Source organism: Argopecten irradians, chromosome 1 (genome assembly GCF_041381155.1).
Source record: "Argopecten irradians isolate NY chromosome 1, Ai_NY, whole genome shotgun sequence".
Classification (NCBI taxonomy): Eukaryota; Metazoa; Mollusca; class Bivalvia; order Pectinida; family Pectinidae; genus Argopecten; species Argopecten irradians.
The window spans coordinates 56,684,725-56,756,813 of NC_091134.1; the positions used below are offsets into that span (position 1 = coordinate 56,684,725).

At 36.7% G+C, this 72,089-nt stretch overlaps 5 protein-coding genes across 8 annotated transcripts in view; 1 reads left to right on the forward strand and 4 right to left on the reverse strand.

Moving 5' to 3' along the window:
- Positions 1 to 8,847: 8,847 nt before the first annotated feature.
- On the reverse strand, positions 8,848 to 12,266 carry LOC138334830 (mediator of DNA damage checkpoint protein 1-like). The gene is made up of 4 exons (XM_069283637.1): positions 12,258 to 12,266; positions 11,372 to 11,983; positions 9,742 to 11,287; positions 8,848 to 9,596 (listed from the first exon to the last, which is right to left on the reverse strand). The coding sequence occupies exons 1-4, from the start codon at positions 12,264 to 12,266 to the stop codon at positions 8,848 to 8,850; spliced, it is 2,916 nt and encodes a 971-aa protein (XP_069139738.1).
- Positions 12,267 to 24,186: 11,920 nt separating this feature from the next.
- Positions 24,187 to 28,269, reverse strand: LOC138334681 (uncharacterized). The gene has a single exon (XM_069283345.1). The coding sequence runs from the start codon at positions 27,450 to 27,452 to the stop codon at positions 26,487 to 26,489; it is 966 nt and encodes a 321-aa protein (XP_069139446.1). The 5' UTR covers positions 27,453 to 28,269; the 3' UTR covers positions 24,187 to 26,486.
- Positions 28,270 to 34,099: 5,830 nt separating this feature from the next.
- Positions 34,100 to 40,534, reverse strand: LOC138334688 (uncharacterized). The gene is made up of 3 exons (XM_069283357.1): positions 40,416 to 40,534; positions 36,693 to 37,015; positions 34,100 to 36,577 (listed from the first exon to the last, which is right to left on the reverse strand). The coding sequence occupies exons 2-3, from the start codon at positions 37,009 to 37,011 to the stop codon at positions 34,722 to 34,724; spliced, it is 2,175 nt and encodes a 724-aa protein (XP_069139458.1). The 5' UTR covers positions 37,012 to 37,015; positions 40,416 to 40,534; the 3' UTR covers positions 34,100 to 34,721.
- A 2,622-nt stretch (positions 40,535 to 43,156) lies between these two features.
- LOC138334694 (myophilin-like) lies at positions 43,157 to 55,384 on the reverse strand. 3 transcript variants are annotated; one of them, XM_069283385.1, is made up of 4 exons: positions 55,231 to 55,384; positions 45,343 to 45,458; positions 44,641 to 44,845; positions 43,157 to 44,164 (listed from the first exon to the last, which is right to left on the reverse strand). In XM_069283385.1, exons 1-4 carry the CDS (start codon positions 55,240 to 55,242, stop codon positions 43,979 to 43,981), a joined length of 519 nt encoding a protein of 172 aa, XP_069139486.1. In that variant the 5' UTR covers positions 55,243 to 55,384; the 3' UTR covers positions 43,157 to 43,978. The 3 variants fall into 3 exon arrangements, with proteins under 3 accessions (XP_069139486.1, XP_069139471.1, XP_069139477.1); XM_069283370.1 differs by lacking the exon at positions 55,231 to 55,384 and adding an exon at positions 49,687 to 49,770; XM_069283376.1 differs by lacking the exon at positions 55,231 to 55,384 and adding an exon at positions 47,720 to 47,758.
- A 6,318-nt stretch (positions 55,385 to 61,702) lies between these two features.
- LOC138334708 (myophilin-like) overlaps positions 61,703 to 72,089 on the forward strand; it is a 16,336-nt gene continuing 5,949 nt past the window's right edge. The window contains exon 1 of one of the 2 annotated variants that reach the window (XM_069283398.1): positions 61,703 to 61,937. In XM_069283398.1, coding sequence (XP_069139499.1) covers positions 61,833 to 61,937 — 105 coding nt within the window. In that variant the 5' untranslated portion in view covers positions 61,703 to 61,832. Of the gene's footprint in view, positions 61,938 to 66,472; positions 66,641 to 72,089 lie in introns of those variants that run through there. The other variant, XM_069283404.1, reaches the window with a different exon arrangement.

Here is a 72,089-nt window from a genome sequence, read left to right on the forward strand (position 1 = left end):
TTTCATCTTGCGTGAGTTTTTAAGTCAAAAATTATTTTCTACATCATTTGTGCTAATGGTTCTTTGCAAGGATTCAGTTTTGTCCTAAACCATGCAGTTCACAATTGATTCTTCATAATTTTTGAGGAACGAGAAAAATACTACATTCTCTGTCATACCTACGGGTGTAATACTGGCTGGTCTAGCGCAATACACTCATGCCGCCTTAGGCTGTATTGCATGCATGGCTACCCATGCAATAAAGCCTCGTGACGTCACGGCATCAACAAAATTTCTATTTCCTCGGTAAAAAATTAACATTTTTTTCACAAACTTAACTGGTTTTACAATAAAAGATGCAAACAACGATTTTTTTTGTTGAAAATATCACGTAAATTTTCATGTATGAAAAATTGAATTTCAGCCGTGGATTTCTTCGAGTTTATTTCAAAATGGCGGGATATTATAGTTGTAAAATTGCAATTAAACGTCGAGGTATGAAAGAAAAATACTCTTTCATAAGTGGATAAGAAGGATAGGGATATTCTACCCTCGGGATCACAAAATTTTGCAAAACCCTCGGCAAACCTCGGATTTTACTACATTTTGTGACCCTCGGGTAGAATATCCCTATCCTTCATATCCACATATGAAAGAGTCTTATATTATATTATTGACCTTACAACTGATGGAGTGTGGACTTCATTTATTATACTACATGTAAAATGATATGTAGGGATGTCCGCGGTCCATATATCGGTGAAACTTGATTAAGTACGTGGAGGTGACGTAGATGATACGATCCTAGTATCCATTATTTACAGAGAGTAATTACAAATATCTATAAGGTCATGTTTGTACACACAGGAAAGACCAGGAAGCACGCAATCGCACATCCTTCTATCGAACCAAATTGACCAATAAATGTTGTCTCGATGTAAGCTAAAGTGAGAGCAGTCATTCGTCGAGAAGGTCCATTTTCTAAAGCATTAACAGACTAAGGTTTGTGACGAACCATAACTTAAGATCAAATTAATAGAACAATCATATTCCCTTCCCTTGTAATTAGTTTATATTGATGTGAAAATCAGAATAAATGTTTTGTCTAGACAAGTATACCAGCTGAATGACAATGCTTACGTGGTCGTATAAAAATCGGTTAATGTAGTTAGGTAATACAGCATTAAAGCAAATTTCTTTCCAAAGCCAGCGTAACAAAATGGAAATCAGAGACTTTGTCTGAAAGGTTTCAGCTGGAAACTCGTCATGGTGGAATAAAGGAGAGCCATCTGTTTCAGTCTCCAACCATTATATAACATTGCTCTGGGAATATTATACACTACACTCTTTACGAAAAAAGGACTTTGTCAAATCGTCATGCGTTTTATGTTATAGTCTATATCAGTCGGCAGTGATAGTGTTCCCCGGGGATATCAGTTTGGAGACTGTTATAGATGTGTCTGCATCTCTCTATAGGTCATTCGAAAACTGCAGACAAAACACAGTGTAACATTTAAAACACAGTAGAAAGAGCCACAATGTGCTACTTTATTTACAAATGAAAGGAAAACTTAGAGAGGAGGAGGATCTGATACAGTGTACAAGGTTCTACGTCTGTTTGGGGATAATTATACATTTTTGGGAACGCTTAAGTTGTTAGTGAATTAAAATGTTCTTGTTTAAAAAAATATCTATACCTACAATGGAATACTACTCATGTGTGGATATGTGCAGGTATGTCGAGATATCCAGGTTTCAATAAAACTATTAACATCGTGATTTTACTATGAGCTAACTACGGAACCCCTGAAATTTTACAATGAGCTTTTCCCTTCTTAAATTAGAAGAATCCAAGTTTATTTTCAGGGTTGAATGAGTTAAGTTTGGTGTATCCAATGTCTGCGACTCCGTCGTCACAAAACACGTCTCTCTTAACATGTGGCCATCTTCCGAGACACTTGGTCCTGATTTTATATCTTCTAAGCTTCTGTGTAAATGATGGCATCCGGAGGTTCTCTAGAATGAACTCCAACACCAGCACTGTGTTTATATACAACAGTTTCTTTACACTATTTGTTCCAGTTGACTCGTCCTTTAACGGGACATAAAGGATAGTGTAAGAAATGTCGTCTGTAAGCTTACACCGAAATATCAGCTCCCCAACAACCCAAAACGAGTGAGGCAAAGTCTTGACTGTTAGTTATTGTTCATGCAATTGCATGCAGTAGCACAGTGCGTGTATACAATCATTGTTTCAGACGTTTTAGGGAGCTATGGCGACATCGTCTGGCGTTTAAAAACCAGAACTAATATTAGCTGTGGTAAGTTTTTCCTCATTGTTTCGCTTTTAAGCGACTGCTAGTACAGAGGGGGAATTATCTTTTACGCTCCTGTTGAAACATAGCAATATTGACTTTACTTTCGATAACATCTGTTATGAAATCATGGACAATATTGATTTTTTTTAATTTACTGCGTTTAAACAACAACTGCATGCTTTATCACTCCCAGTCCATACAAACAATCAAATTTATATTCCCACAGCTGACACAAGGATTTATCGCTTGATTTTACCACAATGTTTTAGAGTTTTATAATCTAATGTGCAATCATTATTTTTCCCTGTAAAATACATGTTAGTAACAAGTGCTAATTGTAATAGGAGGGCCATTACAGAAGTTTCCCGAATGTCCCGAGGTTATACCTTTACATTCTGGCATCCCTCAAAACCCAACATACTTTCTTTTTTGGCTGAAATCAGACATTATCTAAAGCCTTTATTTCGTTATCATGGTAAGAGATTTCGGAAAGAGCATCAGTGTGCTCGACATCCCTATGTACAGGTACGACAATTTTTGATGAAATCAGACAATATCTAAATTTTGACCAAATAGAAACAACGGATAAGAAAATATGAGTCGTGCATACACGTCCCTTCACAATGCCGAAGATTTGTGTAAAGTTTGATTATATTCTGTGCAATATTCTGATAGAAATGTGTAACACAAATTGTAGGGAAAGAAGAAGCGTTTTAAAGCCAATACTACTTAATGAGATAAATACTGTTGTGCATGCACACTGGTTAGTGATTGACGACGAGCCTTGTTGGTGAGAGCACAATGAAGGAACCTGAGCCAGTTACATTCATTAACTTTAAGGAATTGCTAAAACTTCAGCGTTACAATGCTCCTTTTTAATTAAAGATTCATAATATAATGATTTTCTAAGGAGATTTTAAAGTTAAGAATTCCCTTACATTTAAGGACTGTTGAGGAAACAGGGCCCTGACCCGCATTTCACTTTACACTCAGAGTACATAGCAGTTTCTCCGGACCTTTGATATACACAACAATTTACATCAATATTTGATGCCACGGTTCCGTATTCAGTGATGGCTGCTAACTAATAAAACAGGATGTGTGTAGACGGTGGCCACAAATGGTACTAATGGTAAAATAGCTGAACACCCTCCCCCATCGCTCTTCTCCGAAAAATAGCCCCAATCAATTGACAATGTTATCATACAAAACATGAATAAGATTTAATAGGCAAAATTTTATAAAGGAGACGATTATTTCAATCAAGTAATAAAGAAACTACTCAATCATGAACTATTTAAAGATTCTCTTATCCTTGCGATTCCGCCTTGAAAACATTCAATATTTATAAAGTAATGTTATAACTGTTAACCTATTGTTTTCGCGCGCGATTTTATTCCGTCGCACATTTCGCGCCGACAAAAGATCGCGAAAAGAGTTTTCAAATACAAATAAAAAAGAAATCGCCATCAAATCGTTGGATATAAACACGCGAAATGAAGTAGCGAAATGAATTGGTTTTCAGTAAGTATAATCCCAAAAGAAATTGCTTGCTTTATGATCAATAAATACTAAGTAACCAGGCCAGGAAGCCATGAGATAGTTACCGTCGTTATAGATCTCCTTCACCCCTGTTAAATATCTATTGACACTGATAATTGAACAAACCCATGTTTTTAGATAATGTGGTCCCTTGTGTCGGCAGACATAAACTGGTTCGACAGGTTGTGTCACCAGACTGATTGACAGAATACAGTAACATAAAGGTAAACATGTCGACGGGGTGTTCATGGTCAAGTCACTGAAAGACTAAATGTGATGTGTTGTACAAAATCGACGTTTAATGTTCTTTTTATATTGTTGAGTGAATGGACCGACCTCCCAGGTTATCTAGTGTATGTTGTGGTTGGTGATTGGCCATGGTAGCGAGTACGTGTCGTTCGTAATGATGAGAAAATCTGATGAAAGTTTAGTTCGAGAATATGTAATTAAGGTGTATACTTTCCATTGGTTGTTCTATTTTCACACAAGTTGCATCACCATTATCCAATCTGATAAAATATTCTATTTTTTCTGATAAGTTTACATTATAGCAATAAGCAGGTACAAACAAATCAGGATGTCTGTTTGAAGTCAATCCCAACTGTACACACTTTGATGGATGATAGAGGATATAATAAAAACAAGTAGAAATATTACAAATCGATAGCGACCTTTGAGGATGTATATTTCTCTCATAGCACGCTATGCTTTATGACACCTCGGGTGGAATATCCCTATTCTCAATGTATACATATGAAATATTATATTATATATGTAGTTTCACGACTTTCAAATGCTACGGTATTCTGGCCATACAATGAAAATTTTACCGAATTTTGTTATTCGTTAGTATTTTTAACATCCTTAGTATTTTTAAAAATATTTTTGCAATTTAAAACATAGCGTTGAACAATTATAATCATTTTCTCTTTGGAAGTGTTTTTATTTGTTTTGTTTTGTTGTGTTTTGTTTTTCAAAAGCCACATAATACAATGTTTATCATTGTGACTCATATATTTTTTAAAGTTTGAAAGTTATGAGCAATCGTTGAGGAGACGTTACATGAACTAAGGTACGCGTGAGTCAAAGTTGCATGAGGAGGGATTTCACTTTTATACCCTATAATGCCTACTTTACACGCAAGCGAGATCTATTTCATATATCGCACCATTGAACTGCTTCAAGCGTAACGTATACGTAGAGTATCGTAGTGGGAGCGGAATTACAAGTCTAATTTTAATTAGATTGGTATGAAGCGAGAGAGTGTAAAACGGAATGTAAGAAGAGGCAAAATTACAGAGTTAGAGGACGAGGACGAAGATTTGAATATGAAGTTTACATGTACATCGTCAAATACAAATTGATTTCAGATTCATTGCCTGAATCCTAGCCGACAGCCGTCTTAGGACCAGTAGTACACTGTAGGATGCGTGTTACTGAGGTTGTATAGTTGTAGTTGTGGCGATGTATCTGGTTGTACACATCAGCTCATTAGTGATGATAAGCTCTACAGACGATGTCCCTTAGGACAAACTACACACTAGGCTGAGTTAAATATATGTCACACAGATAATCTATCCTTAGATATATAAACCATGCTGACTTCTATCTACATAAAAAAGGTCTGAACCTGGCCTCCTGTGACAGTTTATACAAGGCTTAACAATCACGAATTTGACATCATGACATGTTATTTGTTAGGTGAAAATTTTGTAAAGGCGCCGATATGGCGATCCAATGTACCGTTATATAAGGCAAATATGACAGATAACACTTAAAGAGATATTTTTGCAATCTATCTGGATTTTCTTTACTTCGAAAAACAATTTCATGTGATGAATTAACTACTGTTATATTTCATCAGTTAAGATGAGAAAAAATAAAGAAATTAATATGTGAAAAAACAAGGAAAACCCATATTCAAAATTGTTGGGTTTATTAGTTTCAACATCCTATTAACAGCCAGGGTCATATACTGACGTGCCAGGTTTGTTGGTGGAGGAAAACGGTAGTACCCGTAGAAAAACCACCGATCAGCGGTCAGTACCTGGCAACTGCTCCAGGTGGGAATACTTTGAAGTGTGTTCTTTGACTGAGAAAAACTACGGTCGTTAACAGACGAAAGCGCTTGCCTTCAACGATTTTGACAACTGGTTAGCCCATTGGCATTAAGATATTGGTCTCAGTGTATCCCAATATGAATGTCTTTAGTATTGTCCTTAAGTGATGTACAATTAAAAGCAAACAAAACCTTATATTATAACGAGACACAATACAAATATACACCGCGTCGATAATTAAGCACCACCTTATTTTTCATGTGTAGGTAAAACTAAGAGTTGAAAGAAACAAAAACGACATGGTTTTCGTGAAATTTGTCTTTTAATATGAATCAATAGATATATAATACTTTTAATTTCATTAAATTTAATTAGCATAATGTTAATTTAGCATATTCTTTCGGTATTAGAAAAAAGTGCGACAGAACTGCAAAAAACGAGAACTGGAAAAGTATTGTCGCCACACGCAAACAGGAAGTTCTATACATCCAAAAGTGTGTCAGAAATGTTAAATGACATCATTAGTTTATGTCCATCCAGTGTCCTTTAATATCTGGTGTATCCACCGTTCACGTTCAGCGTTTCCGCGACACGTCTTCTCATGCTGTGTATCAGGCGTCGTATGCGGATCATCGGGATTCTTCGCCACTTCCTCGTGCAGTGCTGCCGCTAATTCTTGGAGTGTTTGTACTGGGGGATCCCTAGCCTTAACTTGACGCCCCAACTAATCCCATAAATGCTCTATAGGGTTAAGATCGGGGCTCTTCGCGGGCCATGGAAGAGTGGCAATGGCGTTGTTGTTCAGGAAGTCGATGACAGCGCGTGCGCGATGCGGCCTCGCGTTGTCGTCAATGAATATAGGGCGAGTTGCTAGTGCATGATTATCGAAATGAGGCACTACGGCGCCATTGAGGACGACATTTTGGTATTGCTGGCCATTTAATGTCCCTTGCACAGTGATGAGGTCCATCTTACAATCGTACGACACGCAACCCCATATCATTACAGAGCCACCACCGAAGACAACAGTCGGTTGGATGTTTCCTTGAAGATAAGCAGTCAGGCGCTCACGCCACACACGCGCGCGCGACCGTCCGTTACGTGTAACATGAACCGACTTTCGTCCGACCAATGCACCCGGCGCCAAGTTCGTAAATTCCAATTTTGTCGAGTGAAACACCAATCTCGTCTTGCTCGCATGTGCTGTCGAGATAACAAGGGTCTTTTAATCGGGCGGTACGCACGGATGCCACGCTCATGAAGTCTCCTACGCACTGTGCTAAGCGACACCCTGTATCGTAGTCCCCATTGGCGACGGAGAATTCCACTATGGGAGTGCGGATTTCGACGGGCATGAAAAACCAGGGCCCTATCGTCCCTTGCAGTTGTTTTCCTGGGACGTCCAGATCGCGGTCTGTCATTGGTGTCGCCTGTTTGGCGAAATTTCGCTACCAGACGGATCACAACAGAATGAGAAACATTCATTGCCACGCCAATCGCCCTAGATGACATTCCTGCAGTTTTCATACCGATAATCTGCCATCTTTCCGCTTCCGTAAGCCTACGTCTTGCCATGCTTATGACAAAAGTTCGAAACACGACACTAGTATCATGTAAAATGGCTTTCCGTGTCCGGCTATACCTTAGAGTCAAACACGACTTTCGTGAATGTGACCCCACCTGTATTTGACACACGCGCACGGTGTCGCTCACGCGTAGACAGAAACAAAAGTGCACTGGGTACACTCACAAATCATACACCAACCAGGTAAACCTTCATACGATGGCCTTTAAGCGAAGTGGATAAAATATAGCAAATTTAATTTACTGGTGCTTAACTTTCGACGCTGTGTATATATGCAAATTGCTGAAATCATACGCTAACTCATGAAAAAAAGTATATAATCATAGTTGTTCATATCGCAGGAAAAAAATAAAACTAAACAAACCTGTTCTGACACGAGCAGGATGAAATACATGCTATATCAAATATCAATGGTCCTGTTTATGTAATAAAATGATGTATGCATAAACTGATGCATATAAAAAGAAAATCCTAATTTAAGTATAAATTTAATAGAAAGATTGTGATGCCTGTCGCATGCTCATTTTGTTGATAATATCTTCAAGTAGCATCCATTTTCTGCATGGTCGCCTATTTAACTTTTAAATATTCAGATGTTTAAGGTCTCGGACTAAAACTAAACATAATGCATAGAGTTAAATGTGTTCACTACATTCCTAAGGGCAAAGAAAATCCTGTTCAGACAAAAAAGAAACTCGTTCAATGCATGTTTTCCCGTTCTGCATAATTTACTTATCTAACTTGTATCTCTCGCACATACATGGCAGGTAAGTCTGAAATGTCAAACCACTTGTTTACCTGTCAACCGGCACGTAGATACAGGTAAGTGTGTATTAGATTAGATATGTAAGCTAGTAAACGATACTGACACTGTATAATATTAAATGGTATCACATATGCAATGAGTATTATCATTAGACATAGTAGGATTAAGAAGGGAAAAAAAGATTAATAAGAAGAAATAAGAATATAGTTAAGTGAGTTATTCGCTTGGAAGAAGAAGCGAGCGTTTTGGGTTTTTTTATAACTAATTCAAAGATATCCACTGTAGTAACGACTGTGAAAATTACATAATATCTAAAGGGTTTTTTTCCACAGTATCGTGATCCTGGCATCGTCTTCCTGTTGAATCTAAATAGGTAAGACACAGATAAATTATTATAAAATGCAAATCAGTAAAGTTCATGAAAAATATTATTGTTTGTGAACTTAAAAAAAATTGGAAACTAGGCCATATCATAACTTTCGCGGCATCAATCCGGAGTTTGTCAATGTAGAAAAGGTCAACTCTTTACCACTCTTTACCACATCAAAAGATTCATACTTACAGTGCATGTAACAGGATAAGAAGATCAAAGTCTTATCATCTGTTTTCTTCCTTTATTGACATAGTTTTAATTTGTTGGTTAGGCCCTGTGTGGAAGGTTCTTCGTTCGGCCCTGTGTGGAAGGTTCTTCGTTCGGCCCTGTGTGGAAGGTTCTTCGTTCGGCCCTGTGTGGAAGGTTCTTCGTTCGGCCTGCGTGGAAGGTTCTTCGTTCGGCCCTGTGGTGGAAGGTTCTTCGTTCGGCCCTGTTGGAGGTTTCGTCGGCCCTGTGTGGAAGGTTCTTCGTTCGGCCCTGTGTGGAAGGTTCTTCGTCGTTCGGCCCTGTGTGGAAGGTTCTTCGTTCGGCCCTGTGTGGAAGGTTTTCGTTCCTGGCCCTGTGTGGAAGGTTCTTCGTTCGGCCCTGGTGGAAGGTTCTTCGTTCGCCCGTGGAGTTTTCGTTCGGCCGTTGGCCGTGTGGAAGGTTCTTCGTTCGGCCCTGTGTGGAAGGTTCTTCGTTCGGCCCTGTGTGGAAGGTTCTTCGTTCGGCCCTGTGTGGAAGGTTCTTCGTTCGGCCCTGTGTGGAAGGTTCTTCGTTCGGCCCTGTGTGGAAGGTTCTTCGTTCGGCCCTGTGTGGAAGGTTCTTCGTTCGGCCCGTGTGTGGAAGGTTCTTCGTTCGGCCCTGTGTGGAAGGTTCTTCGTTCGGCCCTGTGTGGAAGGTTCTTCGTTCGGCCCTGTGTGGAAGGTTCTTCGTTCGGCCCTGTGTGGAAGGTTCTTCGTTCGGCCCTGTGTGGAAGGTTCTTCGTTAGGCCCTGTGTGTGGAAGGTTCTTCGTTAGGCCCTGTGTGGAAGTTTCTTCGTTAGGCCCTGTGTGGAAGTTTCTTCGTTAGGCCCTGTGTGGAAGTTTCTTCGTTAGGCCCTGTGTGGTCGGCCCTGTGTGGAAGGTTCTTCGTTAGGCCCTGTGTGGAAGGTTCTTCGTTCGGCCCTGTGTGGAAGGTTCTTCGTTCGGCCCTGTGTGGAAGGTTCTTCGTTCGGCCCTGTGTGGAAGGTTCTTCGTTCGGCCCTGTGTGGAAGGTTCTTCGTTCGGCCCTGTGTGGAAGGTTCTTCGTTCGGCCCTGTGTGGAAGGTTCTTCGTTAGGCCCTGTGTGGAAGGTTCTTCGTTCGGCCCTGTGTGGAAGGTTCTTCGTTAGGCCCTGTGTGGAAGGTTCTTCGTTCGGCCCTGTGTGGAAGGTTCTTCGTTCGGCCCTGTGTGGAAGGTTCTTCGTTAGGCCCTGTGTGGAAGGTTCTTCGTTGGCCTTGTGGAAGGTTCTTGTTCGGCCCTGTGTGGAAGGTTCTTCGTTGGCCCTGTGTGGAAGGTTCTTCGTTCGGCCCTGTGTGGAAGTTCTTCGTTCGGCCCTGTGTGGAAGGTTCTTCGTTCGGCCCTGTGTGGAAGGTTCTTCGTTCGGCCGGTGTGTGGAAGGTTCTTCGTTCGGCCCTGTGTGTGGAAGGTTCTTCGTTCGGCCCTGTGTGGAAGGTTCTTCGTTGGCCCTGTGGGAAGGTTCTTCGTTCGGCCCTGTGTGGAAGGTTCTTCGTTCGGCCCTGTGTGGAAGGTTCTTCGTTCGGCCCTGTGTGGAAGGTTCTTCGTTCGGCCCTGTGTGGAAGGTTCTTCGTTCGGCCCTGTGTGGAAGGTTCTTCGTTCGGCCCTGTGTGGAAGGTTCTTCGTTAGGCCCTGTGTGGAAGGTTTCTTCGTTAGGCCCTGTGTGGAAGGTTCTTCGTTGGCCCTGTGTGGAAGGTTCTTCGTTGGCCCGTTCGGCCCTGTGTGGAAGGTTCTTCGTTCGGCCCTGTGTGGAAGGTTCTTCGTTCGGCCCTGTGTGGAAGGTTCTTCGTTGGCCCTGTGTGGAAGGTTCTTCGTTGGCCCTGTGTGGAAGGTTCTTCGTGCCCTGTGTGGAAGTTTCGTTGCCTGTGGAAGTTCTTCGTTGGCCCTGTGTGTGGAAGGTTCTTCGTTCGGCCCTGTGTGGAAGGTTCTTCGTTCGGCCCTGTGTGGAAGGTTCTTCGTTCGGCCCTGTGTGTGCGTGGAAGGTTCTTCGTTCGGCCCTGTGTGTGGAAGGTTCTTCGTTCGGCCCTGTGTGGAAGGTTCTTCGGTTCGGCCCTGTGTGGAAGGTTCTTCGTCGGCCCTGTGTGGAAGGTTCTTCGTTGGCCGAGGTTCCTGGCCTGTGTGGAAGGTTCTTCGTTCGGCCTGTGTGAAGTTCTGTGCCTTTTGCCTGTGTGGAAGGTTCTTCGTTAGGCCCTGTGTGGTGGAAGGTTCTTCGTTCGGCCCTGTGTGGAAGGTTCTTCGTTCGGCCCTGTGTGGAAGTTCTTCGGCGGCCTGTGTGTGGAAGGTTCTTCGTTAGGCCCTGTGTGGAAGGTTCTTCGTTCGGCCCTGTGTGGAAGGTTCTTCGTTCGGCCCTGTGTGGAAGGTTCTTCGTTCGGCCCTGTGTGGAAGGTTCTTCGTTCGGCCCTGTGTGTGGAAGGTTCTTCGTTCGGCCCTGTGTGGAAGGTTCTTCGTTCGGCCCTGTGTGGAAGGTTCTTCGTTAGGCCCTGTGTGTGGAAGGTTCTTCGGTCGGCCCTGCGTGGAAGGTTCTTCGTTCGGCCCTGTGTGTGGAAGGTTCTTCGTTCGGCCCTGTGTGGAAGGTTCTTCGTTCGGCCCTGTGTGTGGAAGGTTCTTCGTTCGGCCCTGTGTGGAAGGTTCTTCGTTCGGCCCTGTGTGGAAGTTTCTTCGTTCGGCCCTGTGTGGAAGGTTCTTCGTTCGGCCCTGTGTGTGGAAGGTTCTTCGTTCGGCCCTGGTGGAAGTTCTTCGTTCGGCCCTTGGTGGAAGGTTCTTCGTTCGGCCCTGTGAAGTTCGTCGGCCCTGTGGAAGGTTCTTCGTTCGGGCCCTGTGTGGAAGGTTCTTCGTTCGGCCCTGTGTGGAAGGTTCTTCGTTCGGCCCTGCGTGGAAGGTTCTTCGTTCGGCCCTGTGTGTGGAAGGTTCTTCGTTCGGCCCTGTGTGGAAGGTTCTTCGTTCGGCCCTGTGTGGAAGGTTCTTCGTTCGGCCCTGTGTGGAAGGTTCTTCGTTCGGCCCTGTGTGGAAGGTTCTTCGTTAGGCCCTGTGTGGAAGGTTCTTCGTTCGGCTCTGTGTGGAAGTTTCTTCGTTCTGCCCACTTGCCAGGACACACACTAATATATGTTAGTGATAAATGTTCCTGCTACGGGAAATGAGAAGATTATTGGGTAGTTATAATATGATATTACTGTTCGTGTAATGTTTGGAAGTATGTTTCAGTGAGGATGCGTTATAAAGTACACAGAAACCCCGATCCGTTATAACACAACGCATCAAAACGTAGTTATGACCAATGCTTATAAAAGAGATATCATGAGCAAATGATATCTCTTTGATAACTGAATTGTTGCCCCAGCTGGCCACACAACTAAGGCACAAAATATTGATGGAAATTGAAAGTATTCAAAATGTATTACCGAATCCATGTTGGGAAGTTACTCTTACTCACGACATATATGTTCAAATTCCATTATCCAGTAATTAATTGCCTGCAGTGTTTAACTGAAGATGCTGGCGTTACCATGGTATTATGTCTGCCTTCCTTCACGCTTTAAAACGAACATTGTGTACAACAACGTGTACTTTATAAATACATTTTATCCAGATAGTATATATAGTATCGGTTGATTGCAGTTCATAACCTTTTAAATGACGAAAACAGATTCTGAAGTACTGATTTTATTGTGTATTTTTTATTCAAGTGGGTGTATTTTAAAATGGTTTATGTATATTAAGAAATAACAACGTCCCACCTGGGCCATCAGCACATTTTGTGGGGCATGATAGTGTGATTGTCATGACGACACAGATCGATCTTAAAAGGGCGTCACGGAATGTTTAAAACTAGGCTTATACTTATTTCTCCCACACGAAACGTTAGGAAGACATTGATAGGGGAGATCAATGACCATCCAATAACGTTTGCAAGGTTAAAACGTATCGGTGACGCATTCTGTAAATACAACCTCCATAAATAAATAAATAAATATAGTATGTAACGGAGTTTAGACATTTGGAAGTGCATTGGGTACTTCTGAAGAAATGTGAAACAAACATAAAAGACAAAGGTACACACTAACGTACATTTGTATATACGAAATGATGATTTTTTTCATTTCGTAAGCAGGAATCGATTGAGAAATACAGTTTGTATATCTACACAAGAAATAATTATTGCAACTTTATTTCAACAACTATAGTAATTAAAAGGCAATCTTCTCAATATATGACATGTTTGTATTGAAATATAGTAGCAAGTTCATGGTACTTGATTTCACCTGATCCCCTCACATTACACTAAATGAAGAAAGTCCTCTTAATACACAGGTGATTAAGAAATGAGAATTTAATAAGATTGATACAAAATCAATTACGTATTGTATTAGATTTAAGTCAACAAACGCATAAAATTGTTATTAGGATTAAACTCATGTCGTATTAAAATTCATCGGTGTAATCTTACAGACTTTCTAACCTACTTAATAAAATAATATGCCGTCATCGATATAATTTATAGCATTTGTATTATGAATTACATGCTTACTATGTTTAGAAATCGTGCACATATAAATCCCCACCCTAGTAAACCTTATTCCGTTGTACAGGTACATATTAGGTGTAAGTATACTACCAAAAACACATTCACGTTTCTGATAAAAGCCTGGCGTGGGCTGGGGGCGTTAGCCTTTAAATCCTACTCAAAGTGCGCACATTCTTTGGTCGACCACTTTAAGTTTATATCAAAAAAAACTTTAACACCTACTCAACATGAAAGAGGGATATCCCAGGAACTTAAAATGCTACTTGCTGGCTTATTTGTAAGTGTATATAAGTGAAGACAAAAGTTTAAGATGATACACATAATGTATTTAACTTGTGAAATGTGACTACCAATAAATAAAGACAGAAAATAAATACAAAATGTGAAGGCAATTGATTTTTTTTATTACGAAAAAGTGTTTGTATGCATATATATTCTAAATTCATATCGATATATTCATCGTAAATAAAGCGTAGGTGTATGCCTTTACACCATAGCATGTGATGCGATGTGATCATATCTCCATGTATATGAAACATCTTCTGCAATTGAATAAAGATATTAAGGTTTTTTTTAAAGCAACAGTGACTTGCAAAGCAATTTGATATCCGGCTTATAATTACATCTCAGCTACAGTTTAGGTTTCAGACAATGTAGTCTGTAGTCGAATATGACCTCGTCTAACCTATTGATTTCTTATTTATGTGATGAGAGGAAATGTTATCTACTTGCCTTATAATAAACATATGAATGGAAGAAAGCAACAACATTTTAATGATGTAGTTGCAAACAGTCGTGTTCTTATTCATAATCATTATGTACATATTTTTATCATAAATTGACTTCAATATTTCTGACGACATTCAATTTTTACGGCATATTGTTGTAAGTTATATACATATTTTATACAATATTTAATGCTCATCACGGAAGCAGTAAATGTACGGTAATTTCATTCTCTAATGTGTGTGTTATGCTGCGTTAAATATGTTAACAACACATATTACATCCTGCATGTCTACAAGGCTGTTTACAACAGTCTAGCATTACATGTGTCTGAAATACCAAGTTATAAAAAATGCATGATGCAACTTCAGTTTGAAAAAGAGTGGATGTCAAGCACAGCTTGTAGGGTATCACAGACTGTCCCTGATGTCTGATTTGTGGATGATTTGTCGCATATTCATTACTTTCTCTGCACTTCAATACCTATGAGTACATTACGGGTTTTGTGATAGAGTAGGATTTGCTAGGCTATGGAAAGACGTTGGCAATACTCTATTTGCATCTGTGATTAAGTAAATTTTTAACATGCAAATTGACCAGGTGTCTGTTGGTTACTGGCTGGACATTGTCCGGACAATTGGCGAGAGCACTCTTTAAGAGCTTTGTCAGCTTATTGGCATATAGACAAGTGCCGTAAGTTCGATATACCCCATTTATATGTATATGTCCAGGCCGTCGAAAGTCGTCTGCTTAAGTGGTATAGCTTGTTATGGTTGTAAATTATATGCAAATTTATAAAAACTTTTTGACATAGATATCATACTCAGGAAAACATTAATTTTCTTTGAGAAGTAGATACAGTGTACAGTTTAATACAGTATTTCTACCACACAAAAATTGGAAAAAAATGTGTTAGGACAACAAGTATAAAGACATAAAGCGAATGTATGATAAACTCTGGTGGCCATGCAATGGAAGATGAACTCATGAACTTGTTTGTCCTGACGCGTATGATATGTCCCTTTGGATCCAGTAAGGTGTAGAATCCCTGTGATATCTACAGCCCGACCAATTTACCGTATACACTGACGCTGCTCTAAACTGTTTGCGTGGGATACTGCCAAACATATATTGATTATGTATCGCTATGATAAAGAACGTTTCGCATTCACCGGTAGAATGCTACATCAAATTAGTCTCTCCCATGCAATGTGCTTGACACCAGTCTTTGATAAACGCTATCTATATAGGACAAGTCAATAGCTATATAGCACTGTAAATAAATTGCGTTAGTCAGCACTGAGATAAATTACTCGTTATAAGTATAATTTTTAGGTATGATATCTTTTTATAAATGCATTTCATTGTTACTTCAGTTTGTACCTGTACTAATGGTGTAGTCACTATTGCTGTTGCTGCTGCTGCTGGTAGTGATGTTGCTGTCGCTGTTGTTTGCTGTTGCTGGTATTGTTATTACTAATAATACTGTCTTTTTGTTATTGTTGTTATTATGTTTTAATGCTGCTAGTTGGTCTGTTTCGTTGTAGTTTATCTCGCCGTAGTTGCTTGGTTTTTGCTATATTTTCTTGTTGATACTTGATCAGTTATTGATTATTACTTGAAATTATTTATGAATAAAGTAAATATGATTATACCCTTCCAAATACTAGTCCTCAAGGGGAAGAATATATATATATACATTTCAAACTGTATAAATGTCTCATTCACAACTGGCCTCTTGGCCATCTTCAGGTACAAAGAAACACAAGAAATTTGTGAAAGAAACATTAATGCTGTTTGAAGTTCATAATAATACGATTTTTTCAATTAATATTAAAATATGACACAAAATGACATACATTGTATTTGTTTTATACAAAGGATTCAGTCAATATTTGACCTATATGATATATTCGCCTCTGGCATCTCCTAAGTAGTGTTAATCATTGTGGAAACACGAAGTGTTGGTCACCTCTGCTGTCTTTAATTTGATGGATATCGGGTTAATCTATTTTTGGTTTGATATCACAGTTCGATCATCAACCTATTTCTTGTTGAATCTCTGACTGACGTCGTAATTCATTATCAATAAGCCATATTTGATTCATCAAATTTCGTTTCTCGCGAGGAAAAAGTTGATAATAAATAATTTGGATGTGGTCTGCGATTAAAACTTTGTAACATTGCAGGTTTCTGATCTGTGTTGGACGGCAGACATGTTGATCATCTGGCAGATAGACACCGAGGATTATCTTACACATCGTGTAGTGCGAGAGATTAAATAAGTATTGTAACTCTCTCAGTGTCCCAGACGTCCTCGTGATCAGGTCTCAACATCAGACTTTAGAGTTCTAAGCGATATATTCCTGGTGACATATCGTGCGTTCCATTTGCGGATTCGTACCAGTTGTATTAAATTGATACGGCACCGCCTAATGGAACGCTTTTGGATTTTTCCATGATAGCGGCACCCATATGAAAGATACGCATCGGATATAAAAGTCAATCATTTTTTATATTATGGATGTTCACCTCTGAGAAGTCAAAAAATTTTTGTATTAAACTTTTTTTCTCATGTAGATATTTGGAAATAGGAATTCATACCATAAAATAAAATTGAAGAAAAAAATATGTCCGTATGCTCGTTTTTGAGCTACTGTCACTCAAAGATACCTAGTTGACAAAATATTGGATTTTATGGGATTTTTGCCGTTTTGACCATATATACAAGATATTAAAGCCATAATTTCCTAACGAGATGTTTGATATGTATGGATGTTTGTAGAATTTATTTTGCTGTAGTCTTCTTTATAAATATACCAGTTTTGATTAAAAAGACTCATATTTTTTCCCAGAATAACAACATATGCTACCCTACCCCTTAATTTTGAGCTACAAAATACATTATTTTCAGCCATTTTTGCCAAATTTAACCCTTTATAGAAAAAGTTCTGGTATTAAACTTGTATTAATATTTTGCATATCAATAGGGAATGGGTTGTTCTTTCTAAACTAGGCAGAAAAATGGGGGGGTCCGTGTGCTTACTTTTTTGCCCCATTTGAATATTTGTTATTTTTCAGTATTTTAGAGTAAAACATAAAAGTGCTCAAATTACCATTAAATGTAAAATCAAAGTGACAAAAGTGTATCATCTCACGCAGTAATGCTCAATATTTTAATTACCACGAACCTAGTAAAGATTTACAGGAAAAATTAGCTCGATTCTGCTAAAAATGCTGGCGCAGTGATGATTTAAGTAATTTTCAAAGCGGAAAAAGACACAATTTCAAAATGGCCGCCAAATGGGCCATTTCTTAAAATCCCTACATAAAAAAATCCACTGAAAATATAAATGTAATTTTTTGACAAAATTTGCATCTGGCAACTTGCTACAGATATTGATAGAATGTATTTGAAAATCTCATAATTTCTTTGATCTTTGTCGAAACGAGACTTCAACGGGACTGAAACCTCAGAAGAATACATCCTAAATAATAACATGGATATAAAAGAAATTCCTAAATAGTTTCGGCATACATTGAAATAAATTTCATTGGATATAAATACTATCTGTCTCCTTTTACACATAGAATATATTTCGATGACAAATGAAAAATCTCGAGTCCTCCATCTTGGATCCAAGTGGTACGCTTCTGAAATGGAACCACTTGTACCGGTACAGTCCTGTTGGTACGACGCGTTCCATTTGAGATACAGCAGATTCGTATCGATACAACAGGTACGAATCGCAAATGGAACACACGGTAAGAAACCCGTTAGTGCAAAGGTACTTTTGCACTAGGTCCTTTTTATTAGGACCAGGGGAAAGCCATGGCAGTAGAATCAATGTAGTAAATGTATTTTAAGATATCATCATGGTTCATGTTGAAATGATAAGAACATGCCTTATACTGTAGGTAAGGAGTGAAACAAATATGTTAGTTTTTTTGTCATTCTGTTAGATGGTAGCTACGATATCAACAAGGTAGGCGAGCGACAAAAGTTGCGCACTCATGACATGTGCATAAAATATAAAATGGCGCTGCCGATATGTGCGATAAAAGTAATCTAAAACTGATTAACATTTATTATGTAAGACTACTTTAAATAAGTTGATGCCACATAGAATATGAATAGACATCCAATGTATTCAGAACATGTATTCCTTACAGAGAGCTAATAAGTAAGATCAGGAGGACTAATCTCGTTTTATATTCTATATATTCACTCACTGCTCTTTTCAGATTTTAGGAAATCAGCTTATCGCTGTAAAACTGAATTTTTATTTAGGACCACAGACATACTGACGAGCAATAAATGGTGATGTAAGGCTATATAACGAGAATACATTATGCCTGTAGTGTAATGACTGTGTACCTGGTAAGGGCGCTATGGTGTTATCAAACTGCTAATATACACTGATGTTTGACTGTGTACCTGGTTGGGGCGCTATGATTTTATCAAACTGCTAATATAGACTGATGGTTAACTGTGTACCTGGTTAGGGTGCTATGGTGTTATCAAACTGCTAATATACACTGATGTTTGACTGTGTACCTGGTTAGGGCGCTATGGTTTTATCAAACTGCTTATATAGCTAATGTTTGACTGTGTACCTGGTTAGGGCGCTATGGTGCTATCAAACTGCTTATATACACTGATGTTTGACTGTGTACCTGGTTAGGGCGCTATAGTGTTATCAAACTGCTTATATACACTGATGTTTGACTGTATACCTGGTTAGGGCGCTATAGTGTTATCAAACTGCTTATATACACTGATGTTTGACTGTGTACCTGGTTAGAGCGCTATGGTGCTATCAAACTGCTTATATACACTGATGTTTGACTGTGTACCTGGTTAGGGCGCTATAGTGTTATCAAACTGCTTATATACACTGATGTTTGACTGTATACCTGGTTAGGGCGCTATAGTGTTATCAAACTGCTTATATACACTGATGTTTGACTGTGTATCTGGTTAGGGCGCTATGGTGTTATCAAACTGTTTATATAGACTGATGTTTGACTGTGTACCTGGTTAGGGCGCTATGGTGTTATCAAACTGCTAATATAGACTGATGTTTGACTATGTACCTGGTTACGGCGCTGTGGTGTTATCAAACTGCTAATATAGACTGATGTTTGACTGTGTACCTGGTTAGGGCGCTATGGTGTTATAGAACTGCTTATATAGACTGATGTTTGACTGTGTATCTGGTTAGGGCGCTATGGTGTTATCAAACTGCTTATAAAGACTGATTGGTCTGGGTGTACCATAGACTGTTTAATGTTTTTTGTTTTGTTTTATAACTTGTTACGCGATCTCTATTTAAGTGGTTCCATGTTCCTGTATTTTTGGGACTTTCGTGCACACAAACAGCTTATCATTTGTAACAAGAAACAAATGATTTATTTTTTATTCTTTTGATATTCCACGATTGACAGGACGCATATACAGAATTCATAAATAATTGAAATGTACGTAAAAGTGCTATTTACTTAAAACATTTCATGTACGTATTTTAATATCATGCTTTATAATCAGCCTTAATGACAACATTGCCTTGGACATACAAACTTATGTACCATAAAGCATTTAGATAAATATTAAAATGTAATTATCTCTATGTCATCATCAATCACCGCTGTCCATTGTCAATTATATTCACATGTCGTCTTTTCTCATTATGAGGGCGTAATTATCATAGATATAAAAGGGGACGATATCAACAAGAGCTATTTTATATTTTCAACAATTTGGGAATGTTGAGCTGTTATTCCACAACTTAAATTAAAAACTTTAAGTCTAACTACAAAAATCTGAAACCTCGTTTACGTTCATGTCAGATGGGGTGATAATCGAACAACAAGGACCAAAATAAGACATGCTTTCAATTGATTTAAACACTTTATAAAAGTATTTATATATCTGTATTAATACAAATACTTTCCAGGGATTTATCACTTATAAATATTTTTTCCGTATATATCTTTACTATGCATATGTTGATGAGGGGAGAATTCTGGGTAAAAAAGGATAAGTGTGCTTCCACTATTACACCTGCCTACACATTATTTATTGCATTAACGTTTATTGTAGACATCATCTGTATTTTGTTAAATCCCCAAACCATATGACGAGCACTTGTATGATTTTTTTTCTTTCCCTAGGTTGTCCTATTTCTATTTGAATGACTTTAACATACCCAATCTCAGCTCCATCTACATGTACATAAACCCATCTTTGTCTCCATATCTAAACTCTAACCAAATGCAGTGTATTTAATCTTTATTCAATCTTTATCTCGTAACCTATACAAAAATATGGCTTTCCCTAACTGTATCTATAGCTAGACCCAAACATGACATTTTGGACAAATCTGTATATGCCACATCCAGTCTCCATTTTAAATCCTTTTACCTATCTCAGAAAAAACTAGAATGGATTGTTCTGTATCAGGGATATTGACAGGTTTTTTTCATCTTTTTAATTGTTTTCATTCTCTTTTCATGCAAAATTCAGTAAAGAAATTTTGTACGGAGCAGTGAAGACTATTAAGCGTTCATTTCCTGGTAATGTGTATATGCATTTGCTGTATAGTGTCATCAGTCTGTTTAATTTGATAAGAATTAACACGAAACTTACGACTAAAGATATTGATATGCAATCCTGTGTTTGGTACATGAATCTATAGACTTATAAGCAGCAGCCATCTTGTTACGCAGATTTGATACCTTTAATCGTTTCTATTTAAAATAAAATACATTTCTATATCTAAGTGAGACGTGTGAGTGTTTGTGCAGACATTATGTAACTGCTGACAGTGCTTAATTTACCACTGACAAGTATAACTAAACATTACCTAACAGATCCGTCACTGTCTGTTATAGGCCTATAACGTCCTTCACCAAGGGTAATTGTTACGTTCATTTTGCTAGTTGTCAAAATTTCACCAGATAAATAGCGTCCAGAGTTCGTTAGTGTAACATGTCTTGTTCAAACACGTGAGCTGTCTTTATTATTATCCGTGAGAACCAGTCTGTGTCTGTGTGGACACACTATTACTCCACAAGATATTTACTAATAAAAATCTGAAATCTTCTAGAATGTCACAATGTCATTTCCATACGAGGTAAACAAATTGAAATATACAGCTTACCGTTTATATACATAGGTGTATGTGTTATCACAAGCAGTAATAATACAAAGTTAATAAGTGTTGACATTGAGAGGGAAGAATTACAAAAAAATATTTTATCAATAGATTTTTTTTATTTTATTTCGTATTCTTTTCAATCTGATCGGCATCCTCTATTCAGATATCAAGCATCAAAGTCTTTTTGACAGTTTGTTTCAGAACCTTTTTCTTCAATTGAACTTAATGTTTTTTTCTTCAAATACATATGTATATGCAGTACTGAGTAGCAAGATATTACGAGAATGTTTTATACATCTACTTATTTGATAATTGTTAGAACTACTTGTTTATTTGTTTATCATATCCTCATTGATTCATTTATTCAATTTAATTTTGTAAAGGTAGACAGGATATTAACAACCTTGGATTACTATTGTTAAATCTGAACACCTGTTCAGTGGATCAAAACTAGTTCGGTGTCAGTTCCCTTTCCCAATACACCTGCTCAAATAATAATACATGTATATAAACCTTAACTTTAAAATTTATTTTAATTCCACACTTGAATAAGTGATTATTATATCACATTGCGTCTGCAAATAATGCTATTTAATGTTTGAATGATTTTTACATGCTACCGATTATTCTATTCTGATTTCTGAGTCACACTTTTGATAGAAATCTCCAGCTAGGGTACCACTACAATACAGAGTAACTTTTCATTACAGTCCTATTGACACGAAGCTGTTGGCTGAACACGTGTATTGTTACCTGATGTATCTAGACCAATGCTATTGCCATTTCTAAGTTTACACAAACCCTATTTAAATTTTCGATAGTAATTTCGTTATTTCTTGATCAAAACTTTGATCTAATAATTAGTTATATAAAGCAACATAGGTGTTGTTTACACTGGCTTTCATGTTCAATGTATTTGTTCCCGCGATCTGGTATTGGACTTCGTGTGCGGGAAGTGAAAATAATTAGTTGTTAAAACAGAATTCTGTCCATTTAAAATTCGTTTACATTTACTAAAGGTGTTATACAAGATATCGATATTTCTCACATTTTGATATTATTAAATGTATTCATGTTTTTCCTTTACGGAAATGAATATTACTTGATAAGTTTATGCTAGTTTTTATGTATAGCCAATAGTGAATAAGTAGACTTTCGTTTTGTCGAAACGTTGTGAATTGATATTGGTACCAAGTTAATTACATGAAAGGTGTTATATATTTCGTATATCAATCTTCTATTTCTGATGTAGATATGTGTATTGTGTTTATCACAAACCCCTGACAATAAAGCAGCCCATACGAGAAACGTGATGTATTCTTCTTTTTAGTTTAGACTGTCGATGAAATGATAGTTCATGCTTTTGGAACTGGACATTTGTCCCAGTTGTCAACGCATTAAAACATTAGTTCTACAGTGATCCCGTTCTATCTCTCTAATGTGAAGCATGAAACATCGTTAACGATCTCTATATTATCTTTCATTTCTAATATCTCCTAGGCGTGCTTCATATTTGTTACTTATCATTTCGCTATTGTGAAATTACACCATACAATATCCTTACAATGTTAGATCATAACTGAATGACCAGTGCATTGGTGACGTGACGTCCGTAATCAGTATAATATGACACAATAAGGTTTTTAACTAGATATTCTGTCAGTGTGCTCCAGTAAGATTGCACTATAAAACTGATGAGTGTTAAATTAGAGGGGACAATGGGGACGATGTATCCTAGACTACGCTTTAGGTCACTACAAAGATGATATTCACGCGCGTGAGAGGTCGTCCTTGACCCATTAAAGAAAATAAAACTTGTAAAGTTTGATGAAATAACTAATGAGCAATTAAATTCCCACTTTAATTATCAATGCTTATTCTTCCGGCCAAGAACATCAATGCCAGAAACCTGATCTCTTTATTTAGAGATAACACATAGTTGTACATAAAATAAAACAAATTATTCACACATCCCTAGCTGGTATTGTAAAAGGCTACAGATTTTACCAAATCTAAATTACACCAGGATGTTTGAAGATCTGAAGATAATTAAATCACCACCGTTGAAACATGAGCTGCCCTCCCTTATCCTTATTCATATAAATTTAGGCATTGCTTCACTATATGGGGTCATCGTCTTAGCGTTTTGAGAATTAATTAGAATAATTGGTTTTGAAAACAATTTAGATTTTGGTTACGTTAATTGTAAACTGAATAGCAAGGTCAAGCCGGAGGTACAACGTTTGAAGTGGTAAAATGATGTTTTGTAGTTGAAAGCAATGTTCGGTTTTGATTTTAACATTCAATTTTTACATTGCACATAATAAGTATACACTTGTATCAACTTATCTGGGACCAAAATGTGTAATTGTTACAGAACTCGTTAAATCAAGTTATGTTGTATGCCTACAGATCACTTCTTAGGCACAGTAGAACAGAACTAAGTCGATCAAAAGCTCATATGCATACGGTTGATGCATATTTTTTCTTGTGTAAAAAGTACTATTAAATATAGATTCGTATACATTATGCAATCGCACAGCTGATATAATTATAATACTGGCAATGTAAAATGCATAGCTACATCACTTAACTGACTAACAATGACATCCGGCAGTAAATCCTACTCTGTCACAGTATGCTTAATACACTTATTATTCCAAACACTGTTGAACTTAAAGCAACATCAGCTTTTCATAGAATATGTTATGCTTAGATCAGTATTTTTACTAGGGTAGAACATAATACCACGTGATGATATCCAAACGTTGGACTGTAACAATAGAGATATTTTGCAGATGATTGCAGATTCACAATTTTCCATCATACAATAAGTGTGAGAAGCATTCATAGTATGATTCTCTTACCTTACTTTTTAGTTATGATAAATCTATCTGATGTAAAACGGCCACATACCGATAAGATTGTAAACGTATTTATTGCATAAATTAACCAGGCAATAGATCATGTATAATAAATAAGAGACATATAACAAAAAAAGCTTTGTGATTCATGTGAAAACACCCACTTAAAAATGACAATTGACAATCGCAGGCACAAAAATACAGCGAATATTTTTCTAATAGTGACATATTATACAAAGATCATTTGTCGTTTCAAAAGAAAATCATATAAAATCAATCAGATTAAGGTGAATGGTTTTGTGTACGGAAATAATAAAACAAATTCACACTGAAAATGTTCAATAAAATCATATACTTGCCTATAATTAAATTTGCACAAGTACGGATTTCATTTTGATGTGTTTTATAAGAAACTAAATGTACTCCTATGGATACTAGTCAATGTTTCGATATGAAAAAAAATCGTAGTTGGTTTGTTGAAATGCTTTACATATCTGACTAGATCAAAATACAAATACCCTTACACTATTGTTTTATTAAAACGCTACCACTTCAACTCAAACAGAATAGGCATTTCGAAGTAGACAACAATCTTTCAAATACATGTAACGTTATGAAGATATGAAATTAAAGATTCAAATAAAAAATGTAAACTTAACTTGAGCGGAATATTTCTTTTTGAAATCAGAAATCGCAGTTTATCTGTTGTCTTGCTACCAATATTACCTGTTTTTAGATATAGTCAAAATGGCGTAAATCTGGAGGCATTTTTGTAATATGATTCTGCTTTAAAAATAATCAGTGAATTGGAAGCAAATATGATTAGTCATCAAAAGTAAAGACAAATATGTATAAACAAAATGGATTTCAAAATACAATTCCTAAACTAAGTTTGCAATAAAAAAAATGTAAATGTTCCGCAGTGCACTCTGCCAGTAAACATCGCAATTAGTAACATAATTAAGCCTCATTATTAAACTCCTTCCAGATGGAAAATCGTTAACTCTGCTAGCCTCTCTATCATACAGTGTAATAACAATCACAAAACTATTCACAGCGTAATTGTCAGTCGAAAATATAATGTTAGCAATATTTACAATAGCTACACGTCTTTGTTTTGTAAACTTGTGAAGATTGAGACAATGGGAGAGCTTAAATTACATAATAAAAACCTGTTGTTATTCGGATCAACGCTTATCAACTCTTCACCCATGAGACTTTATAATGAACTAAGCCAGCTTTAGAACGAGAAGAGTTTGTATTTGTTGTTCGGGGTGAAGGACTTTGTATAAGATTGAAGGATCTGCCAGATAAAAACAGAGGATACCTCATAGCTTTGTGGATTATTACAATATAAGATATTAAATGACACTAAATTGCGACAGCATATGACGATCATGTTAAATATCTACTTAATTTACCATATTCCTCTCGGTTGTATTGTACTGTTAATCCGACTGTGGATTCAAGATAGTTACATTGACAATCAAATACATAATATAGTGCTTACCAAACTAGTCTTCTTTACTAGTAAGTGACATACAGTTGTATAAATTCTCTTGTTTCGCATTTGAGAGCTTAGGGCAAATTTTGTAAATGTACTTATTGATCCAAAAAGCAATTTACAAAAGAACTGTAGGGCTACTGTAGAATTCAAATCGAACTAGTGAACGAAAGTGAACATTTTCTACTGCTAATACAAAAAAAAGAATATGAAAATAAAATGTTTCGCGATATTGTTATACCTACTGAGTGAAAGAAGAGGAATATAAAGCTTGAAAAGATTTGAAAGTTATATACATGTATAATCTACACATTACCAACCTTTGTGTTATTTCACGTCAGACATATTGTATATTACATAGCACCACTGTCACTCTACACAAAATAATCCCAAACGAATCCACAAGCCTAAACTTATTTACCGGCTAGTGTGTTTATAGCACCTTTTCAGAAGAAACGTTCTTTTATATGAATAATAACATCCAAACGACACTTATCGAGATTCATATTAGTTACATTAATACAATAACTGTAACTTTCGCGTAACGAGCCCGTGACAGACAGCGTTTTCTTACGTTGATGTTTTGCATAATTGAGAAACAAGCATTTGAAATGTTGGAAAGATAAACAACAACGATATGATAATTAAAAGTGCAATTCCCATAATGCATCAGTACGACAGAAAATACATAGGAATCAGCAGTAATCCATTTCCCGTATCACACTCCATATTACATAAGAGCACCTTTCCGATCACATTTCGGACCCCAGTTAAGGAGAGAGCGTCGCTTCACATGATCGTTTCTACGTTCCAATCACAGTTTAGACCCCAGTTAAGGAGAGACCGTCGCTTTACACGACCGTTTCCCCTGCACCATATTCCACGCTATTTGATTCCTGGACGTGATACAAATTCCCAGTATCCTCGATTCGTTTTCGGGCGATCTTCACCAAGTTTTTCTCCTGTGATCCAATCGTCCGTTTAATTTGCTCCGCGGTATCCCGGAAATCAAATAAATCGCCCCTCTCACTGATGCGGATATTGTGTTCGATTTCAATCATGTTTTTACCCTGAAGGGCCTTTACCGGCGTCATACGCCGTGTAAGTAATTTGCCCACTTCCGCTAGGGCATAATTTGAATCGTCCATGGTCTCCTCATTATAGCTTGTGCCCTCCGAGAGGGCGTAATACTGATCAGGATGGTCCTGGATTTCGCGGAAAGTGCATGGCACACACACGCATGCGGAGTTGATCTTGCTATGGAAAGTTGTCACGACCGTACTGTTCGCAAGACGACAATACCGTCGGTCAGATATCGATGGCCGATGGTGATCGACTTTGAGATAGTTATATTCTTGTATAACGTTCAGTTTGCCATGATTGTGGCCACACATATCGCATGGGCATGCGCTGTAAGTAACTCCAACACTCCGTGACTGAACTTCCTCTTTTCGTATTTGACGTATCGAACGGTTTATACCGTTGAATTTTTTCACTATTTCATCTAAATTGACCAACAGAGATTCCTCTTCATTTTCCACATGCGATAAGACAGTTGTCTCCCCCTGATTGTTGTTATGAAATAATTCCCGATCACACAGAGGGCAGCACCATGCCGAAAGCGGATACCGTGCAACGTAACGGCGCACGCACTGGTGACAAAGCACGTGCCCACACGGGAAAGTGTCTGGGAACTGCGTGATTTCACGTGACTTTTCATACTCCTCATGGTTTTTTATGTAGGAGGGTGAGTAGTCCATGGGCTTTCCTCCGACACTGACATCGTATAGTTGAAGGGTGCCATCTTCCCGAGACATCTCACAGAATTTCACTTATAAACATTGCAGACTTCATTCTGAATGTTTCAATGAATACAACGGCCCATGTATTACATGTGTATGATCTCCCGTCGATAGAATTACATAGCGAGGTAGTCTAACTCGCTCCGTTGTGATAAATATAAAATCGCACTAGCTATATATATATGTGTGTGTACGATATTTAGACAATCTGAAATGTATACTGTGCATACATAAATGTATTTATTACCGCTCGCTGTCGACAGTGGGACAATATCATTTCACTCCAAGTCCAGTCGATGTTAATCAATGCTGTTTGCTCTCCGGTCAGAACATAATATTACTTACTAATTTAATTCCGGTGTGTACACAATGTAGTCCCCAGTCACCTCAGGGTTATACACGTAGACGGTCCATGCTATACGCTCACCTTAGGTTGTGTGGGTAGTTACCTGTGAATTCACTTTAGTTAAACGCCCATGGCCAACCAATCCACATGTCACCTAAAGTTAGGCGCACTGATATATCCACTGATGAATCAGCTGTATTTCCGTACCGAGTATTCACGATATCTTAGAGATCATATAGTATATACCCAGTTTGCATTTCCTTGAATTGGAAAATTATATTTCCCCTTGTAAATACACACATAGACATATTGAAATAATGTATAGGTGATACAACTTTTGTTTCACGCACAAGTGGAACTGCTTGCTTTGTTAAATCGTGGTTATCTTTCTGTGTTTGCCAGCATCACAAACATATCGCAAGTCACCTTAACCATGTTAGCTTCCACCGAGCCTCACAATATCATTGATCCTGATATAATTTCACACGCAAAAAAGTATAAATATTATACACTACGTAGGGAATGAATTGTTTAGTGAGCACGCGATGCACGCAATTACCACCACTTGAAAATAACATCTCGTTTTGATCCACAATAGTTTAAAGACCCAGTATCAATATCGGCAAGGCAAATTGGAAGCGAACCATGTGTCTGTCGTTGTATATAATGCATATGCTTCCAAGGCGAAGAATCAAATATTATTAACTTCAAAACGTGCGTAAAATTTGCCCTTTCCATCACCAATGTCACTATTACAACTGCTTCCACGCATATATATCGGCGCGGTAGCCTCCACACAGGATACTCCGTATCAAGGATGTATTGATTTGAACACCGCAGTTTCATTGACAATACTCCAGACACCCTAACTTGGAGATGGTGTTTGGTAAACTGCCATGTATAGCGCTTTCTCACGAACTATTCGAGGGCTCATCGTCTACATCCTTTACACATCCGGTAGTGGGGGATTATGGGAACGTGCACGTGAGAAGTTATCGGAGCCACAGGCAAACGACGCCATTTTCACGGTAGCTTGGCGTCTGATTTGACTAAAGATTGAATGAAACAGAATATTTTGTAACGTAAATTAGGTACTTTTAGACCTGAATGGCTATATGCAGTCTGGCTAATACTTACTTGATTGGTTGTCTTCACCAACTACGAAGATTACAGCCTAAATGTGTATTAGATAATCCCTCGTAATAATAATTCTACCACGTAAACATTGTACAATAGTGAAAAACTTATAGTAATTCAAATATCTAAAGCATGGTGAATTCTTTTGTCCGATATCATATTTACGGTTCATATGACTTTAAATCCATCATACAAAATCTGAAGCCCAAACTACTGGTTAAGTTTAAGCTTATAAGTAGTCATTGGGTTAAGCTTACAAGTAGTCATTGTGTCTTTACAAAAGCTGTCCACTTATGAGATCCGTTCCCAAATGTGCTTCTTCCTTAAGACATTTTGTGAGTCCGCCCTGTTTTTGTGAAGATGTGGTCAGTTGATGTATAATTGCTACCTATATTGTTAACATTGGAGAGAATAGAAAATCTTGAAGGTAGAAGTGCGATATTCTATAGAAAAACAAACAAATGACGACTACATTATCTATTGTTACAATTATTTCCTTCTATCTGTTGTGGTAAAAATCACACCATTTTTGTTCTTTTACAGTGACTTGTTTACGACATGCATGTGTATGATCATATATTCTTCGTAAAAGTATGACCTGCTTTATAGTGATGCCTGACTAGTCGAACAGGCAGCTGAAGATAAGAAATTTAAAGGTTATCCTACTCGGTCCATACTGACGAAGGGTTAATACAAAATACAGTATAGAAGATGACAATGATGAGATAAGATTTTATGACAATCAGGACATAGAACATGAGCACGCATTCATGCAATGGCGAGTGATGCAGTTGTTGAAAAGTAGAGGCAAAATAAAATCACGAATTCAGCCGCCTGTTCAGATCAGGAAAGGACAAATTCTGTCTTAAACGTTTTTTTTTGTTGAAGTGGTATTTGTAGAGCTCGACTGCATGTTATTCAGAAATTTGATGTTGACTTGGCCTTTGCCTATGATCTGTTGACGTTGATATATGTATTGTATTTGAATATAAGTCAGTCAAGAATGGTTATAAACAACTTCATTTTTTTTTACTTTGTTTAAATACGTTTTACATGTTTATCAAGGTGTATGTTTTATTATCACACCCCTTTTCAGAGGAAAATATATTGCTATGTCCCTGTTCGGTGACGTTTGTGTCCCACTTGATTTACTGCTACTTAAGTTTATTTCATTGCTTTGTAGACAGAAACCCCCGGTCGTCGTTCGCGCCACAGCTCGACTGCAATATGCTGTATATCAATTCATATTCAAACTAGACAGGTGCTGGCCATATTTTGTCATGTGATGTTAAAACCTGTTCGTTCAGTTTGTATTCAATACGGTGATGAAATTTCAAAAGAAATGAAAAGTCGTCAAAAATTAAATCATACCAGATTACTGTAATCAATGAAGCGATAAAGCGGTCCGTTCCGCGTAAGTAAGCAAGGATTGAAGATGACCTTGAAGCATGACGCCTCCATATTATAAAACCGATATTTAGGAGCCATTCCGTGATCCGTTTCCAGATAACGCTTGATAATGTCTGACTCATGGAAAACTAAAAGTGGATAAATTGTTTACGGTTTACACTTTATCGTTTGAGGAATTTATATCACCATATACAAACAATGAAGCATTTTAATTCACATTATTTCTGTTAAGTCTTTTCTTTCTTATATTGTATGTGTAGCTTAAGGACTAGAGAACTTGCACGTAGCCAATACTACGATACTAACACTACTGCAATACAAACTCCATTGAAAAAGATAATGACTGATACTGAATTCGTTTTCAAAGAATAAAATCAAAATAGATGTACAGTATTTGCGAAGTAGAGATGAACCATAGTTATCAATCAATTCTGTCTGTATAACTCCTAACACCCTTTATCATTGTGTTTCCCTGCTCATCAAGAGGAGGATAAATAGTTATTTTTGTATGAATAAACCCGGGTGTTGTCCCATTCGTCTGATTTTGATTTCAATGAATGATTCGAAGACCATAATCCTTCTTGTCAAGAGCGTATTGCTAAATGCAAATAGGACAACCCATATATCAGATATACTCTCTGTTATTGAGATCCACGTAGTGCTACGTATCATCCAGGCGTGATACGGGATTCTAGTTCAAGTATTGAAAAAGAGCAATTGAAATGGTGAAATGCTGGAGAAATGAATAGTTCTACGTGTGTGGATGATGTTCATTTTGGTACCAACAAAGAGGGACAGACTGTGAAATATATTATTATCATGTTTGGAACAGGGAAGAGGCCTAATTTTCACACAAGGGAAGGATATTATACCGATAGGTTCCCACATAGTTGTCTCCAATTTTGATCCTTATAAACATAAATCATTTTTTCTATCTAACTGGGTAGCATTGCAAGTCTCCTGTGTTAAAAATAAACTTAACTTGAAAATCACAGAGGAAAAGGGAAAATATATCTGTAGAGTATGAAAGTTGAGCGAAAATATGTGGCAACCAAGTTATAAGGTATAAACCGATAAAATAACACAGAAAGTAAACAGTAAATATTTGTATAAATTAGGTTTAATAAGTGTTTAAGGCTCCATGTATATCCGTAAGTTATTAAGAATTGTCTGTTAATATATTTTGTAATAAAGGTGAGGCCCATTTCTTAATTTTATAAATTCTTTTATAGCTATAGCCAAATGGAAAGAAATTAAACATTTTAGATACATCAAAGATATTAGCATCAGATATATCAGCATATCATGGACAATCAGTAATTTTCATATTAACACAAACTGTTTTTACCGTTTAATTTTTTATCAATATTTATTTTTATTTTCTTTGTTCTTTTCTTTATCTGATGATTACATTGACGGATTTCCTCTCTATGTTGATATTCATATTAAGAGTTCTGTATGACAATACGGCTTTGTAATTGTTTTTTATTTATTGCTAGTTTTCATTTACCGTAATGACAACATAATTTTCTGTATACATCTACACCTATTCTAGGTTATTTGTCTTACTAAATCACATTTTTTTTAAATTATTCTTTAATACTGTTTAACAATGATGTCTTGTATATGACTATATCAATTCGGTGTTACATGTCATATTGCCGGAAAGTGAAGCCTAACATCCTTTTATGGAGATCAGAAAATCCTTAGATACATATTACAGACAATACGCCTGAGTTGTCGACAGTTTATAGTGAGCGGAAGGTTATCTCTATCCCATTAAACTATAAATATAGCGTTAATATGACAGATGGTGGACCATCGTATGTGATAAATCCATGAAGCGTGACCAGACAAAACTAGCCCTACCAGTAAATCTTGTTGATGTTATTATAGACACCCAACTAGAACGACAACAAGCTATCATCTCTAATCATTTGATTATGTTTTGAAATTAAAATAAATCATTTAACAAATAAATACTTGAATAGTATGTTACTGATTATGCATAGCAAGTAGACGTCATTTAATTTAAATATTTTAACATCATGAGTAGACAGTGTTTTGCTACGAAGACATTTATTATATATAAGTTTTTTATACAACTTTTTAGTTATCCAACATATCCGGTTTTGTAAGGTTCGGTTATTCTTTTGAGACACATCCATGCTTACAGTTCATAATCGAAAAGCTATGTAATTGTGAAACAATAATAAAATTGTGTGATGCGATTTCAAAACATTAACAACTACATTGTCTCGAGGTTAGTGATTGTATTTAAATGTCACACTTTTACAGGTAGTGACTGTAATAAAATCATTTGTGACAAATCATGTTCATCTACAGTTGTTTGATTTGATATTCGACCTTTTAACTATTTAATACGTGTAATTTGTCAGGACTTGATCAATATAACACGCTACTTTTCTATCATTATGCAAAGGCTTATTATTTATCGTATTAAAGATTAATAGGAAATGATCCTATTTTACTTTTACCTGGTGCATCAAAATACTGCAACGTCTTCGACGTTTATGGTACCCCAAAACTATTACAATCTGTTTTATCTGTTAAATTTAATTTTAATTGTTGATTTCCCTGCTCTTACTAATTCGAAATTCCCGTTCTTACTCAGGGTTTGAAGCAGCATGTATTGGCTACTCTGTAAAGTTTCACTACATAGTTAGTTGTTGAATCCTCACGTGTGATGTCACGACATTCGTAAACCTCTATTGCTCAAAGGGAAGCAACTCTGCTTCAACCTCCGGTAGTTATTGTCAAACTGTGTGAATATTTTAACCGTTCTAAATAATTGACATTCACGATATTCCCGTTATATTATATATTATTACTATTATTGTCGTTATATCCACATCTGGATATAACAAAACTGAAGGAAATTAACTAGATGAGCAGTTAATTTGGTCTGTGATGTACATCAAACTAATCAAATAACGGTACTTTGTGGTTGGCTGTATGGTTTTAAAGTTGAACGCCCCTCTCTGTAATCTCCATGCAGGTAGTACGTTAGATTTCTTCCTGCTTTCCTATTGCATGATCGTAAAAGGCAACCAAATTTAGGTGAATATATTTTCTCTTCTTCCTAACTGATTTTATTCTTCATAACGTCTCCATTGACGCCGCCTCACTTTTGGCCTTCAGTTGAGCGCTCGTCCCTGTTACGTAGTCCCTTGGTTCTGTACATGGCCTAGACACACCATTGTCTAGAAAAGGGGTGGTTTCTACCCCTGCTTAGAGCTCGGCATTAAGGGAGTGGGCGACTGGTTCGTCCGTTGTCAGTATATGTGACCGGGTGGTGTGTTTCTTGTATTCGGCAGCATGCTTCAGTGAAAAGGAGCAAGAATTCTTCTATACTAGAAGACACAAAACGAATATACCGCAGTTTCCCAAAACACCCTGCATACATGTACATGCTAGGCTGTCCTTAGATGACCCTGACTGTTAATCAACAAACAAATACACATACACCAGAGGAAGTTTCTAATGGCCTGTGATTGATCAATGTTTTTTCTCTTTAATTGTTTTCAGTTTTATTATGACATAGTCTAGCTGTAGATATAACGACAGTGATAGTAACTCCTGGAGGATCGTGGGTGACCAATGGCTTTTGTTCTGATCTCAATGAATTGACAATTCTTTGTTTAAAAAAAGTATTTGTAATTTTTTTTATTACATTTACAACACTGATTCGATTCTGTGAAAAGATATGCTTTATTTTGTTGTGTTGTGTGCTATTATAATATGAGTGATTATCGAGTACACATTGCAACTGTACATCCGAAAACATGATTACTAAATATCGAAATGTTACATTTTATGTACCATGTCTCAACTAAAGCATTAAACATAATTCTAGAACAATTGGTGTAATTTTCTTGTAATTTTTTTATTTAAAAAAAACACCTGAAAAGTTACATTTATTGGAGCTTTAACAAAATATTTAAATTGTTATACACATAGTCTAGTAAATTGAATGCAATAGAACAAAAGTTCAACTTCACATTAATGTTCATGGGAAAGCGTTTGTGTGAAATGCAAATACTTATAGTTAAACACACTGAATGGATATGAATACGGCACGAAGTCATTTTGCAGAGCCTTTCAACTACCAAGTCTATGCTGTAATCAAGATACAGGTCTTCTCCCTGGTTTTGTATATTATTTATATATAATACTCTATGACAATGTTAGATAACTTATATGTCCTAGACAATCTATCCTCTCTATAACAACATTGACACCTGCCGAAGAGTGCTATACTGGTGTATATATATACCGGTATACTAATAACGCGTTGCTGATGTTATGAGCGAACATGCCTTCAAACTGTATGGACTCAAAGGTGTTGAGAAAGAATACTCACATGTGAGTTAAACACTAATATGCTGTATTCGTTTTAATTTATTCGGTAAGAAGGTAAATCCGCCGAACCCAACCCAGAGAACTCCTTCTCTGTCCGCATGTACAGCATGGGGAACGTCGCTGTCAATAGAAAACTGCTTCAGATATTGTCCATTACCACTCAAAACGTGCAGACACTTGTGTTGGCAATCAGCAACAACTATGTGTCCCATCACGTCGTATGTCAAATCTACCGGAGCAAACCCTACTGACTTAGATTGACTTTTGTGTTCCTGCTGTCCATATCGATGTGACTCCTGCAGATTTGTGTCCAGCACAATGACCAAGGCTTCGCCCTTACCTCCGTCACTGCTCTCATCCAAGTCTAGGACGGCAACATCATCACTAATGGAGGACTGGTAAATCTTCACGGGTGAGCGCACTAAAGATTTCCAAATCCACGAAGTTTTTGTTTCGCCGATATACTTGCCATATTGTGTGTATTCTTCAATGCGATATTTCATTCCAACTAAGACGTGACCATCTCTTTTCACACACAGGCATCTTGGCGCATCTTTGGTGTTGAATCTGTGCTCCAGCGAGTTTGATTTCCGTTCTATGATGCTGTTGTCTTCACTAGAGCATATCCATAGATTGTTTGTGGTTGGTGATGTACACATGTCACTTACTCCTACGGAAGCTAATATTTCTTTATCGTCTGTCAAATTTATGATGTAATTGTTGAACCGGTCACTTATATAGATATCGCCATCACTGGTGGAACATATACAAGTGATTATGCGGCGTTGAACGATCCATTCAGAGAGGACCGTCACATGCGGTGAAAGAGTAGGTTTTCGTGTCTGTCTTGGTAGTCCAACTACAGATGCTGATGCACGAGCAGACGGAAAGATTTTCTCAAGAGCCACCTGGCTGGATGACGAACCCTCCTTTTCCGAAGTCTGTTCGGAAGGTGAAATCTTCTTTACCACCGTCTGTTCGGAAGGTGAAATCTTCTTTACAACCGTCTGTTCGGAAGGTGAAACGATATCCTTAACAACCATCTGTTCTGATGGTGAAATGGCATCCTTAACCATAGTTTGTTCGGATGGTGAAAAGGTATCCTTAACCATAGGTTGTTCGGATGGTGAAATTGTATCCTTAACCATAGTTTGTTCGGATGGTGAAATGGTATCCTTAACCATAGGTTGTTCGGATGGTGAAATGGTTTCCTTAACTATAGTCTGTTCGGATGGTGAAATGGTGTCCTTAACCATAGTCTGTTCGGATGGTGAAATGGTATCCTTAACCATAGTCTGTTCGGATGGTGAAATGGTGTCCTTAACCATAGTCTGTTCTGATGGTGAAATGGTATCCTTAAACATAGTCTGTTGGGATCGCGAAGTATCTTTAACCGTACTCTGTTCGGATGCACGATGGTGTTCACCAACAATATATTTCTGTCCAGCTTCAGGGTCATCAGAGTTCTGAGTCTCTTCAGACTGTAAACGGCCTTGCTGTGATATATCTAATTTTCCAAATGCCTGCTCCAAATTTTCCTTCCTGTTTTGATTTGGGAAAAAGTTGGCAATACGAAGGATCGGTGTTTCGGGTAATGTCATATTGGTGTTGATTTCAGTCAAGGTGTCGAAAACCTGGATATCCGTACCGGTTTGGAGAGTTTCCTTAAATGCAGCTATTCTCTGTTTTCGCTCTTCAAGTTTAATTTCCCGCTCATGTGTATATTTGGTTAGGATTAGAGTATTTTCTTCTGCTAAAAGTCTCAACTGAGAAAGTTTTTGGTCTACTAAACCATCAACATCTTCTTTCATTTTTCTACCTTGCTCTTTTACTTCTATCTCTAAACTCTTGATTAGTTCCAAATGTTTTCTCGATCACTTATATCTAATTTTCCAAATGCCTGCTCCAAATTTTCCTTCCTGTTTTGATTTGGGAAAAAGTTGGCAATACGAAGGATCGGTTCTTGATTAGTTCCAAATGTTTTCTCGTATCACTCTGAGTAGAATCTATTTCGATTTGAACGTCATCTGATCCGATTTCTTCAGATTCATCAACAAACGCTTTTATTTTCGATTTGTTTTCCGGAGTAGCTAATTTAAGTAGGATATTGCTGTGACCGTCGCCATTGTGTGTGTCGGAGGCACACATAGCACATATGATTGTATCACATTTCTTACAGTACCAGTCTAGAATGTTGCCTCTGTGGTACATACAGTTTGTCTGTCTTGTACTTCGGATGGGTTCTACTTGTCCTGCCATTTGTTTTCTTTCTCTCTCTCTACAACGCACGTAGTACATGTATCTGAAAAGACATTAATTGTTTTTTTATAATCGTGGTATTTAGAAATAGATCGGTTACCTACTTGATTATCATTAGAAGTAAAAATGAAACGTGTTTCAAATTCGATATTTTGCTAAAAATAAATACATGTACGTTAATTTAAAAAAAACTAATAATACGAAAGAAACTCGTATGGCATCAAACTACTTTCCTATAGCATTGACTTATAAGAAGAAAACCAAGAACTGGTAGGAGGATAATCTTTTCAACAGAAAATTGGGTGTGATATATTGTGTGTATTATTTGCCAGATACTGGATATTTAAGTCGGAGTATGTTGTAGTGAATAAATTGTCGAAATGAGTTTAGTCTATAAGGTGGACTTATCCATCAACAAGAGACAAAATGGGCCTGTATCGCACACCGGGTTTGTTGTGCCAAGTAATGTTCTAAATATACATTGTTTCTTTTTTCTCGAACCATTTATTTGTATAGCAGGTGTCGATATTTCGCCGGGGTCGAAATTTGCCATTTTCTTTATAACAAGTGATAATTTGGTAATCATGACATAAGATGAGCAGCACAGTATATGTAAGAAATGAAGATAATCTTCATAACAATATTCAAACAATGAAAATTCCATTACATATCGGTAGTAAGATCCTTTTTCCAGTACGGATCTTAGGAGGGGTGCCAACTTCCTGTGGGGGTTATCAAAGAGAAAATGTCGTTTAAAAGTTGTTTATTGTGTCTGATTTCACACAGTGTTGAATTGATGGATATTTAATAACAAATGACAGTGCATGAACATAAATTTACTTAAAAAACTAAGAACATATCTACATTTAAATCGTGTTTAGTTATCAAAAATGGCGAAATGTTGACCCCCTACGGGAAAATGGTACCTGAAATCGGGAGGTATTGAAGCCGTATTCATACAAAAAATATAGTATTAATACTTTTGTATGTAATTAAATTTTGTAATATTATGAGGAAACTTTCATTTAGACTGTTAAATGTATCTCTTATACAAACAATAAAAATCTACTCTTGGATAAACCAGTCAAAAAAAGGCGAAATATGGACACCTGCTCTATGTGTATTTATATTCTGCTTTGCGTATAATTTACCATACAGAAAAGTTTTACCATACAGAAAGTGGTTTTTTTATATATATTTGACATGTTGCCCTGCTACTGTTGTCATACATTCAATCAATAAAAATAATGTAAGGATATTACTTTGTTTCTGTCTTACAGAAAGAATACAAGTGTCAACTAGTAGAATCAATGATATTTAGGGTAATGAGAATTTATCTTCCTTTGACTGAACTATTGTTTATTATTGAATTCATTCCCTATACTTTATATAGTAATCAAAAGGTATATAGGTAAGTAAGTGACGGATTCATTCTATATAGTTTTAGAGAAACGAAATATTTGCTGCCAAACTCTTATTTGCCCATGTCAATGTTCATATTGGCTTTAACAATCAGTCTTTTTAGTCTTGCCCATACGATGCCCACAACAACCGTCATGACAACTGATCTAGTTAAACACAGTTATACATTCATTGGTGTTTTAACAGACACTTGTGAAACAATAATTTAGGTACTTGTCGTGATAATGATGATAAAAGAAATGAGCAGGCGATGGCGGCCATCAGACACATTGGGAATACGCTGAGCAATCTTCCGTCAGTCAATCGTTATACATCATTAATTCTGGCATAAGCTAAAAATTACAAATTATATTGCAAGTACGTTGTTCTGCATATTTTCTGCATCTTATGGTCTGTTAAAAAATCACACCTGTACTGTTATTTGTATCAGAAGGCAGACATGTGCCGAAATGGCCGGTGTGGAACACACTGCAGGATGACAAACCAATGCTTGAGTAAAATTCAGTTGCCATAAAAGCAAAATGACATTTAAGTTGGTAAGAATTTTTACTATAGCAATTGCTTTGACAATTACCGTCAATATATGAGCAGCTGTATTTTACAGTACTTAATTAAGCAGTTGCCATTAATCTGTATAGTACGAAGCCCCCTGATTGACATGCCACACACTTATTTTATTTCGTTTTATCGAAATATCATTTCGTTTTATTGAATGTTATTTCGTTTTAATGAAATACCATTTCGTTTTATCGAAATACCATATCACTTTATCGAAACACTATTTCGTTTTATGAAATGTGATTTCGTTTTAACGAAATAATATTTGAGATTACAACATTACCATTTTGATGACTCATTTCTTATCAGCCCAAATATTCAGATAATACCCAGAGGACTGAAGTGGCCCTAGGCCCGTATTCATGAAGGTTGCAATGCTCAAACGCACAGAATGGTTAGGTGTGATGTCTAAATGGGCAAGCAATTAACATTATATCATGTTTTGTCTATTCTGAAGTAGAAAAATATTAACAGTATCATTTCTATTGTATACCGCAAATAAATGAAATAAAATACAAGTTACATAATTGATTGATATTCATAGAGTTGCATGATTTACAGAAGCCGTACTAAGTTGTTAAAAATGAAGTTCGAAACTAAAGTAAAAATGGGAAAAAATCTTTCTATAAGATTCTGTAGTTAGAATGGGTTGCCAGTTCGAATCATTTTTGGGGCAGCTGCCAGGAACTGACCGCTAGTCGGCGGGTTTTCTCCGGGTTCTGCGGCTTTTATTTCCTAACCCGTAAGAGATATGACATGTCGTCAGTTTACATCAAAATCAGTTTGTTTGTTTAATTACAAACAGATCGAAAACAGAGTCGATGGGGTGGGATACATCTGATATCATCCTGGCTGAGTATGAACTTGTAGAGATTTTAGATTTATTGCATACACAAATTACATTTATTTGTTTGTGGTATACAGACTATCTGATTATTCCTCCAGTTTTGAAATAAGCCGTCAGCCTTTTTACATTCTGATTTGTACTTGATCATACTTAAATAAAATATTTCGTTAAAACGGAATAACATTTCGATAAAACGAAGTAATACTGTAGTATTTCGTTGAAAAATAATCATTTAAAAATAAGTGTGTGGCATGTCAGGGGATCCGTAATATGACAATATCAGGAATTTGACTCATTTAAAATCCTTCACGCTCGACTAACTCTTTTGCACTCAATGCAGGCAAGCAATTGTTAATATGCACGTTATTCCTCTACCTGGCCAGTAAATTTATGTAATCAATATATTATATTACCAATCTCAGACTAAAACAAAATTAAAACATATATTATGTATATCTAAAAGTACATGCGAGCCCTTGTCGTTGTTAGCTTCTATACCGTATGTACTCAACCTCGACCAATATCATCACAAGATACCAATACCTGACATTTCCGAACATAACTTTTACAAAACCCTTATATAAACGGAAAGGCAGTCATAGCTAGCATAACTTACCAAAAAAATACCTTTGACTGAGAAATGCCTCACTGAGGGATGTTCCATCCACTCTTCCCACGGATGGGTGTTTTGTACACCTTTTTAACTTCCTGTTTAACTAACCTACATTATATCGCTACCCGCACACGTGACCACAATAACGATAAAAACAGGGTTATTTAGATAATACGATGAAAGAGGCACGAGTTATAATGAATAACAGGGTATATATGTAATAGAGAGATTATAATGGATCATAATAAAATATATCGTGTTTAGATGTCATGCGTTTTAATGAAGATATTCGTTAATAAGGTGACATGATTTATATAGAGGTTACACATCAGTGTAATTAGTGCAGACTTGATAAAACAACAGTAGACAGTGGGACATGGGTTACAATGAAGACTTGAAGACTGAAAAATGGGCCGTAATGAAGTTAAAAAAGAGCGGGATGTAGAAATGGAAACGTATTTTTCAATCGACTTGCCTTTTTGTTCGATGTTAAGAAGCATGTAATTAGTCAGTTACGTATTGCAAGACTTCTTGTCACTCGGATCTATTACACCCTAATAAGGTGACCTTTTTAAGGTCATCATTACTCTGGGTCTGTCTGTTTGAGCCAATGGAATGCATACAAAAGCATGATCTAAGTTCTCATGAGTACAACATACCATCTAGTTAATTTACACATTTCTGTATATATGTTTATCTTTATCAGAAATGTCTTACCATATTTAAATGAAACTGAGGTTGACTACTGTTTGAGTGTGTATATACTGTTATTTTAGATCATCTAGTGTATAATTAGGGATGATTAACATTTAGATATTCACTGAACATGTCACAATCTGTCCAGCATGGTTTAGTATGTACTACAAAGCATCGTTTTGCCTTTAGTTGAGCGTCGGCCTTTGTGAAAGGTTCTTTGTCCGATATCCGTATAGTGTGACGTTTGTGCGGCTTGATGTTTGTATAATATGTTTCAGTGAGGTATCACCACAATGGGCAGGATGTCCACTGTTACAAAGAGACCAGACACCAATATACCACTGTTTCGCAATACTAAATCACCACACAATTTATACAGGACAGTTCGTCCTTAAATTACATTTTTGTTTACAGAACATATAGAAATATTAACCAAACTAACCCCAAACATCACTCATTTCGCCCTCGATTTACACGTTAGGACGAAATTCCAACCAGATCTCTTCTTACTACACAGACTCCCCAAGGTTTGCGAAAAATGTAAAACTCTTAGACTCGTTTCATTAAAAATATTTCAAGGTCTTGCTTTCAGTAAGAGACATAACATATACAATAGAACTAGTTATATCTTTTATGGTTTTAAACACTGACTGTGTGTGTAGATATAGATTTTATATCAATTATTTATCTTTACATTGAATGATAGGAACGGAACCATGTAGGTCAGATAAGTGTAGCGACTAAATAAATATCATTCTATTGCAGATATAAATGCATCTTAGCCAGTCATGCTATGTCTAGACGTCTTCCTGGTTAAACTCATCGGGAGATGAAGTGTTTATCCAACATTATTTAGTAAATGAAACTGTTTCCCGTATATTTTGATTTTTGGAGTTTTCTAAAAACTATGAAAGTCTCCTCCAGAGTTCAGACTTTTATATGGCTAAGGGATAGCCACATGTAACATACACTAACACAACATTTTCTTCTGTGATTTTTCACATGATAAGTGGTCCTATTCTGCCTTGATGTATATATTCATTATGTTTATTTCCTATATTATTGTTATTATGAAGTAACAACATTCTCATTAAAACGTTCATGTAGGAATAATGAGCATAAATAAGGTATATGATAATCTATATCCCCATCATATAAATAGCACGTGTATCAATGTATTAAAAACTAGGACAGTTTCAATGCCGGTAAACTAAGTAAGGGCAGGTAACTGCAATGATCTTATTGCTTCTGTTATTGAATCTTCACATTAAACTTGTATTTTCGCTTTTACTGCGCTCTTATGAAATCCAACCTCATTTGTTTATTGTTAAAGAATGATTTATTTTTAAATATCCCTAGCTTTATAACATATAGTCTTTTGTGATTGATGGTTTAACATCTCTTTGACTGATTATGATATATTAAATCAGTGTTTTTCTCATCTTTCAAATCATCTCTATTCAATAACTTTCCTCTTTAAACACCTTTATACTATTAAACTAAACATTCTTTAAACCAGTTTCAAACACAAATGCAGTTCAATGAAGCACGATCTCCACCATTTAATCTGACACAGAACTCAATCTGTATAAATTGTGGTTGCCATGGCGAGAATACAAATCGCTTCTTCTCCGATACTTTTAACTGCTTGTATAGATCATTTTCATTATTTAAATAATTGAGATTACTTGTACCTAATTTCTTAAATTGTTATTATTTGGGGATAAAAATATGTCTTTGGAATAAGATTGTGATGTTTTTAAACAAAATGCCTAATTTTATGAGATCCAGTGGAGGATTTTTAGCATGTTTTCATATGATGTTGACTAATATTATGTTTTGTTTATATAAGTGAGCTTCGTTTTGACGTTATATGTTATTATATTTTACTACTCTATAGTGTCATCTGGTTTCTATATAATTTTGTACGGAGGTTGCTTATTGTGCCTCATCCTTTTATCTTGTTGGTTAACACAGACATGTTTACAGTCAGTGTCCCTCCCACTAATGGTATACTCATTTTAAGAAATAAAAACACAATCCAATGGTAAGGATGAAATGGTTTTATTACTATATCAAACCATATTGATACGTGTATGAATAAAAAATAAATCTATAATAATATGACAATGAAAATAAAACACGTTAATTGCACACTTTTGCTTCTAATTTTGTAAACAACACCGATAGATTTTCGTCTTTGACAACAAAATCTCTATTTGCATTGTACATCAAAATAAATCTCCTAACACTATCTAATTGAAATATATGATATCGTCTCTCTCCTGCAACCCAGATAGATAGAAAGATATACGCACAAAACATTACTTGGATCAAATACAGTTTTACACACGTTGTCATGGAAACAAATGGCCGGCAACACAGAATGTCATTGATCATTGTAATCGGTAATAAGACTCAGCATTATGTAAAACAAAATATTCCAAATCCGGCTTTTGAATGAACAAATCAGGAAAAATCAAACAGGATTTTCTCTACAGCAATGTATCATTTTCTCGGCTTTGAATTTGTCAGTCCTTATGTTACTGTTATATGATTAAATCTCCAAAATATACTTTATTAAATATAAAATCATTTCCAAGCGACTACTTTCCAAACTTTTGCCATGAAAAAAATAATTCATTTTGATTACTTAATAACCTTTACTTTTCGTGTGTTCACAGTTCAAATCCGGAACATTGCCATGATATCATTTCCATGGCATTCCTATTTTGATAATTCTTTGCTGCATGTTTATCGGATTCCATAGTAACAATTCGGATGACGCGCTGCTAGTCTTTGCTGAGTTCTAGAGTATACCGATGGTATATATTGTAAACGTCTTAATGTCCAAGTGCTATGTAAATGAATTAATCCATGATAGAGCGTTGTTTGCCCATGTTCAAACCAGCTTGTGAGGCACCCTCGTTGCTGCCATATTGTAAACTAATTACATTCCTTCCTTCTCTCAGTTGCGCTTCAGTGAATTCACGCTCTTGTTTCTCAGCCATTTTTGGTCCAAGAATAGGACCTTTGTAGTCATCTCTTGTCTGAGCCTAAAATATAGAACAGAAAATTATGAATTTGGCGATATTCGTTATTATCAAAGTGTCCATCTACATACGACCAAATTATCGTACAATGTGTTCATGTATTTGTTCTGTAACAGTCACTGACATTAAATAGGAAAACTCCCAATGCTGACATTTCTAAACTTAAACGGCTCATATAAGACTCGTGCCAATATGCACGTCTGTCTTGTCCATCTCTGGCCAGAATAAGCCATACAATATTAGTACATTAGGTTGGTCTTTCTTGAACAGTAAATATACTCCAATAAAGATCAATGTAAGGAGACAAGATTCTTATCAGATACATATATATCGAAACACCGTCATTTTAGGGACGTTTAGAGTTGTTTGGTGAATTGACACACCACTGACAACTTGTTTTAACCAAATCGCTCCTAATCGATTACCAATTATCTGTTTATTGGCATATTTTATTTCCATTGTTAGGGAACGTGACGTACCACTCTCGCCATGGCGTGTATACACAGCGTAACTTGTGGAATATTCTTTTTCTCCCAGAGATCAACAGTCTGGAACACTTCCTCTGCTGGGACGCCGTACTTCTTGGCGGCGTCCTGGAATCGTCCAAGGTTCTGCATCAGAGCAAAGCCGCCTCCTTTACGGTCAATTTTCTTGATACATCCGGGCATCAGATTGTTCATCATGCTATGGAAAAATACATTTGAATAGTTTCAATCACTTCAGCTACCCATGTATTTTTAAATAATGATGGTAACATTGCACAAACATCCAAATCGTACAAAAGCTCCCTGTATAGTGTCTAATATCATTTGTAAGGGGGTTTAATTTGGCTAAATTAACCAGTTCACCGGGATATATATATTTTTTGACGGAATTACCCCTACCCCATCTCCTGTGAATATGTTCCAAATAAGTCTTAATCTTACCATACAGTAGTAATGACTTCCCTCAATACAATGCTTAGTGTTTATATACACTCATTGTTATTATTAATCCATAATAGTAACCTTTTGAATCCCATCTATCAAACCGTAGAGAAGCAATGGTGATATAGTATGTGTGAACTTGTATTTTGATGCAAAATAAAAAAAAATCTTACTTTTACCTTTATTGTTAAGAACCCGTGTACGTGAAATAAGATTTCTACTATAAGTATGTGTGTATTAGTTTAGGCGTCATACTCGCATAAGATGATGCCGTCCTTGAGAACAGTTTCGTAGCCGCTTTTCCTGTCGATTGGTTTCCCGTAGTTGGCCTCTACCCAGTCCAATGCTTGTGTCTCCAACTCGGCATCACGCTGGAATTCATAAAAAGACATGTAATTATACATATCACATTAACAGTATACACCAACGAAACTGAACTCCTCTCTTAACAAACGGTCGGCCATTACATTCAATGATGAAATATTTTCTCTGTTATCGAAACATGATACAGAACCAATCCCTTTCCGTTTATCCGAATATCTTATCGATAATTGCCGCGCTGTTTTGACTGGTTTTATTCTATTTTTATTTTTGTTTGCTTCTTCTTCTTTCTAAAGTGATTTTAAACAATAAGAAACAGACAAACAGTTATCATTCAAAAGTACCACTACACGTGCATATAGATCTGCAGGAAGTACAAATCATTGTTCCATCTGCATAGTTTTGATATGAAACATAAATCTACACATCAGAAACCTAAATTTTAGATTTTGTATAATTAAGCTAACAATACTAAAGTTGAATTGAAGAAGAGACCATCGGTCGGTGTACATATAACGTCTACTCCGAACTAAACAATGTTGGCACAATGATACACGTCAATGCACGTGAGGTCGCAGATAATATCACTATCAGCTTACCACATGCATTTGCTAATTATATAACTATAAACCTTTTGGCACTGTTGTCTAGCTGAAACAAGTAAGCTGTAGTAGTGTATGAATGGAGAGTTGATGTGTTTCGCCAACTCGGTACCTACAACTAGAAACTACGTTTGTGAAACTGCTTGTAGTTCGGTAGAAAGGAATAGACTTTGAGCCAGAACAAATAAAGAATCGCGATTTTGACACGCGCTTAGAAATTGACGAGAAAGCCGTAGAGTGTTAATCATCCAGATCCGTTCTGGCGCCAAGCCATGAGAAACATTCCTCTGTAAATGCATGTTCTGCATGTCGAATAAACCTATGATGATAGGTAATAACTTTATGTATCAGTAGTAAATAGAGAAAGCACTAATGTGTCGATGTTCCGGAGAACCACTGCCAGAAACCAAAAAGGACTCATGAATAATGGAACCATTGCTAAAAATGACCTCTTATTCTCTCCTTAAGTAATGTTTAAAAACGATCACGTAATTATCAGAACGGACTATTGAAATTACAGTATAAAAAATAAAAAGGTAAGGAATCGCCTTCTTGAAACTGTCCCTCATTTAGCATTTCTGGTTTGCCGATAGTATAACGGTACCAGACGTTTTAGAGGAAAGACGATATCCAAGTATTGTATTTAGTTATCATTGTAAACAATAGAATATAAATGGCCTTTTCTGCTATCCATGAGCACAGTCGTTACGACAATGTGTCCGTCAAAAGGAACTTTCAGATTGATAGGAATGTGGACGTTATAGGATTTTGTTAGATCCACTAACACGTAGCTGGCTGAAAACATGATAACAAGGACTTACTTATTTCTTCAATTCATTACGTTTTAATTCATTCTTTTTTCATTTAAATACTCGTTTACTTCGCCATATACACTTTTGTATTCATTAAAATATTCACTAAACATGTGTTTTTCTCTAATTCAATAAGAAATTACATTTTTTTTTCAAAATGAAAAAGAAACAAGTAAACTATTCCTCAGTGAACCACCAGGGTCTGTGTTTGAATACACCAGTAGTAAATCCCTCAGACAGACCACCTTGTTTGTATAGAGATGCCAGGAAGGTGCCAATTATACGACGTGATTTATCAGTACTCGTAGACAAACGAAAACACTGGTCCATCTCACCATTACCCTCAACTGACCACAGTATCAAATGATTGACCACATCACACAGATCACTGACCGGCTGCCATGTCCAGTACTCACACCAGCTGTCCGGTATCTGATCTATTGCAGTGTAAACAATCGTGGTGATAGCAACAACATTTGATTTAACTGAAATCTGCTTAGCCATGGAATCAACAAGTCCCTTACTGGATTCCTTCATATGACCAATCCTAATATTTCCTACATGCGTGCAACCTTTACATGTAGATCATATGGACGTTGGAACCCTTTGTAACAATAGAATCAACAAACAATACTGAACAATATCAGTTGTGTCCAATTCTACTACACAATACACATACTGGAATGGTAAGGAATATACAATAAAAGTGATTTGGCGATTTGGCGTTAGATTATCAAAAGATTATTAGTAAATAGCCGTTTAGAATAAGATTTTCAGTATATGATTTTACGGAAAATAAATTTTGACGACTAAGAAGTCTACCAGTACCTTTAGAGGAGAATGCAGACCATCATATTTTTTTCAATGTGTTATAAGCAGCTTGATATCAATACATACGGTCGGTATTTTGTTAAAATACATTTCCCGATCATGTGATTAAAAATCAAACTGTATTCTCCGATCAATTTCAGCCAATGAGGATTGTTGGCCCAGAACCTTGTCCTATCCAATACTTGCGGCGGTGTATCCTAGCCCTCAGTCGTGGGGATGATGATAATTTATTATTATGATGTTATGTTAATATGTTACGCGGTGCAGCAATGGCATTTCCCAGTATGATGTAAAAACACATGTCCGTGGTTACATAAATAACTGTGTACAAATATTTATTGCTGACACCTGTTGTTGTCATCGCTTACCGTCCTACACGTACCCTACTGAGGTCGTGCAATACACGCGCATCATTGTACTGTAGCAGTATTGTGCATTTACTGGTATATGAACGTACTCTCTGTGTGGACGTAATTTTGTTATTTCCTTCATCTTTGTTGATAATACGTTTGAGATACGGCAATTTTTGGAGATATGAAAGATGTTTTGACATGTAAAAACCTAATTACACACATACCAGATGAATCGTTTGAAATCGACAAATATACTCCATTACAACCCGGTTGCTTTTCGTTATAGCGCTTTTTTGTTACTGCTTAATAATAAATCTACTCTAGTTAATTTTCGCATGACATTAGAAAGCACTTGTCAATCAATGTTATATAATATATATAAATTGGCATTAGACATTTCACTGAATTTTTATCCAAAGTAAATCACAAAACTCTATTTGTCTAAGTTTTAAGTGTTCCAATAAAATCCCAGGGTAGCACATACCTTACTGGACATGGCACTAATACAAGTAATGTCAGGGAGAGGGTTTCATATAATTTGGGGAAAAAATTGAAGTTTGACCAAGTCTATTGTACATAAAGGTTACAATGAGATATGTTTAAATAAGTTGATACTAACGCGATTACGTAAGTTGTTTGGCGGAACATTAATGTGAGCTTAAAGGTGAGTTCTCTATAGAGTATCTATTTATTCCATTCCTTGCCAAATTCTGCAATGCCTCATCAGATCTAAAGAATTTTTCTTGTTACTAATTTTGATTCTCGTGTGTGTACATAATACGCTTTGAATGACGTCACCAACCACTTTAGTAGTTTAATGCCTTGTTAAGTTTAATCGAATCCAACCTCTGCGTACTCCGAATAAATCTGATTTCAAACACCCATGTGGTATACAGAACAAACTGGAGAAGATCAAACAGAAAGTTACTACAGAGCTGTCGTTATAAAATATTACACGGTCTTTCACTCTCGTCTAGACACATGCCATAAAGTAATCACGTGACTGGAAGTTATAAATAAATGACGCGAATTTTACACAGGCTCTGCACATTTTTATTTTTCACAAGAGCTCCTTTAAACAATGTAAACATTGTTGGCTACTTTGAGGTATATCCGCCACCTACTTCTAAACATAAGTAAGTGGTATCATGCTACACCCATACACTCACAATATGTCCACCGGGAAAGAGGCTTTTTATATATTAATAACTTATGAATTGACTAAGGTAATATTTTATAGTTGCAAATGTTTGAAATGACTTGCTTTATGTACTCAATTGAATGAATTCAAGTGTGTATCCAATAGGTATATTGCAGCATCTAGACATTTGATAGGAAGTAAGTACTGAAATAAAGGCACTATAAATATTACTATGTTAATAGTGCTATGCTTATTGGAGATTTTTGTTTAAATATGGAGCCGAATCACAGTAACAAAAATATTTACGCTGTTGATTCCATATTGAATATATATCAATTGGGTGGTGAATATTCAGACCAATTGGCATTTTCTCTATACAACTCGGAAAACTTACTAAGCCGACGTTCGAAATAAAATTATCAAAACAGAAAGCTCAAAGAAAAGATAGATACCGTATTTAAGATAGTTACATTTGTATATTCATCCATATGGATATCAGAAGGTTTTTTTATAGATATAACAAAAAAACACATACACACCAAGATATGGCAGACGTAAAACCTGATACAACAGGAATCCGCTATCACTTCTAGCCACACTATAGCCATAGGTTCATAAAGCTCACATGTCATTGTGTGTAGAGCGCGTGTTGTGTGAGATTTCCGTATACCGAGTTTCTTTAGTAAGCAGCATTGCTTCAACTTCGATGCTCCAATGTTCGGTTTGCTTCAGTTGCTAAATTGGCTTTTCTTTATTTCGTTGCCAAAAATATATTACTTTTACCTATATCTCTGGAAAAAGGAGATTCAAGTTAAAATGCATGTCAAAGAAAAGAACTCAACCTTAAATGACTAAAATACCGAAGCAGCATGAACATCATAGGAAGATACTGATGATGAATGATTTCAGGTGAAAGTGTAAACAGTAGATTGCATATAGGGGGTATATATCGCGGTAGGCCTTATTGTAGGCAAACATAAATGATTATACGGGTCGCGTTAGGGCGGGCTAATGGCACGCCAATAAAGCTAGTTACTATGTTATCTTTAGGGAAACAATTAGTAGATTTTATGACATACGCATAGTCGCATGAGGTAAAGACGTCACAGCATTCTCCAAGAGAAGTCTAGTATCTTAGTTTGTGATGATTTCGGATTGGCTATCCAGAGTGGTCAATAACGTTTGACTACGTGATATGACCGACAGGTCCAAAGAGATGTAAGTGTTGTTTGTGTTCATGTGCACCACAAACACATTTTCCAATTAAGAATTATTATTTATTGACAAATGTCCTTAGCTTAACCAGGATCCAAATGTCAACACTCTTCGATCATGAACTTTACCCAACGTAAACAAACAAAACAGACATCGCTCAGCTGACCTACCGACACTACAGAATGTGATATTCAAAAGGGACAGCATCGTGTAGAAAATCATGTCGAATCCACTTCTCGATCCACTTCTCGATGCTTTAATTAAAAGATACGATAATTTTTAAATGTAAAATATAAAAAACTATCATACAATTTTAGATAATTGTGAATAAATGATCACGTCCAAACAGACGTTTATATCTTACCAAATGCTCAGCGGGTACTAGACGTACTTTAACGAGCAGTTACTATTAGCAATTTGTCTATATATATTTAATAAAGAAATACGATTTACTTGTACAATGCATTTCATTTTATTTACAAATATTGGAAAATATACAATATTATACAATACATAATTTATAATATGATACACGACGACATTGGACATCAAATATATTGCAAGTAAGTTTCAGTTTTATAGCAATCTACTGAAATGTTATCTGCATTTTAGCAGCATGTTAGCTTCGTAACACTATACTCTTTTCTTTTTCCTTCCTAATACTTCTCAGAGTTATGATTGCATAATGATTTTTTCTTTCGTGTGTAAATGAATTCAGGATAATTAAACCCATCTTTATGATGTATGAATAACATTGTTTCCTCCGCGTCAGCCTTTCGGTGAACTATACGTTCTTAAGAACTTTAATCACTGCCAGACCTGCGAAGATTTTACTCCCGTGTGATTTGAGGAGTGCGGTTCCTCAGCGAATAGTAATGAAAAAGAAACAAGGATAACGACTCGACTCGAGAGATAACACGGAGATAGCCCCGCTGAATTCTACATAAAAACATGTCAGTTTCTTGTTTATTGCTTCTTAGATTTCATCTACAAAAACATCGGTGACGTCAGACAGCTGTAATCGACAGCATCGGACGATGTAGATGTGTATTTCAATGTTCAGGTTTTAGTTTTACATGTTTGTAGATAAGATCTGGTTTGGGATTGAAGAACCTCCAGCTTAATATCAAGTTCGTTTAAAACGGAAAAAGATGTTTTGAGATGCTTTTTCCTGTTCATTTAGTTTTTAAGTGTTTAAGTAAGCTATATTTAAACAGCTTGAATAACAAAGTGGAGCATAAATGTCATCATGAAAAGTTTTCATGTACTTTATTTATTAACGAAAACAATTAAAGGTATCAGTTGCAGGTTTGACGTAAAAAAAATATTTTGAAGAGTTTTTATTTGTTTTCATGTTGCCTGTGGGCGAGAAGAACTCTTTAATTATCTATTATTTAAATAATGTCCCCTTTATACAATTACCGTTAATCTACACTGCCCTCCAAAAGTTATGTTACATATGTTAAAATTTGCTGGTAATTTATCTATAAGAAAACTCTCGAAAAAACTATTAATGGGTCAGAGAAGATAAATAGGTTGATAAATATATACTGCTGCCTGTATTAAAAAGTTTTACATGTTTCTGTAATTCATGTATACTTGTAAAACTGACGCGTACCAGAACTTTTGGAGGGCAGTGTACATGTAAGGTGAACGTTAATAACCAAGTGAAATATTAAATAGTCTCTTTGCAAAGAGAAATATTGAATTAAACGAAATTGAATTGCATAATTTTGGCAAGCGCATATGATCGGCAAGAAAACGCATATAAATCGAATAGAATGCAGTTCCTTAATAATGATAATGATATGGATTTTCGTCTGATCAACTATAACCTGGAATGAAATCAGGAAGACCGTCAATACCAGTAACCAATCTCTACTGCACCAATGGAACTAGACTGGCCACCAGACCCTAAGTTGCTGATAAGACTTTCTCAGCAGAGTTCTTTATCAGATAATCTCCCTCTAGTTTAAGAATCGGTCATGTTGTGGAGACAAAAATAATCAAGCCAAATTTTAGTGATTTGTTTAATATTCTAGAGACTGGTGGCCAGTCTACAATGGAACAGACGGGGTCTAAACCTCACACTAAATACCCACATACACTCAGAACCAGGCAAACATGTTTTTGCAATTAGTTGCCTGGTATCAAGTCTGCGTGAGTATAAATAAGCCGCAACGATTTGAATTGAATTAAATCATGAACATCAGATATGTTCTTAAAGCCACCACGCCCGGAAACATCACTAGGGAGTGGAGGAGGTGTCGGGTCTATAAATAGTTCTTAAATAAACGGATGGTTCTTGTCGAGCCAACGTTATATACCGACTACTGATAGGTCTGTGATACACGAGTCTAAAAATAACACTTTCTTTTTTTCTTTATGCGCTATATCATACGGTTTCGACTTAAGGGACTACATGATATCATTATGTACTTTTAAAACCCAAATTCTAACTAGATGGCTTCCTTTTTCCTTAAATTTCTTTTTTTTTCTCACATGAAACCTTGGTGTAGTGGCTGGTTTTGTCATTATGATACTGTAGTTTGGAATTATGTGTTGTGTTTGGCAACATATCAGCTGCTCCCCTCCCCCATACCGAATCAAACCACCCTCCACATAAAACACAGTACACTCGAGGGAAAATTTGTTCTCTGCATCCTCACTCTGTATATTGTGTGGATCTCATATTGTTTGCATCCCAAACCTACAGAAAGCATTTTTATCTTGCTTCTATAACAAACGAGTGATACACATATAGAATAATAACGTTTCTGCATGAAATGCTTTTGACAGAAGAATCAGTTGTTTTGTTTTTTTGGTGTTTTGTGATGCAACCTCCCATCGACTCTTGCCAGGAACAATTTTGACAGGATATTACCCAAGAATTCTGCAACTTTTATTTACGATTTTTCAAAAATACCACATAACTGGTACGAATAATAGGAATTACAACTGAGCATTTCGTATTCCATTTCCTTAGAATCAGGATTCAGTTACCTTGTCAGCCAATATGATTACATCTTTGATCTCTAAAACATCTATTTCAAATATCAGATATTATTAGGATATTTTCTTTCCGCAAAAATAAGAATAAACTAAACAATGGATTTTAGAAATAAATTATAATGAAATAGACTCCATCTACTATAAGGGGGTCACAATAGTTATCGTATTAGATGTAAAAATAGATCTTAGCATTCTACATGATGATACATCTTGGACCTGTAGCAGCTTTTGCTACCCTACCAGTAAATTTTCGGATAACTGCCATGTTTTCACTGTGTCAAATGGATGCATTTCGGTCTGCCTGGAATTATTTTTGTTTCGTTTACATGTGTTATGTTAAATATAGCCCTGCATGCACTGACGTTTACCAGCGATGTACGAGATAATATGGCATACGTCCTTAGCCTCGCGCTCTTTTACACATTTTTCAACAAGGAGAAATGCCAGGGGTGGCTTAGCAGCATAATGTTCTGAAAGGTAGGGATCATTACTATCGGAAATGATCTCTTCAGCTGGTGGAAAATTTTGGAGGATTAAACTTTATTTTCCCGGTTTTTCGATTTTTGTCGCTTATCATATACAGTAAGCATTTTTATAGAAAATATAATAAAAGTACAAGGTAATTGGTTTTAGGACTCATGATGATGATACTGTAAACCAATGCCATTTTCATGGCGATTTTATTTCACAATTTTCAGGTAAAAGTCTCCGTTATAGTTTTAGTTGAGTCTTTACGCGACGATTTATTTCCGCGATTTCTTATCGTCAAAACCGACGTACTACGTCACAATACAATGACGTAAGTCGAAAAAAGCGTCATCAATTCGCCCTCTTCCTCACCCATCTTCAATGTGTATCTATACATTTACACTGTTTGCGTGTAAAGATAAAAGCATTAGATTGTTGGCCTTTAGCTCCAGAACCAGATGTATATACGTGAATAGTTTGGCACCACGATCAACATACTGTTTCTATACTGATATCGCAATACAGGTAATTCGTCTTAATGGCCACAAACGCGGGCTATGACGTCAGCAGTGCTACATCTATGGTTCAAAGCAGCTTTCTGCATTTTTGCAGAATGTGCACATGATATTTTATTTCGAAGAGGTTGAAATTGTCTTATTTTTTGAAGATATACCTCTTTTTGCTATTTCAAATGTTACATAATTTCGCATTACCAGTGTCATAATAATAGTATAACTTACCTATGTGAAAACATTAATAATTCATGAAAGGTTGATTGAAGAAGGATGAAATCTTTTTAAAGAGCGGCCATCCCATTATGATTGAAATTGAAATTAAATCGCTCACTAATATTAGTAAATTAAAGCATATGCATGAGTTTCGTCCATCCTCCCCGCTATTAAACACAGATGTTCCCTATGAACTACATTTTGTATCGACTGACAACACCTTTAACCAAAACACTGGCGGATGCATAAACTAATGTTCAGCCTCAAGTGGCCGACCGTCTCACCACCCTCCAATTAATTCGCAGTAAACAGACCCTTCACTAAGTCGTTCCTGGGCACTTAAAGAAGGAGTCTCCGCTAGAGTATCAAGACCCCCTACTATGATATCAATGGTAAATATCCAACGTGTTAGAACATAGATTTAAATATGACTAAAACAATATTTCAATATATCATTAATAGACTAGAGATAACATACATGAAGATGAATATTTTTAAATTAATAAACCAGAAATGGAATTAACTCCACAAACACCTGCAACAGTCCAATATTTTGTGTGACCAAAATACGCCATATATTGTTTTCGAAAAGATTTCGTCTCAAAGGGTCTTTAAAACAAATTATTGTATATAAAATATATAAATGAAAGTCATCCCTACCTTAGGTGGCATGATGGCGGTGTTGTTCTGTAACCTTAAGTCTGTCCTTACAACTATCGTCAGATGCAATAAGAAAGATAGTTATTGCCTACGGGAGGTACCGAACTAATGTTACTGGCTCTCGCGCAGACTGTTCCATTCATTGGTAGGGGGGGGAGGTACATACATTATCTGCAAATAATTTCGCACCGATAAGCCAATGTACCATTAATAATTAAAGATATAGATACACAAGAAATGTTAATTAAATCGGGTTAATTTGGTAAATTTATTTGGTACACAATATCATCATTACAGTCTTTATCTTTTTCTTCCCTGCTAATTTGAAGAGTTCCAATGCAGTCTACAGATAGTGGGAGTTTATTCCTGAAACGGATAGAAAGAGCGTGAAAACGGCAAACATTACGCACGTGTTCAGCACGTACAACTACTCTATCTCCTGTGGAGGGAGGATAGGAGGTCACGTGAACTCAAAAATGTTTAACGCTCGTGTCGAGTGAAGATAAAAGTTCCCAAATACATACACGCCAAATGTACGTACAGTGTATGTGTGGGGAAGAGATTAAGATGGTTCAGACCTGTTTTCCTAATAGCCATTGGCGTACTGATACCTAAATGTCTATCGCAAAACCTATATAATGTCACTCAACATTACAAAAGATATCGTTATCTAACAAGAGTCTTATAGAAAATTGTTTTCTGTGGTAGGCATTTTTGGTTATCAACATTTCGATTAATTTCAAACACTAGATTTACTACACATTCATAAACTCATACAAAGCCTTGGGTTCCAATTCAAGAACTCAAGACCTGACCCCAGTTTCATTTGCGATTCACAACTTCATTAATGAAATGCATTCACTTACAAACATTACAAAAGTTAAATAACACCTCCTAAGTTGATACAGCTTGGTACACGGAATGGTTTGGTATATAAGGCTTGATAAATGCGTCATTAGATAAAATTTAGAATGGAGAAAGTACGTGTTTCATAGCGATTACGATATTAGAGATAATGCGTCTTTTCTTTAGAACACACCTGAAGCCCTAAGAGATTGACCCCGATTCGGGACCCCTTACCTGTGACGTCACGAGGACAACGGGATCGACTCATAAGTTAGAGTGGCGATTTTCGGAGTCTGCAATCTAAAACAAACTATCTGTTTGAAAATATCGATTTTGAAGACACAAATACCTGTTTACATGTCCGATACATATTTAATATTATCATCGATCACAGATATGAGTTTGAAATATGCTTGAAAATAGGGATTTATACCATGCATATATGATGTATCTGTCGTATAGATAAATGAACATCTCCGTGCGATTACTGCATAATTACACACAATAAAATATACCTAACTATACACTTACGTTGTGTACATGAATATTATATCAAGGACGTATATGTTCTTGATTATGTTATCCAAAATTGCGTTGTCTGAAATCGATCAGGTGACTTAATTAATACACATTTAATACTTAATCATCAGGATATAAGTACATAATTGTTTGTCATTTAATTCTACTGTGGTTTGGCGGATTTAATTCTATCAGAAACATATATTTCTGATTCTATATACCAAGTTTTGAGAACCGTAATATTACAAATATTTATAATTTAGCTGGAGTGATATTTTTGATCCTGTTATTTTTTGACGAAATACATTCAGCTTTCAAATAATACAGTACATCCGAAGACTTGTTAATATTTCGCTCAAGTTCATTCATTGGTGTCTTTAATTGAAAAATAAATCATGCACGGGTCAAACGGGAAAAAATGAGACTGAAGATGTCTATTTCTAATCCAAACAGCAGATATGAGGTATCAAAATTAGAATACTACCGAATAGCCAATGTCGTGCTGCGTTACCTGTATACTGCAGTAACTAAAACGCGTGGTCAACCGAGACTAATGAGCTGTGGGCTGACCAGATAACGTAATAAAGGTGTTTAGTGACCTGTCACGCTTTGTTGATTAGCTCACATCAGGTGTCAAAATATCAGTTGATAGGTAAGTTAGCGATGGACCATCATCATCAAGCTTTATTTCCCCCGTTAGAGGATATTGAATACAATCAAATCCACAAAAATATAAAGAAAAGAATAATGAAAATAAAAGTTAAATAGGTCGGAGCTCGCTGCTGGAATATACAACTTATGAATAAGTTATATAGCCGCGCAGTTCAGTAACGTTGGTTAACCCAAGGATTTATAAGTGAAAAGGATTCGTGACTGTCTCTTTACACTACCAAACACCACACGAGACGCCTATGAACCGGGAATAAAAACCGTTTTTCTCAACAAATACTTGTCTTATCAAGTCAAACGAAACACCAATGTAAAGTTTATAAAATTTTACAACGTTTATTACTTGCATTAAGGACGGAAGATTTAGAACATATGTCTTAAATTTTCGTTAAAAAGTACGACAGCTCATGAAACGACGGCCCCGCGGCAGAAAGTAAGACGGTAACCCTCGCACGCGCAAGCTAACATCAAAGGCTGCGCCGGCAGATATCAAAGGAAAACGGTCGTCGCCCAACGTCACGGTCAGTGCACAAACACAAAAGCTCCTACGTTGTACTCCCCCAAAACCCAGTGTGTCTTATCCTTCTCATATACGTCCTTGGTTAACCTCAATGGTTCACAAAAGGCATCGCGTAACGCGTACAACATATTGAATTGACTTTATAAAGAATTGTCTTTGGTCTGCAACACTGGTGAAGGGGATTCCTGTACTGGCTCCTAAAAGACTACGGGTGAAGGAGGAATGATCCATATCGATCGATATGTAATACCAATAATGATATTCTATATGACCAATAAATGTACTGTTGATGATTGTTTAAGAACACATGTCGACATACATGTACATGTAGCATTAAAAGGAAGAGAGACTCATTACAGCTATAAATGAATTATATACCATGAAATCAAACTCTCAAGTTTTTATTTTTTAATCCCCTTTCCCAATTTATGTCTATGATATCTACGTGCATTGAGCTATAAAATATATTTTCGTTATGCTGGTTCTTGAAATCCATAGGGCTAGTGAATTTTTATTAACACAGAAACATTTTCAAATTGATAATTACATGACCATCATTTTCCGATTTCGTTCCTTTAGATCACATAATGAAAATTGAATATTCCCGAGGTTTTATTATTTAGTAAGCTGTTAAAACAAAGATAAGGTCGCTGGTTAAAAGTTTTACACAAGGTACACAAGGTGATGCCTACCAGAAACATATATATCTAATAGATGTTTCTGCTAATGCACATGTATTTAGCCTGATTTTAGATACAATATTTCCTAATACTGTATATAATTAAATCGTCATCATAACTGTATACTGTATATATATTTGTAAAATTCTCGTAACCCCATTTCAGAAATACATATATGTATGTCCACCTTTGTGCTATAACCCCACTACAAAACACCACACTGCCGTTGTCCTCGTGACGTCACATCCGGTTATTCTCCAAATCAGCAGTCAATATACAGGTAAAAATCGAGTACTTTGGAGAGCGGTATCTCGGTACTGAAGCGGCCGATTTTGATGCGGTTTTCAACATTCTTGTCAGGAGATCAAATAGAATAACATATCAAAATATAATTTTCCGTTCAGTGTACACTTTAACCTCTGTAATATATTTCAATGGAGAATGTATAGATATTATAAGAAATTCCCTAATGTTAAGACAGATTGATAAACTGGTTCTGGACCATCTGAATATGAAAATGTGGGGGATATCAATAATCGTGTCGATCTATCCATGTATTACATTTACGAACCTTAGGATTAAGATTCCAAAACCAACTCCCTGAACCAGTCATAATGAAATTCTGTGTATGAAGTATTGAGAATGAGAACTCACTCTCGGACAGGGATTCCATTGCACTATCTGCCTGCATTACGTACATTGGCCTTGGATGAAGAGACAACCTGGTTTGATGTTGAGCTATAATGATAACGATACAGTTACATACAGCTGCCGAACATGTAGGAACAATTCATATGATGGGAAACTACACAACGAATATAGTTTCACTTTAATTTGCATTTAACACAAGATTCTGAAGTTCCAACAATAGACTGGCTTCCAGTATCTAGAATATTATTGAAAAATAAAATCAGTAAAAATTGACATGATTATTTTTGACTTCATGTCTGATTCTAAGTTTCAGAACTCTGCTGAGAAAGTCTTATCAACAACTGGTGGCCAGTCTACTCTGACAACATCTTGATGAATTTCGTTGATGCTTTGAGTCAGTTGTTTTGCTTTTGCAATTTTGACCTTGATGAGATAACGAAGCCCACTGAGAAGACAGTTCATGTATACTAATGAGTGAAGTTATGGTTATCTGTGCTAGCTTTGACTCGCCGGTGGTCATCGTTTGCGGCCTGCTATCTGGATATGTATCACCTGAACTCAACATGAGAGATTTACAATTGTATGTATGGATTAAATTACCAGGGTATAACATACAGAACATGTCCAAGTATTCAAAACTGAAATAAAACCCTAAATAAATATTTAAGACAACCTTTAATTTGAAATTCAACCTGATGATCAGATGTCGTTTTGCCATTTCGGTGAACACGTTAGTGTGCGTAGAAATGTGATAGATACATCTAATTCGTAAGCATAGTCTAATACTACAGTGTGGTTGTTGTAACAGTAGTAGAAAATAATACATATAGTAATGATGGTAGTGTGTTAGTTTAGTATAAAGAAAGCTCACAGTGCTTTGAATTATGTGCCCGTTGTCTAATACCCATACGATAACGAATACATTTTAATATCTTGATATCAACTTCATCGTCTTGAACTCATTAGTGTTTGCTTTGATACGCGGTGTATGCGATAAATATTTGTTGAGAGCTTGTCTTCCAAAGATTCCATCTGTGTTTAAAAAAGATGAACTTTGATCTAGGCGGTGTTGATTGTTGTTGTGGATGATGTTTATACACCTTCAAATTTATTGGATAAAATACACATTCTTCGTGCTTGTACATCTTAGCTCCTCTCTCGAAGGTTCTCGATCTGCCCGAAATCTCTTTTATCGTTTTCTTTGTTAAAAGATAGTTTGTTTCAAGGCACCATTTACGGAAGACAATGTAACTGTAATTCGAGTAAGTAATTCTGTTTCTAACAAAGACTTAAATATATCAAAATATCAATATCGAGTGTGGTTATCTATAGGACAAATATTCATTGTCACGTTTAAGGGCCAGAGTATCTTTTGTTGTTGATACCTGTGACAAAAACTAAAGGAAAGATTAAATATTAATCGTGCAGTAGACTTGCCCGCATGACTAGGAAAGCTAAAGTATGCTGGTCTTGACGCTAAATCAGACCAAGAGGGAATATGATGGCGACTTCATGTTTCCCCTTTACTCTAGCATTCTGTCAGGAGTTTCCAGCAGTGCAACTCGCCTGGCAACTTTCATTGCGCATCTTTTGAAAAATGGTCACCATCGTGGAATAGCATCAGGATTCTCCTATTTTGTTCGCGTTTACAAAATTATCTGCCAAAATAACAGTCTTTGAATTCGAAACTGGCAGGCGTTATATGAAAACCCCAGATTCAAGTGTGTAGATGAAAAGTTTTTAATGTTTTTTTCCAAATTAATTTTATCAAATTGTTTTGAGAATAATTACGTATCTGCTGTTTAGTAGTCGTAAGTCACTTGTATTTCTGAAGCCCGAGATTTCTCTAGCCTCAGCAGACTTGTAAACCTAACTGTTAACAGCACCATTGGAAACAATTATAATTCGCCTTGAATTGACGAATTTTTTTTCGATTTTTTTCTTCCATTAATCAGAGTTGTGGTTTCTTTCCATACTTCTCATTCTAAACTCATTGAACTTCTTCAGTCTACATCGGAGCCATGATTTCTCTGGGAAATCTCTACTTTTGTTCTCTTCGTTTATCTGACATATCTGCCACCCCTTCTCACCCATTCGGCCAACAACTCGTTACACTTGTTTCTATTCAATTCGTTGGTGTGTCACATTTGTGGCATCTCCTCTTCCATGGCACACGCAGTTTTGAAGACCTCTTCTTGGACCAAAGAACCACACGAGGTCAGATAATCGGCTGGACTTTGTACAAGAAGACGGTGTACTGCTGGATCCATTTCAATGGTTTAGGCTTCTCTAATAATATGTCTATTTTCGTCTTCGTGGCCTAGCTCCCTGTATTCTAAATTTGTAACCGTATCTGTTCTATTTTCATTCCTCGTCATCGTCCATTTTTATTTCTTCTTTATGATTCCCAGGTGGTGTTTTTTATAATTTATTTTTATTAATTTAACGAAACTATCCCATGAGTTCATTTGTGAAGCTTCTTATTTTCGTATGAATTCTGACATTATATGTATGGGTACATGAATCTTAAAACCGTCAGTATATGTTTCAAATACTAAACACAATTGCCACACATTTACGTATACATAGCAACTTGCTGGAGTGAAAATGAATGTGAGAACACCAGTTTATGACATTCTCTGTGGTCTCTATGCCATAATTACCAGAGTCAGGAGCGCGTGAATGGATGGTGATCAAGTATTTACTGACACGTATGAATGAGCTGTCAAACGTCCCAACAACAGGTACCCGGTATCTACAATATCAATATGGCTAACCTGCGCGCTCCCAAGTCTGGGCTAGCCAGGGATGAGGAAGTGAAGGTAGGACAGTATTTATCATATTTCTCCATAAACCCTTCTTATTCAAGGAAGGAAATGTTTAGTTAGTTTCTGTGTTGTTTAAATGTTAGAAATGGTACTGAATGGACGATATAAACATTCCTTAATCCCATAGGCTGCTAGCTACAATGCAGTAGCCCAGTCAATCTAGTGAAATATAGGATATCTTCCCGGAAGTGTCATGGGACACTGCATTATGACATCTTTCTGTGTCCAAGTTATGTAAAAGATTTGATTAATTTGATATCAAAATATTTCATCTCCTTTGATAGCAAGGTACGGTTAAGATCAGTTCATTTATTTATTACTATATAAACGCTAACAATAATGCAAAATGACATTAAATCAGATTTTGCACAATCCATGATCTCATACACATTAAAATGGTTCACTTGTAACACGACGGGAATATGAGATTTGTTGAATCAGTGCCTGGGCATCTCAACGAACAGAGTAATAAACTACAGTCAGTGTGTATTCGCTCAGATGCGGTAGATTTCTAAATGTGTGAAATTTGATTCGACATCACAGAGACGTTTTAATGTAATTGAAGCTGATCGTAAACCTGTTAAACACACCAACTGTATAGCTGTGAGAACAGCATATGTGGTGAGCATCGCCGAGTTCAATCAGGTTCAACGTCGGGTCAGAAACCTTGAAACCGTGGCTTACCTGATTTATAATACAGGTGTGTATTCGTATTTTAGTTTTATGACGAATTTAATGACGTGTTTAATTCATTTGACTAAGTTATGAGTGTGTTATCGGTTTAGAAAGAGAAATGTAACAAAAGTGTGTACATGTGTGTGTAGTTGCATACTTAATTATCAACAGCCACATGCCCACTATTTACCTTCAGAACTTTATCGGTAGTTTAACCGGGTTATTAGCCGAGAACACATACGTATACTCTTTACGAATAATGCTAAAGAGAAACTATTCAAGGGAAGTAACTCCTATATCACTATGTGAATATGCTTTTTAGGTCATTTGACCGAAGGTCAGGATGACCTATTGTCATCGTGTTTCGTCCGTCGTCGTGCGCCGTCCGCCGTGCGCCGTGCGCCGTGCGCCGTCCGCCGTCCGCCGTGCGTCGTGCGTAAGACTATTTATACAAAAGCCTACTCCTCCTTCATCCTTGGATGGATTTCATCCATATTTGGTTTGAAACATCATTGGGGAAGGACAATCATATTTTATATAAATGAGCCTGGTCCGACCCCTAGGGGCTGAGGGGTGGGGCCCCAAAAGGGCAAATTTTCTTAATTTAAGCTTTAAAATCCTACTCCTCCTTCATCCTTGGGTTGATTTCATCCATTTTTGGTGTGAAGCTTCATTAGGGAAGGACAATTATATTTTATATAAATGAGCTTGGTCCGACCCCTAGGGTCAGAGGGGTAGGGCCCCAAAAAGGCAAATTTTCTTAATTTTAGCTTTAAAATCCTACTCCTTCTTCATCCTTGGATGGATTTCATCTATATTTAGTGTGAAACATTATTTGGGAAGGGCAATCATATTTTATAAAAATGAGCCTGGTCCGACCCCTAGGGGCTGAGGGGTGGGGCCCAGAAATGGGCAAATTTTCTTAATTTTAGCTTTAAAATCCTACTCCTCCTTCATCCTTGGATGGATTTCATCCATATTTGGTTTGAAACATCATTTGGGAAGGACAATCATATTTTATATAAATGAGCCTGGTCCGACCCCTAGGGGCTGAGAGGTGGGGCCCCAAAAGGCAAATTTTCTTAATTTAAGCTTAAAAATCCTACTTCTCCTTCATCCTTGAGTTGATTTCATCCATATTTGGTGTGAAGCTTCATTAGGGAAGGACAATTATATTTTATATAAATGAGCTTGGTCCGATCCCTAGGGTCAGAGGGGCGGGGCCCCAAAAGGGCAAATTTTCTTAATTTTAGCTCTAAAATCCTACTCCTTCTTCATCTTTGGATGGATTTCATCTATATTTAGTGTGAAACATTATTTGGGAAGGGTTATCATATTTTATATAAATGAGCCTGGTCCGACCCTTAGGGGCTGAGGGGCGGGGCCCCAAAAGGGCAAATTTTCTTAATTTTAGCTTTAAAATCCTACTCCTTCATCATCCTTGGATGGATTTCATCTATATTTAGTGTGAAACATTATTTGGGAAGGGTAATCATATTTTATATAAATGAGCCTGGTCCGACACCTAGGGGCTGAGGGGTGGGGCCCCAAAAAGGCAAATTTTCTGAATTTTAGCTTTGAAATCCTACTCCTCCTTCATGCTTGGATTGATTTCATCCATATTGGTGTGAAACATCATTGGGGACGGACAATCATATTTTATATAAATGAGCATGGTCCAACCCCTAGGGGCTGAGAGGTGGGGCCCCCCAAAGGGCATATTTTCTTAAGTTAGCTTTAAAATCCTACTCCTCCTTCATCCTTGGATGGATTTCATCTATATTTAGTGTAAAACATTATTGCGGAAGGATAATCATATTTGATGTAAATGAGCATGGTCCAACCCCTAGGGGCTGAGGGGTGGGGCCCCAAATGGGCAAATTTTCTTAATTTTAGCTTTAAAATCCTACTCCTCCTCCATCCTTTGAAGAATTTTATCCATATTTGGTGTGAAACATCATTGGGGAAACACAATTATTTTTATATAAATGAGTCTGGTCTGAACCCTGGGAACTGAGGGGTGGGGCCCCAAAAGGGCAAATTTTCTTAATTTTAGCTGGCCCACTTCCTGTTTTAAGGTTTCAGTCTCCGATCTCAATGAAAATTGGTCTATAGGGGTTTTAATTGATGCCGAACAACATGCAAACATTTTCGTAAAGATTTTGGTATTCCAAGATGGCCGCTGGCCCACTTCCTGTTTTAAGGTTTCAGTCTCCGAACTCAATGAAAATTGGTCTATAGGGGTTTTAATTGATGCTGAACAACATGCAAACATTTTCGTAAAGATTTTGATATTCCAAGATGGTCGCTGGCCCACTTCCTGTTTTAAGGTTTTAGTCTCCGATCTCAATGAAAATTGGTCTATAGGGGTTTTAATTGATGCCGAACAACATGCAAACATTTTCGTAAAGATTTTGGTATTCCAAGATGGCCACTGGCCCACTTCCTGTTTTAAGGTTTCAGTCTCTGATCTCAATGAAAATTGGTCTATAGGGGTTTTAATTGATGCCGAATACCATGCAAACATTTTCGTAAAGATTTTGGTATTCCAAGATGGCCACTGGCCCACTTCCTATTTTAAGGTTTCAGTCTCCGATCTCAATGAAAATTGGTCTATAGGGGTTTTAATTGATGCCCGAACAACATGCAAACATTTTCGTAAAGATTTTGTTATTCCAAGATGGCCGCTGGCCCACTTCCTGTTTTAAGGTTTCAGTCTCCGACCTCAATGAAAATTGGTCTATAGGGGTTTTAATTGATTCAGAAGGGGGAACTTTAGGTAAGGACAATCATATTTTATAAAGGACCAAGGTAAGACCCATGGGGATAGCATGGCCGAGGTCCAAAATGGGAGCTTTGCTGAAATTTGGCTTTTAAATCTGACTCCTCCTTATATTAATCCTTGAATGGGTTTCGACCATATTTGGATGAAGGGCTACCAAGTTTGTTCAACAAATGACATTTACCTTTTTCAGAAACTTACTTATTCAACTAAGGAGTTCCTTGTATTGTTTATATTAATCGTTAACCAATACTTTATACTGTGACTTTGTTGTTTTGTGCCATGAGTCAGATGACCGTTAAGGCCCATGGGCCTCTTGTTAATAAATATTTTCAGCATAGAATTAACGATTCAGATCATCATTTCCGCGTTTTGTTTTTCGGTTTAATTCAGAAATTCATTATGATGCATTTTGATAGCAAAAATAGAGGGAATGCAACGAAATTGTTAATCTTGTACAATTCAAACATATAAGTACGTCTCTTTAGAAAACGGGAACAGGGCAGAAATTAGATAATGAAAATAAACAAATTGCATGATAGAAAAATCAACAAAAATAGCTGCAACCGAATTAATTTTGTCTTTTAAAAATACTAAGAGGAGAACTTTATTTTTTATCATAATTATTTTTTTCATTGAATCAGATACATTGATAATTAATACTATTTAAATTTCCATTTTTTTTAACTTGTACCGTGGTTTGATCTCAACACGTTTCACTCGTCCCTTCGTTTGTCCTGTTTTGTACTTGTTGGTGTGGAAAGGAAGTACAATGTAGTTGAAGTAAAAGAAGTCATATATATTTCCTTACCACTTCCCTATGCATTACTTTGAGCAAGGACGTATACTTATAAATCCTTGCTCAGTGAGTCACACTGACCACGAGGCCTGGTGAGGGTGCAGACCCCGGACTCGGAAAATATGTCGTCTGGTTGGACAAATCCCTGTTGTGCCTCTGTGGACTAGCAGTGCTCTCTGTAATTGGTCTAAATGTTTTATTTCACCTAATGCGTGCCAGTGAAACATTAATTTGTCCTTTTCATTCCCGTATACATTACACAAACGCAGACCAGCACACACACACGTACACGGGTCCCGTATCAAATCCGTCACGTGATATGCAAAACAGCAGCCGAACGCGGTGTCAACATTTGTCCCATAGTTTGGCAAGAGAACAGCACTCGCCATGGCACAGTACCGTGCCCCCAAGTCTGGACTAGCCCGTGAGGCACAGGCTAAGGTAAGTCCGAGGGTCGGGTTCGCCCGGGGGAAGGGAAACAGTTTGTAACCGATTAGAGAAGTATCGGTGATCATATCGATTTTAGGACAAATCATCTCACCGAATTCACGTGCACGTATAGAGTGACCACTGTGCATACACATATAGTTTTACCTATATACATATTTATGTATAGGTGTACAAAACTGTATGTATTTACTACATATAACCTACGTCTGATGGGTTTTAGCCAAGATCGATACACCATTTAACTAGCTAGTATCACAGCAGAGGCTTACTATGTCAAGAACGTATAAACTGACCCGAGTTTCTTTTGACCCTGACGCCAGAATTGAACATTCTGACTTAGGCTACTCACACCTTTATTTACCTTTGGCAGTACCAGAAAAATAACCGAATAATTGTGTAAGATAGTCATGCATGTTATTGACAATGATCCATTTAGTGTTTTAGAATTTACCTTAACAACATGCATACCTACATATCACCACAAACAAAACAGAAATCAAGTGCTAGTAGAGAAATTCAATGACGCTATGAAATACAATAGGTTTAATTGTAGTCTGCTGTCCTTTAAAGCACACATGCTGCTAACTTTACTACTTTTTATTTATTTATTTTTTATTTTCCGGTTTTAAATCTTGCCTTGTATGATTCACTGAATGAGCTTCCAACTTGGTTGTCAAAATGTCATTTTAGCTTCGTACGATATACTCCGGTGGTAAAATACTCGTGTATTGTGTGCTTACTGGCACATTAGTTTCTCAAATTACACGCCATCTTAATGAAATGCTTACATAATTTTTGTTTACTGGTGCATTGTTAACTTCACAGAAATATCATCATGTTATTAACGTGTCCTAAAATAGATTTTTAAGAATGTAGATGAAAAGCTAATCTTAAAATATAGATCAGTCTAATGTAAAACTTAACACATCAAGTTGACTATGCATCCTCCCTATTTGATACCAGACTTACAATCATTAAACTGAACAATTCAATGGATGACTAAAAGTTAAAAGACGATCTTTTCAATATTTGCCGCAAAGTCATTTTGCTTACAGTGGTATTACGTTGAAGATTATTGTTTGATTAAATCTTATTCAGCTGTCATAAATAGCTTCTTTAGAAACCTACTGTGTACATTTTACTCCGTAAGTTGGTGTTTCATTAAAACACGTGTTTAACTTGAAAGAACTACGAATAATATGTTTACAGATTTGAACTCCGTCGGTCAAGAAGTTGATGTTAGATTATCTCCATTTTCGGTAAAGAATTGAGAGACCTTGGGGACCCAGTTATTCCAAAAGCTTTGTGTGCTTTCCAATGTGTTTTTATTTCATTGCGATTCTGTAATAATTACGTGACATATGCCAAAACTAATGATTCCTTTAATGTCGTGTTAGTAATAAGATACAAGTTCAATTGTCTTTTTCAATTAGAATGTGATTTCTCCAATAAGTCTGATCTTTTCAAAGTTTCAAAATTTCGCTGGAAAGAAATGCCAGCTAACAAAGCTTTAGATATATGCAGATACAGGTAAGACTATTTACAGAGGTAGGTATGTGACGGAACGTGATTCAGTAGCTAGGTAGACCAGGTAAGTCACAGGTGCAAATGTATCAATGTACCTGTATCTATTGACCAAGCCACGTAAGGTCACCTAGTGCATTGCTCTCCTGTACCACAGCTGTAGTACGTACCTGTAGGACATGGCCGACCTGTAGGACATTTGTGCTGTACTACAACATACACACAATACATTTACAATTGACTTACACATCCCTAAACTAGACAAGGCTTACATCGACGCAGTGAGACACACAACCGGCCTGGTTTCTCAATTCACACGGTGGCCAAATAGAGAACATATTTTAATAAGAAAAAATGCAAACTCGCCCCCGATTCGAGTTGCTTGGTTTATGTAAATAGATCGAATTATTTTGAAAAGGGAGATTGCTTGTAGTAGCTTGTGGCTAGTGCGTTAAACAATACACTTTATATGGGCCGTCACATGTTGAAACACGCACCATAAAATCATTGTATCGATATAGAACAGTGCAGTAGTTATTTTTGTAGACTTAACTTGTTTTAGTTGAACACGTGTAACTTCGAACTAAATATAGATATTTGAACGAACCGTAATGCAATAATGCTATCACCAAGCTATAGGCTCTGATGACGTTTTATGTGTGGAAACCATAAACACAGTTATAACGGGCACTTAAGTATTAGGTCTTGTGAGTTAACAGGAAGGATCTTCAACGATCCGAAACTACAATAGATAGTGTCAACATTGACGGACCCGTATGATGTAGGGAACGATTTCAACCATTCAAATAAAAAAAGTCGAAAAGGGTCAATAAATGACGGAATGACAGGTTATGTGTAGCACTTCGCATTGTTGTGCCACATAGCATTTCGCATTTGCTGTTGTGCATCCTTACTTTGACAGTAAGACACTACTTTGACATATGTCTTATATTGCATTTTATGGCTTTTGTCAGTTTTTGACTTAAGTTTGTTTCGAGAAATCGGGGCCAGGTTTGTTGGTTGGTTGGTTGGTCCTATTAACATCTAAGGTCATTTAAGGACCACCACCACCCTCTCTCTCTCTCTCTCTCTCTCTCTCTCTCCTCTCTCTCTCTCTCTCTCTCTCTCTCTCTCTCTCTCTCTCTCTCTCTCTCTCTCTCTCTCTCTCTCTCTCTCTCTCTCTATACAATGTATTGTGTGTGAATGTCTGTATATTTTGGGAGTGCTTTATGGCATATTCGTGTCGTGTCTTCCTATATAGCAGTGCTATTGTCCTTCTTATAGCACTATCTTACTGACACATGTGGCCAAAGACACAGAACAGTACACCCCGCCCAGTATGCATGAGGTACTACTGTAAATTTCAATCCCTGAAGAAATATGTTATTATGAAGTAGATACAATGTGGCCATGGCTGAAGGTACTATCCAACAATTACGGTCGTCACTATCTATCGCAGGACCTTAGGTTTGCAGTTTATATGTATAGGTCACGACTATGACGGAAGCCAATAAATTTGAGAAGCTGGAATGACAAAACGAATGATGAGCGGAGGGAATCTTAGACTAGGAATGACACCTCAGAGAGGGCCAACATCGCGTCTAGAAGACAACATCGACAAGGACATGAGGAATATTAGCTCTATCGAAATGCCATAGCGATAGATCAACTGGGTGAATGACGTGTACGTGATGTCACCAACAAGGTCTTCTTCACCTCAAATCCTCTAGCAACAAAGTATTTTCGCTTGTAACCTTTAAAAGGAGGGTCTCCTAGATGTAAAAGATCCCACCAATGATGTATGATATAAACTATACAGATGCTGTATATCATGGTACCAGCAGGTTATATTAGCATTCCTTTACCTCAAGTCTGTTGACCTTCGCCTTGTAAACTTTGAAAGCAGTGTCTCTTGGCAAATCACACTTAAACTATACTCATGCTGCATTGTAACATGATATCATGATACCAACAGATTCTAGTAGCATGTGAAAGATTTTCAACTACCAGCCAGGTACAATCATTTAGAGACACAATCATTCAGTCAGAGTACCAAGCCAGGTACAATCATTTAGAGACACAATCATTCAGTCAAAGTACCAAGCCAGGTACAATCAGTAGAGATGAGATGAGAAAGAAGAATGTAATTAGATAAGCGGACAGAAAGCAGTCAGAATACCAAGACTTGGTAGAACCTTGGAGATAAGAAAAGGGAGAGTTTGATGGAAGAGTTAGGATTGGAAAACTTATATGCATGTGAAAGACTGAAGTTTGTGCAAATCAGGAAAAAAACTTAGCAATACCTTTTACAGAGAAAGCAAAGTATCATGTCAAGATAGTGCCGACGAGATCAGACGGAACCAAATATGACCTATCAGATTACAACTGCTGATCAGCAAATCATGGGACGCAGGGGCACAGAAATGGCTGGACTTTATGTGGATTTGCTGTCGGATGAACCGTACATAAATCTGGAGTTCGTAGCTGAAAAATACTATTTGAATTATTTTATAGCAGCTATTGGGTTTTGACTTTTGAGTAACAATTCTGACTATTATAACATGTGTATGTGGATGGTATTACTCAGGTAGATGCTAGGTATCATTAGGGGCCGTGATGTCTGACTGATTGATATATTGATGAATCCCGACATTCAGCACATCTAGGTTGTGAGTTGTAAACCCATGTATGTTACTTATCAGATGTTTTCCGTAGGTCGGTTTATTTTTTTCGAAAATCACGACGTTTCTCGACCTAGTGCAGTTTTGTTATTTCAAGAAACTTTGATCCAATAGTTGATGTCAACAAGTTAGCGTTAGCTGTATAGGTATCCTGCAAGAAATTAATTACCTTTCTTTTTGGATAAAGGTAGCAATAAAGGTAGCATGTCGATGATGAGAGAATAACATCTACTTATAAGGTTTTGGATTAAATGATGCCGGGGGTGTGGATAATGTTGTGGTTAAGAAGGGGAAGTTACATATAGACGTAGTGCCTTAATTACTATTTTGATGGTGACGGTAGGCAATTTGTTCATTGAAAGCATCTTGATCTAGAGCGTGCTAAAAAATTTCACTACAAATCAATAAGACAAATGCCGTTAATCCTGTCAGCATACAAATATGTCTATGTATGTAAAACACAAGAGTTAGATGAAAAAGTACATAGAAACCATCTGATCACCCATTGCTTGGCTGTTGAAGTCTGTGTCTTCTATCAATGCTTCTGATTACAAAGAAAAACGCCTGCAATAGGTATATAACCTGTTATTCCTGCTCAGCAGCCAGTAAGAAGGGTTCTTACGCTTTAAGTAGATTATCCCGTCATTTACTGGTGTTTCTTCTACGACAGACATGGCCATGGATGTCTTGTCATCTACACTCAACCGATTCACAGTCATCCCGGGTGCCTTAGGCAATATGCTTGATTAAGGAAGCACTAAAGTGTCAATAAAAATATACCGCCTTCGAAAAAGACACACAATCGTCCCATACATTATGGAATTACTATTGAACTTTCTACTGTGTCAAGTTGTACATACATGTATTGATTTCCAAGGTAAAACTATGTTTCTATAGGATGCAAAGCAAAGGTTCGAAAATAATTCTGAGATACTTTTACAGCTTATTCAATCAATATAGTCGACAAAATGTCATCACCATAGAAACAAGCGTGACGGTGCACATGTACCGGAAGTAATGCGAGATGTCAGTATCCATTACTGCGAGACTGCGTTCGGTTTCATGTTAAAAAGTTCTTAAATATCAAACCGACATGTTTACACTCGTTGAAGTTTATAATCACGATTCACAGCTTCTTTTTTATCAGGAAGATAATGTTAATGAATGACAATCGAGATAGTGTATTAAATCCTGCCAGGGTTGTTAAACTGTAAAGTGCTATTTGTCGCCATCGC

Bases quoted from the DNA above. Each gene is read 5' to 3' on its own strand.
- LOC138334681 (XM_069283345.1), bottom strand. From the start codon at position 27,452: ATGTCTCGGGAAGATGGCACCCTTCAACTATACGATGTCAGTGTCGGA.
- LOC138334694 (XM_069283370.1), bottom strand. From the start codon at position 49,755: ATGGCTATAGTGTGGCTAGAAGTGATAGCGGATTCCTGTTGTATCAGG. The intron at 44,846-45,342 runs GTATGACGCCTA...ATTTTTCCATAG, and splicing joins GACGGCATCATCTTATGCGA to CATGATGAACAATCTGATGC. The intron at 44,165-44,640 runs GTACGTCACGTT...TCTATATTTTAG, and splicing joins TACACGCCATGGCGAGAGTG to GCTCAGACAAGAGATGACTA.
- LOC138334688 (XM_069283357.1), bottom strand. From the start codon at position 37,011: ATGTACTACGTGCGTTGTAGAGAGAGAGAAAGAAAACAAATGGCAGGA. The intron at 36,578-36,692 runs ATTTGGAACTAA...GATCGAGAAAAC, and splicing joins TCAGAGTGATACGAGAAAAC to ATTTGGAACTAATCAAGAGT.
- LOC138334830 (XM_069283637.1), bottom strand. The intron at 11,288-11,371 runs GCAGGGCCGACC...CCTTCCACACAG, and splicing joins CCGAACGAAGAACCTTCCAC to GGCCGAACGAAGAACCTTCC. The intron at 9,597-9,741 runs GCCTAACGAAGA...TTCCACACACAG, and splicing joins CGAAGAACCTTCCACACAGG to GGCCTAACGAAGAACCTTCC.